This window comes from Malus domestica, chromosome 14 (genome assembly GCF_042453785.1).
Source record: "Malus domestica chromosome 14, GDT2T_hap1".
NCBI classification, from domain to species: domain Eukaryota; kingdom Viridiplantae; phylum Streptophyta; class Magnoliopsida; order Rosales; family Rosaceae; genus Malus; species Malus domestica.
The window spans coordinates 7,301,614-7,373,409 of record NC_091674.1 but is presented as its reverse complement, the minus strand read 5'-3'; the positions used below and the strand labels follow the sequence as shown (position 1 = coordinate 7,373,409).

At 36.5% G+C, this 71,796-nt stretch overlaps 5 protein-coding genes and 2 long non-coding RNA genes across 7 annotated transcripts; 4 read left to right on the top strand and 3 right to left on the bottom strand.

Annotated features, from left to right (window-relative positions):
• Positions 1-13,443: 13,443 nt before the first annotated feature.
• Positions 13,444-14,502, bottom strand: LOC114820877 (uncharacterized). The gene is made up of 2 exons (XM_070811686.1): positions 14,053-14,502; positions 13,444-13,971 (listed from the first exon to the last, which is right to left on the bottom strand). Exons 1-2 carry the CDS (start codon positions 14,500-14,502, stop codon positions 13,444-13,446), a joined length of 978 nt encoding a protein of 325 aa, XP_070667787.1.
• A 1,234-nt stretch (positions 14,503-15,736) lies between these two features.
• On the top strand, positions 15,737-24,660 carry LOC103454348 (vacuolar sorting protein 18). Its single transcript, XM_070811959.1, has 23 exons — positions 15,737-16,074; positions 16,477-16,689; positions 16,798-16,937; positions 17,038-17,133; positions 17,230-17,297; positions 17,491-17,592; positions 17,781-17,925; positions 18,136-18,279; positions 18,378-18,497; positions 18,655-18,711; positions 19,279-19,338; positions 19,428-19,535; positions 19,824-19,966; positions 20,227-20,305; positions 20,481-20,543; positions 20,682-20,812; positions 21,238-21,343; positions 21,788-21,976; positions 22,375-22,602; positions 23,037-23,192; positions 23,293-23,454; positions 23,687-23,803; positions 24,096-24,660. The coding sequence occupies exons 1-23, from the start codon at positions 15,912-15,914 to the stop codon at positions 24,267-24,269; spliced, it is 2,964 nt and encodes a 987-aa protein (XP_070668060.1). The 5' UTR covers positions 15,737-15,911; the 3' UTR covers positions 24,270-24,660.
• Positions 24,661-24,851: 191 nt separating this feature from the next.
• On the bottom strand, positions 24,852-25,812 carry LOC139191314 (uncharacterized). The gene is made up of 2 exons (XR_011575324.1): positions 25,663-25,812; positions 24,852-25,375 (listed from the first exon to the last, which is right to left on the bottom strand). It is a non-coding gene; the product is annotated as an uncharacterized lncRNA (long non-coding RNA).
• Positions 25,813-41,226: 15,414 nt separating this feature from the next.
• Positions 41,227-43,212, top strand: LOC114821064 (uncharacterized). Its single transcript, XR_003768485.2, has 2 exons — positions 41,227-41,485; positions 42,993-43,212. It is a non-coding gene; the product is annotated as an uncharacterized lncRNA (long non-coding RNA).
• On the bottom strand, positions 43,133-46,148 carry LOC103454292 (chaperone protein dnaJ 6). Its single transcript, XM_008393900.4, has 8 exons — positions 45,693-46,148; positions 45,435-45,533; positions 45,250-45,351; positions 44,931-44,990; positions 44,732-44,838; positions 44,563-44,645; positions 43,625-43,715; positions 43,133-43,527 (listed from the first exon to the last, which is right to left on the bottom strand). Exons 1-8 carry the CDS (start codon positions 45,831-45,833, stop codon positions 43,323-43,325), a joined length of 888 nt encoding a protein of 295 aa, XP_008392122.3. The 5' UTR covers positions 45,834-46,148; the 3' UTR covers positions 43,133-43,322.
• Positions 46,149-49,373: 3,225 nt separating this feature from the next.
• Positions 49,374-51,341, top strand: LOC103454294 (zinc finger A20 and AN1 domain-containing stress-associated protein 8-like). Its single transcript, XM_070812330.1, has 3 exons — positions 49,374-49,594; positions 49,724-49,770; positions 50,535-51,341. The coding sequence occupies exon 3, from the start codon at positions 50,548-50,550 to the stop codon at positions 51,070-51,072; it is 525 nt and encodes a 174-aa protein (XP_070668431.1). The 5' UTR covers positions 49,374-49,594; positions 49,724-49,770; positions 50,535-50,547; the 3' UTR covers positions 51,073-51,341.
• A 13,450-nt stretch (positions 51,342-64,791) lies between these two features.
• On the top strand, positions 64,792-68,478 carry LOC108169259 (probably inactive leucine-rich repeat receptor-like protein kinase At5g06940). Its single transcript, XM_017322563.3, has 3 exons — positions 64,792-65,542; positions 65,841-67,589; positions 67,882-68,478. The coding sequence occupies exons 1-3, from the start codon at positions 64,999-65,001 to the stop codon at positions 68,238-68,240; spliced, it is 2,652 nt and encodes an 883-aa protein (XP_017178052.3). The 5' UTR covers positions 64,792-64,998; the 3' UTR covers positions 68,241-68,478.
• The last annotated feature ends 3,318 nt before the right edge of the window (positions 68,479-71,796 follow it).

Genomic DNA, 71,796 nt, shown 5'->3' with positions numbered 1-71,796 from the left:
TAGGTTATAAACCAAAGTGAAAATAAACCATTTTAACAAATGGAACTTCATATTGGATGAAGTACTAATCATATGAATGAATTGTTAGTATTGTACTACAATGGTCTCAAGGTTGGAGCAAAGTTTGTATAAAGTATACAAACGAAATATATGACGATATATTGTTGTTTTAGAAACTGCTTCAAAAGGTGTTTTTGAATGAAGGGGTTCTTAAAGAACCAATGATTGAATCCAAACCATAAGGTCGTTAGTAGGATACTACGACGTAAAGGGGCGATAGCTCAAGCCATGGAATCAAGGTCTCATCAAAGTATTCGAACACAATAAAGAGACATCATCAAATGTTTTGGAAACATTTGATAAGTAAATCCCTTTTAAATAAAAGGGGATTAATACATAACCAAGTTAACCTACGAGCATAAGCTCTCTCAACTAGCATGTATAAGATACACTAGTGATTGACTTTAGTGCAAGTGGGAGATTGTTGGAAATATGCCCTGAAAGTCAATCTTTGGAAGAAACCTTTCAGGACAAATGAATGGATGTATAGATGACTCTTATACATCAAATGGAAAAGATACTAATTAGGACTATCTCAATGAACGATATATGTCCTAAATAGTGAATCCATGGACAATGGATCGATTGAAGAAGTAATCTAATGATGTTAGACTACAGAGACCTTCTTCACATAATCATCATGTCCAAAAGGTTCCTGGTCATAGGATTGTCGAAGGGAAACTGACAATGCATAGACCGGTACATAATATGTCCGCTTCAATTGGAAGGATGGAAAGTCTCATCCCATTCGTGTAGTGACACTAAGACAAGTATGTAGGTGCTCATTAAGGGAATGAGTTCACTGAATACAATCGAACAAGAGTACTTGCATGGAGGTCTACTCACATGTCAAGCAAGTAACTCTCATGGTTGGAATAATGTAAGTAGTCATTTGACCTGAGGCATCGTCGTTGTCTTATGGTTAAGTACTTGATCTTTGATTATGTCAAAGTCACCCCATTCGCGGGTGTCCACGGCATAGTTGGGGTTAAGCCACTTAGTCATGAAGGCAAGTGAATGCGCAACAAAGAATCTCTAATCTTCGTTAAGAGAGGAAGAATACTCTAAGATATGATTCTGGAATCTTCGGCCGAAGTATCGAGCGTAATAAAGGAAAGTGTTCCTATACGACTCAATTGAATCATACAAGAAGGAATAATCACATTAGGGGTTTGACATAATATATCCATACCCTAATGATGTGATTGAGAGGATTGTTTTAGAGAATGATCAAATTACAGTGTAATTCCAACTGAATAGGTTCTCCGAACAAATTCTACATTAGCTTGGGTAGCCATGATATATGGTTAGATGTCACTCATGGCTTATGAGTTCTTCTAGATGATTAAATGTAGTAGTCAAAGAAGAAGGTGAATTAAAAGGAAGTTTTAATTCACTAAGTGATTGGATTAAATATAATCAATTGGATTGGTGCCAATCACCTCACTGCCTTGCTAATTAGAACCTAAAATGATTGTACACCGATACACTCTTGTAGTGATACCACTAATGGATGATGGAAATAATTAATTGGATTAATTAAGTGTTGTGATTAATTAGAAAGTCTAATGAAATCATAAAAGCGATATAAGATCGTTTTGGGCTTAAAGAAACGTTCAGGTTTAATCGGGCCCATTGGGCCTAGACCCATTGGGCTTTTATTCAAGCATAGGATGACTTGAAATAATAAAAGCCCAAAGCCCAAACCAAACACTAAAGGCCGGCCACTTAAAGGGAAAGGGAGAGAGTGAAAGTCAAGTTGTTGACTAGGTTTCTTTTTGTCTATATAAGGAACTTTATAGAGATAATTTTCTTTAAGGGTTTTTGTGTGTTCAAAACAACTAAAGAGAAAAAGAAAATTACTCTCTCTTCAACACCAAAGGCCGGCCACCTTAAGGGTGATTTTAGCTTATCATCTTTTCACCCTTTTGGTCATTCCTCCATCCATCTCACTACACTAGTGGGTGTGGATCTTTAGAGGTTTTTCTACTTTGGAGACTAAATGAGAATCAAAGGAGCACTCATACTAACAAAGTGGAGGAGGCAAGGAGGGAGGCTAGGCTCAAGGAGTTCAAGGAACAAAGGGCTTTGAGGTGGTCCATCCTTGGTCTAAAATCTAGATCAAGAGGTATAGATCTATTCCTACACTTTGTTCTTTACTTAAATGTTTTGATGTATCATATATAAACCTATGAACCTTGAAGGGGATTTGCATGACTATAGCTTTGATATTATTTGATAACATGCTTCCGTTGCTTTCGTATATAAATTTTGAATTGTATATGCATGCTAGTCATTAGAAATCCCACATGAATCTCATAGATTTCCTTTCAGAAAGCACGTGAAGTTCACTATTAAATCATCCAACGGTTGCTGACAAGAGTGAAAGAATAGTACCGATTATTAATTCCTATAAATGTCACCATTCACCCTCCATTGCAAGGCAGACATACATAACCCTTCTTCTTCTCCGAGAATGCCTTTCCAACAAACCCTCTCGAGTCACTCAGTGTTCCTTATTCCTTGGGGTACCTGATAGGAGCATATTTATGCGACTTAGTTAGCTTGTTCTTGTGCATTTGTGTTGTTATTTCTTAGTTAATTATGTATTTTAAGCTATTTTCGTGTGTTTGTAGGTCATAATAACAAAGTTGGCAAGAAAGTGCATTTTGGAGCATTTTAAAGCATTTTGAGCCAAGATTGGATAGTGCAAGCATGGAGACATGAGGATTGACGTTTTTGAAGATTTGAAGGCTAGAAATCAGCATGTGTGTGTGCAAGTGTGTTGACCTACAACTCCAAACATCCATCCACTACACCCATTACATCCACTCATTACCAAACACTCATCCACTACACCCATTACATCCACTCATTACCAAACACTACTCATTACCAAACACTCATCCACTACACCCATTACATCCACTCATTACCAAACATCCACCCACTACACCCATTACATCCACTCATTACCACAACACTCACCCACTGCACCCATTACATCCACTCATTACCACAACACTCACCCACTACACCTATTACATTCACTCATTACAACTCCATACACTCCTCTCCCTAACCTATAAATACATCCACCCTTCACCATAATTTGGGGGCCATTATCCAAAGACACTACATTTCACATCTCACAACTTCATTCACAAACACAATTTCCTTGCCGTGACCTCCATCCATTCATCTAGCCATACTACATATCACCAATCCATACACTTTCATCTCTTAGCCGTGCAAATCCATTCCATCCATATGTCCATACACATCCTAGACACTTGTGCTACAATAAGGTGGTGAAAACAAAGGTCCTTGATGTTTCAAGCTTGGAACTTTGGAGCGTTTTAGGTGTACTCCGTTCTTGCTATCAATGTTTACTTTGTTATTTTCTAATTTTGTTGCAATTTTGAGTGGCTAAACCCCTATTTAGTTAGGGGGAAGTTTGAAGCCATGAACATGCTTGAGATTTGAATTGATTTCTTCCAATTGTGATTTGATAAGTTGTGATTGCAATTCAATTATCTATTTTATTCATAACTGATTCTTGTATGTTTATTAAGGATACATACTTAGTTTTCATGCATGAATTAGATGCTAGAATATAAATGAGTTTCAACTAATCGTTACAAGTTTATATTCATGAGTAGTGAAGGTTGTCTATCACAATCGCGTTAATTGAATTCTTGGCAATTGTATCATGCATTCATAGTTATAATTGCCTCGTCAACACTTATGATTTTCATTGAACGTAATGATCTCTGATTGTATCTCTATTATGCATTCATATAGGGGACTTTTAGAGAATGATTTGGGTTGTCGCATGCATTCATCCAATTCAATGAGTAAAGGAAAATCTGAGGGTTAATTTGTGCATCACGGTTAATCTGGGGTGTTGAGTATCATAGTTTGAAAAGCAATTGGAAATCGATTCATGTACAAGTGTTTCATGTGTGAAGAACGGACCTCTAACTAATCCATCCATCATTTTATTTCTCAAATTCATTTTATAATCTGCCTAGTTTTATAACTTGCTTGTTTATTTCGAATTCGTCAAAACCAAAATCCCCCTTTTACTTTGTTGTTTCAAAGTGTTAAATTTCTATTTCGTTAGTGTTTTTGAGTGTTTTGATTCAAACCAAAATACTAAATTCATCCAAAGTTGTGTTAGAGTCAAATTTGCCCAGTAAGTGTTTTTAGGCAATTTTGAGTGTATTTAAGTTGTTTTGCGTCTTTAGAATCTGTTTTGAGTCCCTTGAGTCTATTCAAACGTTTTTAACTTTGTTTTTATGTTTTTGAGTAAGTTTAAAGGTTTTAGCAAGCCTTCATAATCCCTGATTTAGAATGATCCCTACTTGCATTTATACTACAATTTGACAACAAGAGGGTTTAATTTGAGTGATTAACTTTCATCGCATCAGTACCTCTGCAAACAACTCATCCAAAGCAAAAGTATTTCATATCATGAAGGTTGAAAGCAAGAGTATCTCATATCATGCTTTCTCCCTGTCCTTCTCCTTGTCGTTGTTTTGGGACAAGGAGAAAGAGAGCAATCAGCCAGCACTTGGTATCAATCTTCCGATCTGGAACTGACTGCTTGGAACCCCTTCCTGATTGCTTACCTAGCCTTGCTCTCGAGTACTCATCTTCATCATCTTATGCTTCCTATTCGTCTACCACATCTGCCTAGGGAACAGATAAGGGAAGTGAAAATGATACCTCAAAGCATGTGGAGACAATGTGCCAATTCATCCTCAACTAGGGACAAGGAGAAAGAAAGCAAGAGGTGGGCACTTGGAAAGATTGAAGAAAGAAACAGACCAATACCTCTACCTCGTGCCTGCCTGCCTGCCATGCGGAAGAAACAAGCAGAGAAGAATGCAGACTGCACAATCAAATCAACCCAGCAGAAAGAGTCTGATTTGAAACCAAGGAAATCCCATAGTCCTCGCTCAGAATTCCAAACCAGTTCGAGATCAAAGCTGTGGAAAGTCAACAAGATCATCTATCTCCAAAACCAGATTTGCGTTCTTAAACTCTACTCTGTCTGGTTTTTCCTTTGCCATACTTGTCATGTTTATTCGTTGTTTGTTTGCTTGTTTTTGTGTGAGTTTATGCTTGAAACATGGAGGACAATGTTTGATTTAAGTGTGGGGGGTAACCAAGTTGTTTTGCATGAAATTCGTAGGAATTTATCACCCATTACTTCTAGTGTTGTTCCTTACTGTTTTAAGTGTTTTTTTAAGCTATTTTGGAGTGTTTTAGTGTGTTTTGATATAAAAATCAGAAAATCTCATAAAAATTTGAAAAAATTGTTTTGAAAAACCCAAAAAGAGTTATTTTTGTATGTTTCTTTGTGTCTTAGGGTACCTTCCAACACAATGATGAGGATTTGGTTTTTAATTACATGACTGTTAAAGAGAGTTATAAACTTGGATAAAAATTTGATTTACTCTTTGGTGTATGCTTGGTTGTGGTTATAATTTATGAATTCATATGCAATCATAAAGAAAAAAAAAATCAGTTTTTGTAACATGCTTGAAAGAAGGAACTCAAATGAATGCTACAACCTTGTGAGACTTGAGCCTAAACGTTTATTTGGAGAGTTAATAATTTGTGCATCATTGTTTTCTAAAGTCGTTGCATGATCTCATTATTGTTTGCTTGGTTGCTATTTAGAATGCGTTTAATCATTTAGTTCCAAATACTAGAACTCATGCCTATTTCATTCAAAGCATGTTATTGATTTGCATAACACATATTCAAGATAAAGTTGTTTAGTGAGCCAAGAGCCAAAAAGCCTATCTCGTTCATTATGTGTTTAAGTTTAACCCCGTTGAGCCTTGTGTAGCCTATGTTCTTTGTTACCCATACTATCCTCACCTAGCCTAGAATAAGACCATCCATACCCTTGTTCTTGAAGCATGGTAAAGCATAATTTAGAAGGATTTCCTTTTGTTAAACTCTTGCAGAAAAACAAGTGTGGGGGAAGTGATTATTATGTGTGTGTAGCCTATGTTCTTGAAGCATGGTAAAACATAATTTAGAAGGATTTCCTTAATAAGGCACGGGTAGAGAAAAGAAAAAAGAGTATGAGAAAGAGCTCTAAAGTATTGTTTGTTAAAAAAGGGTCCAAAACATTGAATTCGGCCCTAAGTGTTGCATGAATCTTCCTTTTGTATGTAAAAGTTGATTCTGCATTCTAAAGAGAATTCCAAGTGTCTATTTCATTGCTTTGTTTTTGTTATTCCTATCGCTTTAAGAACGTTTGTTATTCCTATCCTTTCTTTGTTAGCCATTACCCCCAAGCCCTGTTACAACCCTTGACTTCAATCTTGAGTGTTGTGTGTTTCAATTTGCGGAGTTCGAAATTGGTATGAGCATATGGTGTCATTGGTTCTCGCATCTAAGTAGTAGCATACCATTCATGAGATCATATCTAAACATGCTTATTAACTCCAGAAATTGTTTTCTTTGTTATAACATATGTGAGTACTAGTCATCCATGTTTACATCAATCTTCTCACATATAACTAGTGTAAGGTGTGTAGTCAGAAAATGTGTGTGAAAATAGAGAGTATCTAGTAAGGAATTGAGGGAATTCTCTAAGGCATATTACTACATTCAAAATGTTGTTTTAATTGATTAAATGTGAGCTAGTGGACGGTGACTATGATTAAGTATGCTCGAGGGTAAGGATTGCTTAAATCTATGTAAGTGGTGATCTTTGGTATGTCATGTTTCATTGAAAATCCCTGAGGCAAATGTTGGAAGGTCTAGGTTATGTTTTGTTTGTTTCGTTTGTTTTGTTTTGCTCGAGGACTAGCAAAAGCTAAGCGTGGGGGAATTTGATAGGAGCATATTTATGCAACTTAGTTAGCTTGTTCTTGTGCATTTATGTTGTTATTTCTTAGTCAATTATGCATTTTAAGCTATTTTCGTGTGTTTGTAGGTTCAAATAACAAAGTTAGCAACAAAGTGCTATTTGGAGCATTTTAGAGCATTTTAGAGCATTTTTGGGCCAAGATTGGATAGTGCAAGCATGGAGACATGAGGATGGATGTTTTTGAAGATTTGAAGGCTAGAAATCAGCATGTGTGTGTGCAAGTGTGTTGACCTACAACTCCAAACATCCATCCACTACACCCATTACATCCACTCATTACCAAACATTCATCCACTACACCCACTACATCCACTCATTAGCAAACATCCATCCACTACACCTATTACATCCACTCATTACCAAACACTCATCCATTACATCCACTCATTACCAAACATCCATCCACTACACCCATTACATCCACTCATTACCAAACATTCACCCACTACACCCATTACATCCACTCATTACCACAACATACACCACTACCACCTTAATTAGATGGTGGTCCTCTCCCTAGCCTATAAATACATCCACCCTTCACCATAACAAGGGAGGAGAAAAGATCAATCCAAAGACACTACATTCACATCTCACAACTCCATACACTTACACTTTCATTCCATGGGTGAGAACACAATCCACCCATCCACCCTTCACCATAACTCACCTATATCCATCCACCACCATAATTTACCACTCATCCATCAAACCACACCTTGTGCCGCAACAAAGAGAAAAAGGACGACCCTTGGACGTGCTTGCCATTCAAGTTGGATTGTTTGAGCGTTTTTAGGTGTTTTCATTCTTTTGTTTTCAATGTCTAAATTTGTTTATCTTTGCTTTGTGAGTATGAGGAACTAAACCCCCTTAGCTAGGGGGGAATTTGAAACCATGTTCATGCTTGCAATATGATGTGATTACCTTCAGTTGTGATTTCATAAGTTGTGAATTCAATTTGTTTAACTACTTGATTGATAACTTATTCGTGTATGTTTATTAAGAGTGCACACTTAGTTTGCATAAATGAATATGATGCTAGAGTATAAGGGAGTTTCACCTAATAGTTACAAACTTATATTCACAAGTAATGGAGGTCGCTTATAAACGATCGCGTTAAATAAATTCTTGGCAGGAGTTTCATGCTCATCATAGTAACGAGTGTCTCGTCAATACTTATAGTTTTCATAATGCTTAATGATCTTTGATTGTATCTTTATTGTGTTGTTTACGTAAAGAACTTTTGAAGAATGCTTGAATTGTTGTATGCGTTTTCCCATCCAATTCAATAACTTAAGGAGAATTTGAAGGTTAATTTAAGCGGACTTAATTAACCTGGGGTTTTGAGTTTCATGATTGATCGAAAGAACAACTGAAAATTGGTTTATGTGCAAGTATGTCATGTGTGGAGAAGAACCTCCTAGCTAACCTTCCATCCATTCAATTTACTCAAATTCGTGCAGATTTCATTAGTTCTTTAATTTACTTGTTTTGTTTTCAAATTCGTCAAAACCAAAACCCCATTTACTTTAAAGTGTTTTATTAGTCAAAATTTGTTTTGATTTATGTTTTTAGGTGTCCCAAAAGTGTGTTAGAGACCAAATCTACCCAGTTTGTGTTTTTAGGCAGATTTGAGCGTTTTTAGCTTGTTTTGAGTCCTTTGAGTTTGTTTTAAGTTCTTTGAGTCTAGTTTAGTGTTTTTAACTTTGTTTATATGTTTTCAAAGTTTAGAGGTTTTAGCAAGCCCTCATAATCCCCAGTTTAGAACGATCCCTACTTGCATTTATACTACAATTTGACAACAAGAGGGTTTAATTTGTGTGTTAAGAAAATTTTCGCATCAATGCATTTATATACATTTTGAACTCAACGATCCGAACTTTTTATTTTTCAAGATGCACTTCATAGATTATCTTTACAAAATATTAGGCACATGTTTGAGGTGTTAATTGAGTTCAAAGAAATTGAGGGACAATATATATGTATATATTGTTGGAATTTAAGATTTTTATTTGAGTTGTTGTTTTGGGTATTTTCTTTGTTAGGGTATTTTCGTTATTTTGTTTATTAGGGTTTGCTTGAGGTTTTACTATTTAAACAGTGCTTTGTATTAGGATTTACTATTTGAAATTCGATCTTTTGTAATTGAATTGAAATTCAGAACTTTCGTCTCAAATTTATGATTCTTTTGTTGAATAAGTTTTGAATTCCTGTCAAATTTCGGATTTTCATCCGAGCTTAATGCTTAGTGATAGTGTTTGTTGTAATTAGCTAGATAGGATATGATTATTAGTAGTGTTATAAAAATGTAAAAGTTATAGAGAGATAACCTTTATTAGGGAAGCAGTTGCAGAGTATTATACCAACACAAGCTGTTGCAGAGGAAGTAATGTATATTATTGCTATTAGATATTTTTCTCTTCCTTTTTCTCTCTGCTTTGTTGAACATTCGTAAAGCTCTATTTATAGAGCATCACCATGGAAACAAACAAAAACATTGTTAAACATATGACATGTTTACTGTATGCATGTGGGCATACATATTATACTATTTACAACACTCCCCCTTGGATGCCCACATATCAACATCAGTTGCCTCATTAAAACCTTGCTTGGAAAAACCCTGTGGGAAAAAAAACATAGCGAAGGAAAAAGAGTACAACTTTATCCGGATGGTGTTGAGCATGCTTATGTTGCCTCGTTAAAACCTTGATAGGAAAAACCCAGTGGGAAAAATCCTAAGCGAAGGAAAAAGAGTACAACATGCATGTATCATGGATGCTCCCCCTGAATTGGATCTCCCCCTGATTCTGCATTCTTCAAATTTGTAAGCCAACGTAATCCGATTCCCTGCACCAGCTTCTGAAATATGCACTTTGGTAGAGATTTGGTGAACAAGTCTGCTAAATTTTCATTGGAACGGATTTGTCTGACTTCAATAACTTTAGCCTTCTGAAGCTCATGTGCACTGAAAAATCTTGGAGATATGTGTTTAGTCTTATCACCTTTGATAAATTTTTCCTTCATCTGGGCGACACAGGCTGCATTATCTTCATGGATGACAGTTGGAGTGTCTGTCTTTGAAGGTAGACCACATGAATTTCGGATGTGATAGATCATTGATCTTAACCAAGAACATTCACGACTTGCTTCATGTAGAGCAATTATTTTCGAATGATTGGAAGATGTTGCAACTAGCGTTTGCTTCGTTGATCGCCATGAAATTGCAGTATCTCAATTAGTGAACACATATCCATTTTGTGAGCGGGCTTTATGCGGATCGGAGAGAAAACCAGCATCTGCGTATCCAACAAGGATTTGTTCATTTGTGGGCTTGTCTGAGTAGAAGAGACCCATATCTGTTGTCCCACGAAGGTATCGTAGAACATCTTTGACTCTCTTCCAATGACGAATTGTTGGAGCAGAGCTGTACCTGGCTAACAAGTTAACTGAAAAAGCTATATCTGGTCTAGTACATTGTGCTAAATACAATAAAGCACCTATTACGCTCAAATATGGTACTTCTGGACCAAGGACCAGTTCATCATCTTCCTTTGGACGGAATGGATCTTTCTTAATGTCTAAAGAACGAACGACCATTGGGGTGCTAAGTGGATAAGCCTTGTCCATGCCAAATCGCTTCAGTATTTTTTCAATGTAAGCTGATTGATGGACCAAAATTCCACTAACACAATGCTCGATCTGCAGGCCTAGACAATATTTGGTTTTCCCAAGGTCTTTCATTTCAAATTCGCTTTTCAGATATTCAGCAGTTTTATGGAGCTCTTCAGGAGTCCCAACTAAGTTCATATCATCAACATATACTGCCACTATAGCAAATCCAGAGTTGGATTTCTTAATGAACACACAAGGGCAGATGACATTGTTGATATATCCTTCTTTAATCAAATACTCACTGAGACGATTATACCACATTCGCCCAGATTGTTTCAGCCCATATAGTGATCGCCTTAATTTGATTGAGAACATACCCCATGGTTTGTTTGTTGCTTCAGGCAACTTAAGTCCTTCTGGGACTTTCATATATATGTCAGTATCTAATTCTCCATATAGATACGCGGTGATGACATCCATAAGTCGTATGTCAAGTTTTTCTGAAATCACCAAACTTATTAAGTAACGGAACGTAATTGTGTCCATTACAGGAGAGTATGTCCCCTCATAATCAATTCCAGGTCTTTGTGAAAAGCCTTGTGCAACGAGTCGTGCTTTGTATCTAGCAATCTCGTTTTTCTCATTGCGTTTCCTTGTAAATACCCATTTGTAACCTACAGGGTTTACATCAGTTGGGGTTTGGACTACTGGTCCAAAAACACTTCGCCTTTCCAAGGAATTTAATTCTGCCTGGATTGCATCTTTCCACTTAGGCCAATCTTGTCTCAGTTTGCATTCATCAACAGAGCGGGGCTCAATATCATCACTTAATATGATTTCAGTGGCTACTGCGAATGCAAACATATCGTCAATTATTATTTCATTCCGATCCCACAATTCATTAGTACATGCATAATTTATGGAGATTTCTTTGCTTTCATGTACTTCTGTCTCTTCAGGGCCATTTTCTTCTTCTGGAAGTCCAGAGTCATGAATTGTGGATTTGTCATTTACTCTCTCTTCCTGAATGATTTCATTTGGATTCAGTTGTGCCCTCGTCTTTCTCTTTCGAGGGGCTGAATCTTTTGAACCTGGTGGTCTACCACGCTTCAGGCGTGCACCAGATGAATCATTCGCTACCACTTTATTTTGTCCAACAGAGACATCAATTATGGCAGGTGCATTTGCAGCTGGTATATGCGATTTTGTCACTTTTATAGCGTCATTAAATGCATCTGGCATTTGATTGGCAATGCTTTGAAGATGAACGATCCTTTTCACTTCATTTTCACATTGAATCGTTTGAGGATCAAAATGAGACAAGGTGGGAATAACCCATGTCAGCTCTTTCCGTTCTTCTGGAACGGTCTTTTCTCCCCCTAACGATGGGAAGACCGTCTCATCAAAATGACAATCAGCAAAACGAGCTGTAAACATATCACCTGTCAAGGGTTCCAAATATCTAATAATAGATGGTGAATCAAAACCCACATAAATTCCTAGTCTACGCTGAGGTCCCATTTTAGTGCGTTGTGGGGGTGCAATAGGCACATAAACAGCACAACCAAAAACTCGTAAATGTGAAATGTTTGGCTGATGTCCAAACACGAGTTGTATTGAGGAGTATTGGTGGTTGGCTATAGGTCTCAATTGAACCAATGATGCAGCATGTAGAATGGCATGTCCCCATGCAGAAACTGGCAATTTGGTTTTCATAATCAGAGTGCGGGCTATTAACTGAAGCCGCTTGATCAATGCTTCTGCTAAACCATTTTGAGTATGGACATGAGGAACAGGGTGTTCAACATCAATGCCCAATGTCATGCAGTAATCATCAAAGGTTTGAGACGTAAATTCACCAGCGTTATCAAGTCGGATTGATTTAATGGGATAATCTGGGAATTGTGCTCGTAACTTAGTTATTTGAGCAAGAAGTCTCGCAAAAGCTACATTCTGAGTAGACAAGAGACAAACATGTGACCATCTGGTGGATGCATCAACCAAAACCATAAAATATCGAAATGGTCCACAAGATGGTTGAATAGGTCCACAGATATCCCCTTGAATTCTTTGTAGAAATGATGGGGATTCAGCACTAACCTTTAGTTGTGATGGTCTAATTACCAACTTCCCTTGAGAACAAGCCTTGTAAGGGTTATCATTTGAGATAGCAATGTCTCTGCTTAATAATGGATGTCCATTAGAGTTGGTAATGATCATACGCATCATGGTGGATCCTGGATGACCCAGACGGTCATGCCAAAGCATGTAAACCTTTGAATCAATGAACTTCTGGTTCATGATAGTATGTGATTCAACTGTCCTTATGTATGTATAATATAATCCACTCGAAAAACCACGCAACTTCTCCAATATACGCTTCTGGGTATCATTTGAGGTAATGCATAGATACTCCACATTTTTTGCACTTTTTGTTTCAATGTGGTATCCATTTAGACGTATGTCTTTGAAACTCAACAAATTTCGAGTAGATCGAGTAGCATACAATGCATTTTGTATGGACAATATTGTTCCATTTGGTAACATAATCTGGGCTTTCCCTGAGCCTTCAATCACATCTGAAGGTCCTGATATTGTTGTTACCCCTACTTTTGTAAGCATTAAGCTTAAGAAATACTTTCGATCACGAAGTATTGTATGTGTGGTTGCACTGTCTGCAAGACAAATATCTCTGCCATTTCTCATGTTCTGAGAATAACCACAGTTTTTATCCATGCTTTCTGAGTAAATAGAATCACAGTTAACAAACAATTTATAACAGGAAATTTACATGCCATTTTTATTGAATCTGAAAAACTAGTTTTAGACAACAAGTTCAGCATAATAAAAGTACATCAAACATAAACGATTTAGTCGGACCGATATACTTCATTCCCCCTTTCCATAATGAAGTCTGAAACATCTAGGTGAGTTGCGTCAAATTGCCCTGATAAATCAAACACTGGATCAGGTATATCCATTGGTTTAGCCTGGTCAAGAAAATTGGTCTCGACACCCTTCTCCTTGAGGGAGGCTTGATACAACTCCACCAGATATTTTGGGGTACGACAAGTTCGCACCCAATGCCCATTGCCACCACACCTATGGCAGGCTCCTTCAGAGTTCCTGGGAGCATTGGTCATGTTAGCTTTGCCTTTGTGACGATTCACATGTTTGAAGCTCGGGCCAGAATTATGCCTCTGAACCTGGTTATGAAACTGACCACCATGGTTCTTGCCTTTCCTATTCCATCGATCTCGTTTGTGGCCATGTCCTTGTTTATGATAATTACCACCAGAGGATGTGGCGTTCACTTCGAGGGAAGCAGCATTTACTTCTGGGAATGGTGCAGATCCAGTAGGTCGGGAATTATGGTTTTTCATCAGGAGCTCATTGTTCTGTTCAGCTACCAGGAGCACAGATATCAGCTAGTTGTATTCAGTGTAGCCTCGCGCTCTATACTGCTGCTGCAGGAGCACGTTATTGGCATGAAATGTGTTGTAAGTCTTTTCTAGCAACATTTCATCAGTAATGGTATCCCCACATAGCTTCATCTGAGAGGTAATCCTGAACAACGCAGAATTGTACTCCGCCACTGATTTGAAATCATGAATTCTCAGGTGAGACCACTCATAGCGAGCTTTTGGAAGAATCACCGTTGTCTGGTGATTGTATCTGCTTCGCAAGGCCTCCCAGATAGCTAACAGATCTTCAACCGTTAAGTACTCACTCTTTAGTGCCTCATCAAGATGACGGCGAATAAAGATCATAGCCTTCGCCCGATTTTGAGAAGATGAGCTGCTTTCTTCCCTGATGGTATCTCCAAGATTCCCTGCTTCCAGATGGATCTTGGTATCAAGTACCCAAGTAAGGTAATTCTTCCCGGTAATGTCCAAGGCAGCATACTCAAGCTTAGCCAAGTTCGTCATTTTCTTTTCTGAAAGAAAATGAGATGTGTAAGAACTTGCAGTAATATGTATTCCTAGAGGAATGTGATGTTAGAACTTCTGGTTCTTACAAATTTTTCATTTTGATCTTCAGGCCAAAATGATAAGCACTCGAAACTTCTGGCTCGAGATTTTCAGGGTGAATGAGAAGGGCGATTGTACCGCACCATTCTCATTGAAAGAATGTAATATGGAATGGGCGATTAGTCCGCACCACTCAAGTAGCAAGAAAATTGAAATACGCAGAGCAGGGTGGGCGATTATACCGCACCACCTAAAATTGCAATGAAATTAAACAACAGGTAAATTTAAATTTGGAGAGCAAGGAGGGCGATTATACCGCACCACCTAAAATTGCAATGAAATTAAACAGGTAAATTTAAATTTGGAGAGCAAGGAGGGCGATTATACCGCATCACCTAAAATTTGCAGTAAAAGTAGATCTGCAGTCCAAGATAGGCGGTTCAAGATGGGCGATTGTACCGCACCATCTTGGATTGCAGTAAAATCAATATAAATACTATGTTAGTAATCAATATCCAAACCAAACAAGTAATCAAAGATGTATGTAACCGCTAGTTGGAGAACTACGAGCAGGCATGGAGCAAATAGTTCGTCGCGAGGATATACCGCGCAGTTGAGGCAGATGAAGAAGATGAACAGGAAAAACCTTAGAGGAAACATTTTTTTTTTTTTTCGTTCGGCGGAGAGAAATGAGAGAATGATTTCCTTTATTGTTTAGTGAATGTAAATGAGACATGGTTATACTTAGAGACTCGTGCTGATAACGTGTTATAAAAATGTAAAAGTTATAGAGAGATAACCTTTATTAGGGACAGGAACGAAGCAGTTGCAGAGTATTATACCAACACAAACTGTTGCAGAGGAAGTAATGTATATTATTACTATTAGATATTTTTCTCTTCCTTTTTCTCTCTGCTTTGTTGAACATTCGTAAAGCTCTATTTATAGAGCATCACCATGGAAACAAACAAAAACACTGTTAAACATATGACATGTTTACTGTATGCATGTGGTCATACATATTATACTATTTACAACAAGTAGCAATTTATATATATATTTTTTTTTTTCCAAAGCTTGATGAAATTTTTTTGTTTAATAAAAATAAAAAAAGTTCGGACGTGGCATAGTGTGTAGCGTTGATTTAGCGGAGGGTCCAGATTAAAAGCATTGTACAATCCGGTACTAGGCTAGTAAGGTAGAGGATCCAGGCAGACACTACACCGTTCCGATCAGCAGCACTAGTCCCTCTGCAACCCCAAAACTCCAGCCAACTTCCAGCTTCTTCTTCCAGTGGGCCGTTAGGGGGCTGTTTGGATGCCTGAATAAGGATTTCGGACTAAGTTATCCCGGAATTGGATTCGAAGATGGATTCAGGGAGGCAGGTGTTCACGGTGGATCTTCTGGAACGATATGCTGCCAAGGGGCGCGGAAATATTACCTATATGGCTACTGGAAACGACGTCATTTTGCTCGGAACCAGTAAAGGTTGGATCATTCGACACGATTTCGGCGTCGGCGATTCGTTTGGTACGTTACTCTTATCCAACCCTTTCGTTTGGCACTTTCAATTCTCTGCCAATTCATAAATTTTTCATTTGATGATAATTTAGAATTCAATCTTTTGTAATTCACGTGAAATTCTAGACCTTCATCTCAAATTAGTGACTTTTATTTTTATTTGCAGAGAAAGTTTTGAATTCCTGTCAAATTTTGGATTTTGATCCGAGCTTATATGCTTAGTGATAGTGTTTAGCCTAATTAGCTAGATAGGATATGATTAGTGGCAATTTACTTGATTGATTGAGCTGATTAGAACAGTGTTTTGCTTTAGTTGCTAAGGAGCCCGTTGTTGAATTCGGTTGACTAGATTGGTTTTGCTTTCTATTTTGTGTATGGTATGATGATGGTTGTTGTTTATTTGAGCTATAGATATTGATCTTTCGGTGGGTCGTCCTGGGGAGCAATCCATCCATAGAGTTTTTGTTGATCCTGGAGGGAGCCACTGCATTGCCACCGTTGTTGGGAGTGGGGGTGCTGATACGTTCTATACTCATGCAAAATGGACCAAGCCCCGTCTTTTAACCAAGCTAAAAGGTCTTGTCGTGAATGCCGTTGCCTGGAACAGACAACAGATTACAGAAGGTAATTTGTCAGTCCACTGACTATTTTCCCCGTTGCATTTGGATGGAGGGTTTGTGCATATTGACTCATTTGAGCTATTGTGTGTGATTTTGTTCGTAAAAATCTCAGCTTCAACAAAGGAAGTCATTCTCGGTACCGACAACGGCCAACTTTATGAAATGGCAGTCGACGAGAAGGATAAGAAGGAGAAATACGTAAAGTTTTTGTTCGAATTATTGGAACTTCCAGAGGCTTTCATGAGTTTGCAGGTAATCTTTGATCACCTTCTCTAATAGAGAATTGATTCTGACAGTTATACCAACTTGCAACTCTACATATTATGCTCTTGATCTCATTCTTTGTGAGCAGATGGAAATGGCAACCATTCTCAGTGGGACTAGATACTATGTAATGGCTGTAACTCCTACAAGACTCTATTCTTTTACTGGTATTGGATCACTAGAAGTAAGTTTTCTTCCATGCCTAGTGAAATTGTCATTTCCAGTGACAATATATTTGTTGCCGTTACAATTCCATAACCTGAATATTCTGCGTTTCTAGACTGTTTTTGCTGGTTACTCGGAACAAACAGTGCATTTCATGGAACTTCCTGGTGAAATTCCTAACAGGCAAGTGCTTATGTTGACACTACTAAAATTATTTTCAAAATGGGATAAAAATATTTCCTTTTTTTTCCCTTTTTTTTTTGAAATCATTGTTCCTTTTATTAAATAAACGGTTACCTTTGATTTGCAAAATTGTTGATGTACTGTTTCCTGTCTTTCTCTTTGAGCTTTCTGGTTTCACTTTGTCATCTTTCAGTGAATTGCATTTCTATATCAAGCAAAGAAGAGCAATACATTTTGCATGGCTTTCTGGTGCTGGTATATATCATGGTGGTTTAAATTTTGGAGCACAACATAGGTACAAGATAACTTTCTTCTGTTCTTCCTTCTTTTCTGATGGCATTGTCTGTCTAAAGTCTGATCATTCTGTCTTCTACTGAGTAGTTTTATGGTTGACATTGTGAAACTTGTTAATAGCATTCCTTGATATATTTAATTTTAATGAATGTTAACATGTAACCTTCTCCAAATTTATCTCTTTTGCAGTTCTCCTGATGGAGATGAAAATTTTGTGGAGAACAAGGCTCTTTTGAACTATTCAACTTTGAGTGAGGGTTCTGAAGCGGTGAAACCCAGTTCTATGGCTGTTTCAGAATTTCATTTCTTGCTTCTTATCGGGAATAGGGTTAAGGTATTCACATATTAATTATCTGAATAATTTTTTTCTTCTCAGTGCTGTTATCTCTATGTCCCTGTTGAGTATCATGTTATGAACTGCTGCTGGTGCTAAGCATTAGGTTAAATGCATTAGATATGTGATTCTTTTATTATTCACAGAATACTGCTGAATACTGCACCTGCCCCCTTTTTAGCTTCCATTATGAGTGTAATTGTTTTGTAGGTTGTAAATAGAATAAGTGAGCAAACTATTGAGGAACTTCAGTTTGAGCAAACACCTGAAGCAGTTTCAAGGGGTGTCACTGGATTGTGTAGTGATGCCACTGCTGGGTTGTTCTATGCATATGATCAAAACTCTGTATTTCAGGTTTGTGTCTTCGATTGCCTAAATATTTTCTGAATTTAGTTCATTTTGCATCAGACGGTAAAGTTTTCCATACTGCTGAATTTGAGAACATAATGTAGGTGTCTGTTAATGATGAAGGCCGAGACATGTGGAAAGTTTACCTGGACATGAAGGAGTACGCTGCTGCTTTGGCAAATTGCCGCGACCCACTTCAGAGGGACCAAGTATATTTGGTGCAGGTCGTATCTAATTGATGGTTATACTCATTGTAATTTATTCTCACTATGGCACTTAATTAAAAAATTTGTGAAGATTATTGTGTTGCTGTGTTGTGTATTTGTCTTCTCAATCTTGTATTTACCTGGGTAGTCAGTAACAAAGTAATTTGATTTGCAGGCTGAAGCTGCATTTGCCGCCAAGGATTATCTTAGAGCAGCATCATTCTATGCAAAAGTGAATTCTCTATTTCCTTGATCTGTTTTCCCATATATTTATTGCAATAATGCCTACAGGTGCAACAGGCCATTTGTTGTTTATTAATGATAATATGATTCTTTTCTAGTCTTATTGCTTTGATTTTTCAGTTTTGGTTATATTTATACTAGATTTGAATGTGTACTTCTAATTGTGCGGTCACATTGATGACATTTAGGAATATGCTTCACTTATTGAGATATTGTGTGGTAGCTATTAAACTATAAAGTACACATTGTTTTTGTCATGATGTTTCTCATATTGTAAGGCAATATCTAAGAAATTACCAATTAATATCTTTTCAGTGAACAGCTATATTACTAATATCGTTAAATTGAAATTGGTTGCCCTTTCCATTCAATCACAGTCTGATCATCCAGGTCCCATATTTGATGGATGCTAAGAGTAACTGAATTAGTGATTTAATTTGGTAGAAGCATAATAAAACAATGATTTTCCTGCCACATCTCCATGATTATTTTGATTTATTTATAGTTATTATAACTTGTTACAGCTCATTTATTAAATTATGGGATTGTCTTGCAGATTAATTACATATTGTCGTTCGAGGAGATCAGTTTGAAGTTTATCACTGTAAATGAACAGGTACTTGCAAAATGTTCCTTGCACTGTCTGTGTTTTTGATTTGATATTAAACTCTTATGGTTTTTTTATTTTACTTGGCATGCTTGCAGGATGCCTTAAGAACCTTTCTATTGCGGAAACTTGATAGCCTTGCGGTGGATGACAAATGCCAAGTAACAATGATTTCGACGTGGGCAACTGAACTGTACTTGGATAAGGTCTTACTTAGCTCTTGGATAAAGAACTAGCTTCTTTTTTTTTTTCATACCTCTAATGCTTTATACTAGATAGCTTGTAAATGTTGCATTCTTTTTTCTTAATGCATATCAAAGGGCAAGAAGGATAATTAATGACGATGCATTCTGCTTAAGATAAAATCTGAGAACATCTTCCTTTTGACTCCGTCATCAGTTTATGCACACTTAAAATAGAATAATGTAGACGTTGAAAGTTTCCTTTTACCTGAAATTATGAAGCCGTCACTAATATGTTGTTTTTCATTGTAGATAAATCGTCTACTATTGGAAGATGATACTGCAGTGGATAATCGTAATTCAGAGTACCACTTGATCATTAAAGAGTTTCGTGCATTTCTTAGTGACTCCAAGGTTGTTTTGGATGAGGCAACTACCATGAGACTTTTAGAAAGGTAATTTTCATTGGATTTGCTTTGAAATGTTCATCTCGCACCATTTTTTTTAAATTCTTATACAGCTGTGGAATCCCATATGCTAATATCATGTTGTTTAAATGTATCAGTAGAGAAAATGTCATTTTTAAATATTATCATCTACAATTAGATTATTGTGAAAGATCTGTGCCATTAGGTACTTGGTGGGTCTTTCTCTTTAGATTACATTACAGTTGAAAGAATAATAAAACAAAGGATCCTCTGGCTACATGCTGCAGTTATGGCCGAGTCGAAGAGTTGGTTTTTTTTGCTAGTCTGAAGGAACAGTATGAAATTGTAGTCCACCATTATATTCAGGTGCTTTGTGCTTCCAATTTATTTCTTATTTGGTTTCAGATTCTTGTCATTATCACCTGTTTTGCTACTTCCATGGTTTCTTTTAGTTTTTTTATTTTTATTTTTTTTCTATGTTTTAAAAAAAAAAAAAGTCCCTCTAGTCATGCTTGATTTACATTGACTGAATGGACATTAGCAAGGAGAGGCAAAGAAAGCATTGGAGGTGCTCCAAAAACCTACTGTTCCTATAGATCTTCAGGTATGGGTTATGTTCTCTGGTTTGGTGTTTGAAAATTTTCCCGAACAGGTTCCAGATGTTCTCAAGTGTTTATGTGTTGTAATATTATTAGTATATATGTGTTTTATTTTATCAAATTATGCAATCCTTCACTTGCAGTACAAGTTTGCACCAGACCTAATCATGCTTGATGCATATGAAGCTGTAGAGTCATGGATGACTACAAACAACCTCAATCCAAGGAAACTCATTCCTGCAATGATGCGTTATTCAAGTGAACCACATGCAAGGTATTATCTCATGTATATACTGGACTAGAATTTGCAGTTATGAATTGAAGATCTGGATAAGGCTCTTTAGATACTAATCAATTTCCCTTAACACAAAAAGATCAATATCCACTATATTTTATTTGTTGCTTTTAGACATAAAACTTGAAATTTCTAATTCATTGTGAGAAGTAGCATATTGCAATGCCTTCTTTGTATACATGTACCCCTCCTCTCGCATGACATATTAGGTTCACATAGTGTATTTTATACTTTGGTCACTGAAGTATCGTTCAGGCACAAAGTTTTCATTGATAGTAGTTTTAATTTACAGTTGCCTAGAACTCAGGATTTCTATTTCCTGCGTGTTAGTTAATGATGCATTTAAAATTTAAAGCTTTACTCTCCTTTCTTACTGCTACTAATTTATTTTATATCACTTGCAGAAATGAAACACACGAAGTCATCAAATATTTGGAATACTGTGTTCATCGTTTGCATAATGAGGATCCTGGTGTTCACAACTTGCTATTATCACTATATGCCAAACAGGTTGATTTCTTGGAGAATTTGATATGATTTTAGTATGATCTTGGGCGTCTGCACATACATACATACTTACATACATACTTACATTATTAATTATTATATACATCTTTTAAAAACTGTGATGTCCCCGTTTCTTAACTCACTTATGCCTACAAGGCTCCCCGCTTTGCGAGGGTTGGGGGGTTCAGAACGTCTATCGTATGCAACTTACCCTTGCTTTGCAAGGAGACTGTTTCCACAACTCAAAAGTAGGAAAAATATTTTGTAGCTAGAAATTTGCAGAAAAAAACACATCCTGAGTTTAAAAGTGAGTTATAGGCTTATAGCCATATCTCTTACTTTCCCCTCGGTTTGTTTTAGATGAAATTATATGTATGCGAGAACTTCTTTGCCTTATAGCCATATCTATATATGAATGTGTTTCATTGCTTTCACAATAATTTACAGGAAGACGACAGTGCACTTTTGCGTTTCCTTCAATTCAAATTCGGAAAAGGACGGGAAATTGGCCCAGAGTTCTTCTATGATCCCAAGTATGCTTTACGCCTTTGCCTCAAGGAAAAGCGAATGCGTGCCTGTGTTCATATATATAGTATGATGTCCATGCATGAAGAAGCAGTTGCTCTTGCCCTGCAGGTATAGTTTGAGGCTATGTTTTTGTGATTCAACTATTATTGCCCCAATCCATATATTGTTTTACTTGTAGCAAAAGGATTTCAATTTACATGATATTCTCGTTTTTGGATACCAAGGGTCATCTCTTGTTTATTTATTTGTTAGAACTACCTTTACAACATATGCTGCCATTGGGATAGTTACGATTGAGGTTATCTGAATGTTGTAGTAGTTATAAATTCCGTGTATCTTGTTTCTCCAAGTCAATGGGAATAGGAACAATCACCTCCACCTAATATTCTCTTCTTCAGTGGAACCCAGGACTCTAATTGTTACATAATTCTTTTTACGGTTATGTAATTGTAAGTTGAAATGGTTTTATCCTATTGTTTCATAACTTGTTCTTTTGGTGCCTTAAGGTTGATCCTGAGCTTGCTATGGCTGAGGCTGACAAGGTTGAAGATGATGAGGACCTGAGAAAGAAGCTTTGGCTCATGGTTGCGAAGCATGTTATAGAACAGGAAAAGGGAGCTAAAAGGGAGAACATTCGGAAGGCAATAGCATTTCTTAAAGAAACTGATGGCCTTTTAAAGATAGAGGATATATTACCATTCTTTCCAGACTTTGCCCTCATTGATGACTTCAAGGTAGAATTATCATACCCTTCTGCTTTGTCATGGTTTGTAATGTTTATAATGATTCAAGTCTTTTGCGAAGTTTCAAGCTTTCTTCTTTTCAGCCAGAAGTGATTTTCTCCGATTTTGTTTTTGTTGGCCACTTTACATATGATTTGTGATTTCTTTACTACAATATGATGTGTTTTATGTCTTAATTTACAGTTGACTTGTGAATTTATTTGCATGCATGGAAACATGTTTTATTGTGTTCTGGTTACAGTGAATATGATTATATAGCTTCATTTGTTGCCCCTTTAGGTTGCCTCTTTATCAATTGCTATAGTGGTTGTTTATGTATTAGGTTTCCATTATGAAGTGGTTTTCAGAATTTTTACTTGTGTGGTGCTGTTGGAACTATTAGTTTTCAGCACGTTGGATTTTGAACTGAATCTGTATGTATGTAGGAGGCAATTTGCTCATCATTAGAGGATTACAACAATCAAATTGAAGAACTGAAGCAAGAGATGAATGATGCGACACATGGTGCCGATAACATTAGAAATGACATTAGTGCACTTGCTCAAAGATATGCTGTGATTGATCGTGATGAAGAATGCGGGGTATTGCTCATGTTGATGTTATAGTTTCAAGTTAAATTGGATTGGCTCGTACTTTCATTTCTTTTTCCAATACTTGCTTTTCTTTTTCTTCTTCCATCAGGTTTGTCGGCGTAAGATTTTAACTGTGGGTAGGGAGTATCAGTTGGCTAGAGGCTATGCATCCGTAGGCCAAATGGCTCCATTCTATGTGTTTCCATGCGGACATGCCTTCCATGCCGAATGCCTGATTGCCCACGTCACACGTAGTACAAATGAAGCTCAAGTAAGTTGAAGTATTGTCTTCTGTATTCTTCTCTTTTATCATTATCAGCTTGTAATAACATAGTATTCTGCAAAGGCTTTACAATGTGCGCCCAAGTAGTTGAAGTGTAAGAAATACTTTTGGGCTAGATGATGCTTGTGCCAGTTGAATTAATGTTTTTGTTTGGTATGAAATGTATTTCAGTAACAGGAATTTTCTATAACTTGCCCCATTTTTTTAATGTGTATTGTAGGCAGAGTATATACTGGATCTGCAGAAGCAGCTTACTCTACTTGACGGGGAAGCTAGGAAGGATTCAAATGGTAGCCTTACTGAGGAAACCATAACAAGCATGGCCCCCGTAGATAAGGTCTGCATTTTGATCTTAGTTTGCTCTCTCTTCTTTTGCTTTACATTTATTTTATTTGATTTGTTTTCTATTTCATGGCTGTCAAATGAGTCTATTAGATTGTTAGCCATTTTTGATAAGATTTTCTTTTGATTATCAACTCTTTTCAAATATATGATTTCAACTTAACTTTGCAGTTTCTGGTGATGGTTTTACAATGTATATTCCTTACATTGTATTTTACTTGATCTCTAGTTGATTCATGAAATTAAGATGTACATAGTAAGCTAAACAAAGTATTTCATGTTGGCAGCTGCGGTCGCAGTTGGATGATGCAGTGGCAAGCGAATGCCCATTTTGTGGGGACCTAATGATCCGTGAGATCTCTCTACCTTTCATCCTTCCAGAGGAGCAACAGCAGAATACATCATGGGAGATAAAGTCACATAATCTTGGACACCAGAGGAGCCTGGGTTTATCTTTATGATCATCTTTCTCTGCGTACGGGTGCCATGTGAGTTGTGTACTCCTACAGAGGTGTCTCGTTGCCGGTTGCGGAAATCTGTTATCTTTCTCCTTTTATTAACAATTTGTTTGGCATCAGTAACGTTGTTAACAGTGCCCTTGTTGCTTGTATAATTTTTTTGTTCCCTTGGGACGGGCTCTTTCCCTTCCTCGTCTTTATCAGGTGATTTTGGGGCCGTATACGGTCTGTAGTTACAAAATGGCTCCGAGTTGTTGTCAAAGAAACATTGTTTGCAGTGATTACTTTTCAATGGCTTTGCTTGATGTCTATATATAACAGAAACACCCCGAGTCTGTAGTGTAAGTGAACCATGCTGACTATATTTGGAAAGAGCTTTGAATTTTCGAGTGAACTTTGATCATTTAATCAGTGTAGTAGATTTGCAAATTTGGGTTGGATCAGTTGGTCAGTACCAGTGTGCCCGCCCCCTTACGCCCCCACCCAAGTTCGACTTGCGCTCTCTAGAGTAGTTTGAAAAACTCTTTTACAAAATAAAATACTAGTTCGAAAATAAATAAATAAATTACTCTTTACAAAATAAAATACTAGTTTGAAAATATATAGGGAATTGTTATTATTCATCATACAATCAATCACTTTAATATCATGTTTAGTTACAAGCACACGCTACTAAATTTGACGGCATAATATACTTTTAGTGTAAACAACAATGTTTTATCTCATTCAGTGGAGTCGGGTACATGAATCGTAGAAAATCACAATTTACTAGCAATTTCTTTTCATTTGTTTCTTTGTTTATCAAAAGTGAAAAACTTATTATTATTTTTTTTTTATTTTAAAAAAAAAGTGTAATCTGAAAAGCACACTGATGCTTGCTTGGGCTCCTTTTATTCATGCATTTATTTGCTCTTGTTGAGATTATTTTGTTGTTCCGGCAATACAAAGCCATTGACCGACAAAGATGGTGTTGCAGTTGATGTTAGGGTTGATTGCAAAGAAGTGAGCAGTCAGCTTGAACTTGGCCATGATTCCATTGCAAGTATCCCCAGCTTCTACCCCATAAACTTTTTGGCATCTTGCAGTTGCTTTCACACCCCCAAACCCAACTACACCATCAAATATTCATACAACAAAAATCAAACACAAAACGAAACATATAAATATACTATATGATTAATCTCACAAAGGTACTGCTACTAACACTCCTAAAACGCCAGCCTGCATTTCACCCTCATTTTATATTTTACATTAGAGACGGGAGTTTGCATGACTACTTGTTAGAGTGCCAATAAAAACGAGAAGATTTCATTTTATTTTTTATTTTACAAAAAATGATGCTACATAATTCTCATTCATAATTGGACAATTAAAACTCTAATACCATAAAACTTACTGTCGCCGATTTGTTTGCCCTCAGCAAAGGAGATGATGAGAAAAAGGCAGAGCATGAGAACCAAATTAAGGGATTTGTTAGAGATAATCACAGCCATTGTTTCTTTTTTATGTGATTCTAATAGTCTAAGAAAAATAAGTTTGCTTAGTGTGTTGGGTGATGATTTGATGAGAGTGTAAAGCCATATTTATAGGTCGAGATGGTACGCCTAGTTAGAAGCCGGCTTGTCCAAAGTCCATTTTCTAGTGTATTTGCTTTGGTTTCCCTAAGTAATTATATTTTTGTTTAAGCAATTTTTGTAATCGTGAACAACGTGTTGTGTTTTTTTTTATAGGAATATTGCGCATTGGGCAGGCTTAGCTGCATCTGCACTATTTGCTGCGTCCTGCTCGCCAATTTGTCTCATTTTCTTGTTGTTTGTTAAAAACTTTGTATTCTCCTAATATCTTTCTTTCTGAAATGACCTACAACAAGAAGGATTTAGGCTTATTTCTAGTTATGCCTTCTGGAATTTGATTTTATCCCACTTATAACTTAAAAGTCGTCACTTTCTTCCCTGAAACTCAAAAATTCGCTTCATTTTGCCTTCCGGAACTCGGTTTTAAAATTCGTTCCACATTGCTTATGATCTGTTAATTTCTTACGTGGGTTTGATTTGAGTGCGCCAGACTAATCAATTTCATTTTTATTTTTTTTATCTCTTCAATTTCTTTTAAACTTATATTCTTTGATTGTTGAATGTTAACATATAATGGAGATTTATAATTAAACTTATTGCACATATAGTATAGTCTTAATAGGCGTTGGGACCCACATATGTTTTAGGAGGCGACTTATAAGTTTTAGGAAGAAAAGAGAGTCCAAAAATCAAAGTGGACCGAATTTAAGCCTCATAGATTAAAGTAGTGACTTTTGAGTTGTAGGAGTTTTAGAGGGCATAGCTAAAATAAGTCAAGGAGTTTTAGGGCATTGGTGTATATTGCCACTGTGGTGTTTTGTGACAACGATAGATATAAATTTTTTTTTTCTACATAACATTGCAAGATTGACACATAATGTCACGGTGGCACCTTGTGCTACGTAACTTGGTCTCCTACAACTATACTACCCATCATTCTCATTTTTTTCATGAAAAAGTGGTATCCTAATTTAAAGAACATTGATCATACAGGATGATTGCATGAATTTTTTAAATGATGATTGTAATAGCATTCACATGATACTGATTATCATTGTTTACATGTGACAACACCTAATTTTTTTCGTATGTTTAGTACTTTTTCATCCTATTGCACAGCTTGACAGAATAAAGGATGCGAGATCAAATTCATTCTATTACATTTTTAGAAACTTGTGAGATATTGGAAGAAATTAAAAATAATGTTTTATATGTGAATGTTACGAGGGAAGGTAGAGCAGATGTCATTGAGCAGGTTATAAGTGGTGTGTGCCGTCTCGAATGCCCGAACTCTTAGCCAATGAATCAGCAATATTTACAATTACTTTGACGATGATGGTGAGTCTATAGCCAACATAAATGATTGCAAAAACCGCTAAAACCTTTCTGATCACAGAAAACAAGGTTACTCTGCCTAAATGTCAGTTTAACGGTGTATTGTATTCAGATTTATTTAGACTTTTGCAACAAAAAATAATTATGTGATAGACTTTAATTTGTAGATCTCTTAGAGTTTAATTGACTATTATAACTTCATGAAATTTACTACTTTTTAATGATATACTTCTATAGATCTTTTAGGGTGTAACCATAGAATTTTGTAGAGTTCAAAAGAAAGTCATAAAAAAGTTTTTATTTAATACAGAGTGAGTTTTTTTACTCTATAAAAGTCTACTGAATTTACTTGAATTTGAGAGTGAAATAAAGTTCATCAAATTCCCTATACAATACACCCCTTTACTTTTAAAATAATATTTGTCACATATTTGAAAAAAGTTCTATTGATTTTGTCAATGGTTTCATTCTGGTAATCTAATTGTAGATAGTTATCATACACTCACAAACCTAGATCAAGTCAATTATGTTACTCGATTTTGATTACCCAGTTTGTAACTAAATTAGATTGTGTAAAGCTTCATGAGGTAATGGTTGTTAAATTATACAAGAATTCCACATCGAAGAATTGACACATTTAAATATGACTTGTGTATTGAATGGTCTTCTTCTTCGTTTCCTTGTGATAGCAGTTAAGGGTTTTTTTTTTTTCCCTTAGTTTTTTTTCCCCATAGAGATTCATACATGGAGGCTCTCATAAACCAAACACAATCATTTCTCTCTTCAGCTTAACCAAACAATAACTCGTAAACACAATCATTTCTATCTTCAACTTAACCATAACTCGTGCACAAAGCAGTTCATGTAACCACAAACAATAACCTATTGATGACTGCCTCAAAATCTAAGACCTACTAAGAACACTTTTGATAACAGTATATCAAGAGCTTAATAGCTCGAGATCCTATGATTGTAATTGGACAAGTGTAAGCATCTTATAGTCCTTGTAATAGCTTAAGGAGTAAGCAACATAGTTAGGTCTAAATACCTACATAGCTGTCAATGTAAGCAGTTCAGAAAAACAGTTAGTAAAAGAATTCTCTCTCTCTCTCTCTCTCTCTCATTCTTCTTCTTCTTCGATACTCTTTCTTCCTCTGCAAGTAATACATTTCTTCACCATTATTGTTATCTTCACATGGTATCATTCGCCGAAAAAGCTTTGTGCTTGATGATTTGATCTTGGTTCGTTTGCTTCTGCTCTACTGCTCGATTTCGAGTTCTTCTTACCCTCTTCTTTCTTGCTTCTTGGTGCTTGTAATCTTGCACCTCTAGCGTTCAATCTATCACCTCAAAGAATTTTCTTCAGATTCTTGCTGATATTCAAGCATGGTGACTGCTACACAATTACATATACTTCAATCTCCTATTACCTCTTTGATTTCATTAGTTTCATCTTTTGTTTCCGTGAAACTTGATGAATCCAACTACCTCACATGGCATTTTCAGATGGAGCTTCTTTTCGAAGGCCATGGAATTATGGGTTTTGTTGATGGTACAAACCCTTGTCCTCCAAGATTTGATGCTCAGCCTTCGAGTGACTCTACTGTGTCCTACATTGATTCTGCTCCGCAAGTGGATAGTGATACATTCTGGATCTAGAAGATGCATGATCGGGCTCTCATGTAACTCATCACTGCCATATTATCTCTGACTGTGATTTCTTGTGCTATTGGAAGCACTAGTGCTCGAGATTTGTGGGTTCACCTTAAGGAATAATTTTTCATTGTCACTCAAGCTACAATCTTTCAGATGCAGTATGAACTGCAGAACATCAAGAAAGGTACAGACTCCATTTCTTTATATCTTCAACGCATTAAAAAAAGCTCGCAATTACTTGGTTGTTGCTAGAATTCTATTTAATGATGATGACATTGTGATCTTGACATTTAATGGTCTCTCTTCTGAATATAATACACTGCGAACAATTATTAAGGGTAGGGAGAATGTTATCTCCATGAAGGATCTACGATCACTGTTAGTTGCTAAAGAAGCAATGCTAGCCAATGTTCCTGTCACTCCCTTTATGTCTACAATGGTTGCTAGTAATTGCTCTGGCTCGTCTCAATCTTCTCACTTTGAAGATAATCAACATTATGATATTCCATTTAAAAATGGAAATTCCTCGAATGGAAGGTCATCTTCAAGAGCTGTCTATCAATCTCATGGTTCTGGCTATAAACCTAATTACAACAAGAACAAGGGTAAAGGCAAGCATTACTATCAGTCTCGATTTGGTAATGCCAAATCTAGTCCCTTTAACAATAATGCTCTTGGCATTCTTGGCTCCTCTCCACCAAGATCCCAAGGTTTCTTTCAGCATCCATGTCAGATATGTGGTAAGCTTGGACATCTAGCAGTTACTTGCCGATTCCAAAATACTGAAAAATCCAATCTCAGAAGGTTGTCAAATTTGTGGGAAGAGGAACCATAGAGCTTCATTATGGTCACTTCAGAAATGCAAACATCCAATCTCAGCAAGTGCAAGCCATGCATGTTGATGCTCCATTGTCAATTCCTAGCGCTCTTTCTCAGCAAATGTGGCTTACAGATTCTGGTGCAACATCACATATGACTAGGGGTGGGTTCGGTACGGTTACCGTACCAAAACCCTCGTACCAATTACCGTACCAAACTTTCGGTTTGGTAAAATCTATTACCAATACCATACCAAACTTTCGGTATACCGAAGTTCGGTATTGCCAAATGTTCGGTTGGCATGGTATGGCAATGGTAATTGCCACTTTGTTTTGGGACAAAATTTGTTTTGGCTTTTTTAACCCAATTCAAGTGCAAAACTTTTTTATTGTACCTTTATCTAATACTTTGTAGCCTAAATTCATTTATTATTCATCATTCACAATTCACACACACAATAATTCAAATGATGCATCAAGATTCATGATGAAAATTAAGTTTACAATCCAAATAGAAGTTACGAACCAAAACAAATAGAAGTTTCCCCCATGCTAAAGATTGTCTCTATCCTCCATTGGTTCAAACACACTTCTAGAACTTTCCCAATGTCTTCTCCCTTATGACCTGTGATCTTTATGAAGTTTATAATCCGTTTGTGCAACTTTCATTCACTATCCATGAAGTGAGCGTTAACTACCATGTAGTTAATGTTTTGTACCGATGTTCAAGTATCGGTTGTGATACTTACCCCTTGATTATGCATTGCTTCAAATAACTTAGACTTCTCCAACACATATAAATCACACACACTAGCCGCAATCTTCTTCCTATTTGGAATCTTGAACCGAGGTTGAGCCTCTTTCATCATATCAAATTATTAGAATATTATAAATATGTGTTATATAATTTATAAATTATATATTATATTATATGTTCGGTACGGTAAGGTAATACCGTGGTAATGATATCCATTACCAATACCGTACCATAAAATTTCGGTACGGTACAATACCGTACCATTACCGATTGGCACAAAAAATTTGGCACAAAATCGGTATGGCATGGTTGGTAATTCGGTTGGCACGGCAATTTGGCAAAAAAATCCACCCCTACATATGACTGCAGACCTTAATAACTTGTCACTGGCCTCTCGATTTCCCTCCAATGAGACAATTCAAACAGCTGGTGGTGGTGCAGGTTTATCAATTTCTCACATTGGTTCTTCAATGATCCATACACCTATTAAATCATTGAGACTTAATTCAGTTCTATATGCTCCTAGATTAACTCAGCATCTCTTATTTGTGCATAAACTGTGCTTGGATAACAATTGCTGATTAATATATGATGCTTTTTGTTTTTGGATCCAAGACAAAGCCACATGGAGGATTCTATTCAAGGGACTATGCAGTAATGGATTATATCATCTTCCTTTTCCAGTTTCACATCATTCTTCACCACTCAAAGTACGAGCTGCTTTTCTTGGAAAACAAGTATCTTCTAGTCTATGGCACAGTAGATTAGGTCACCCATCCAATACTATAGTTTCTGCCATTTTAAGAAAGTGCAATGTGTCTGTTACACTTGATACAAAGTCTATGTTGTGTCACATATGTTTAAAGGGAAAATTTTGTAAATTGCCCTTTATTCCTTCTGTTTCTAAGTCATTGCACCCATTTGATATTGTTCACAGTGATGTCTGGGGTCCTTTTCCATGTAATTATGTTGAAGGGTTTAAATATTATGTGACATTCATTGATGAGTGCACTAGATATTGTTAGATCTTTCCTATACTTAATAAAAGTGATGTTTGTTCAACTTTCATTGCCTTTTACAACTTTGTGTTGAATCATTTTGCTATTTTTGTCAAAACTTTACAAAGTGATGGGGGAGGGGAATATCTTAGCAAGTCCAACTCTCTTGTCCATATACCCTTGAACAAAATGGTTTGGGTGAAAGGAAGTACCGCCATATTGTTGAGACAACCATAACTCTTTTGCAAACTGCCTATTTACCTTCCAAATTCTGGTCTTTTGCATGTCAGGTTGTTGTATATCTCACCAATCGAATGCCATCTCCAATATAGAGAGTACCCCCCCCCCAGCCGCTTAAGTCAACCTAGTTTCATTCTTTCAGAATCTATTTTTCTTGTTTTTATTTCAAACGTGTCGTAAGCCTAATATAGATGCACTGAGACCCCCCCCTCAAAAGACGCTTAAGTTGATCTAGTTTCTTTTTTTTCAGAACCTGTTTTTCTTGTTTTCATTTCAAGTGTGTCGTAAGCCTAATATGGATGTACTGAGATTGGGCGACAAAAGGTACTTGCCCTCCACATGTCGGGATCATAATCTCATGATTCGGACTGGCTCAATGAGGCTGCAAATACAAATATGGATCGAAAATATAAATATCATGAAGAAAAATAGACACTGTTTATACAAAATAAAAATTGATGTTTTCCTAAGGAAGCCATCAAGGGCAAAGAGATTAAAAATTGGTATGAAAACTCCCACAGTCAACTTCTTACTGTCCAACCTGGCATTGGCACATGGACATCGAAAAATGCAATCACTTGAGATGTTGAACTAACCAGCCCTTATTATATTTGTTTGTAGGGCATCTAGCACATAGACTGGTAAGGGAAACTTAATTCCAATAAATTCATATTATATAGATATTGAGACCTTTGCATGCAGCCTTTAGAAATAACAAGTAGGGAGAGAATGCTTAGTGTTTTCTTATCTTCTTCTTGCTTGCCGTTAATATATGTTAAGACTGTTAGAGCAATGGTCAAAACGACATACATTTATTTCCATCGATTCTCTCAGCCTAAGGCTTCAACAAGTAGCTTTGCTTCCTCCCCATCTCTAAATAAGGTGGAAGGGATCTCTTCTTCCTACCCGGGCCTATTTCTCACAACTCTCAATGCAAGGCAATGAAATTGTTCCATCACATACTCCTTTAGGTAATCTTAAACATTCACATATGCAATCAACTCAAGAGCAACAACTTTCAATAAAACCTATTTGCATGTCGTAGCCTGAGCAATAATCAAGCAATCTAAAGTGACTTAGCAATATGTGAAGTAGTCTAATTATTGCAAGGCCCATTCTTTCTCTGATGCAGGATTAATATTTGGAACACGCCCCCTCACATGTGGCTGATTTTCAAGTCTAGCACGTGGACAACACAATTCGAGTAGCGTGGAGCACATGTGGTCGTTGGGCTTCACATGTGAAATCCTGTTCCTAGATTTCACTGTTATAATCTACATATTTGTATTATTGAGATTTTATATTATTTTTTGGGAATTTATATTAATTTATTTGAATTTAGATTTTAATTAAACTAGTTACAAAGTTTGAAGTTTGGAAATAAGTTATTTAAAATTCGTAGACTGTTCGAGGTCACAATTTATATTTTCGAACTGAGTTTGATCTCACGAACACATATGTGTAAACCGTTCGTAAAACGAAGTTATAACAAATAAGATATGAATGAGCAAAGTTAAGGGCGAAATGGTCATTTGATCATAATCTGGAATGCTCCATAAAATCTAGAAAAGCCACATGGATGGCTGTGATGGAGAAAGGAAAGAGATGGATGGCTGGGATTGAAAGAAAAGAAGAGAAATGAGGGATTAGGGGTGGCCAATGAGGAAATAGAGAAAAAGAAAAGACCAATGGGAAAGGAGAAAATGAGGGGAAATGAGGGAGGAGGGAACCTGTAATACCCTGAAAATTTAAATATATGAATTAAATATTCATAATTATGAATATGTTGTAAAAATAAAAAATAAATCAATTTATGGTTATGGAAATAGAATTGGGAAATTTTAAAGTTTTGTTTCCGGACATTATTATAATTTACGTGGTAAAATCTATCGATAAGTGGAAATGACAAAAGTGCCCCTATTTGGTTAATGTAATTATACGAGGACTTATTTTATCCTCATAAATTTTATTTTATTTCTTGATATATTTAAATAGAGGACGGCCCTACGAGTGTGTAGGCAAAAACCGTTAGTGAAACAGAATTATAACGAGTAAGATATGAACAAGCAAAGTTAGAGGGCTAAGTGGTAATTTTGGGAGGGAGTATTCTAGAAGCCAAAGGCTTCCCTTCTTTTTCTTTCCACAGTTGGCACAGATGCAGCAAGGGGGGCTGCTGTGTTCTTCTTCCCCTTAATTCTTATTCACTCCAAAAATGATAACTTTCTCATAGGGCAACGAAATCACGCACGGTCAAAGGCTATGTATTCATAGTGAAGCCTTCTTCAATTGATACCAAAACCATATGCTAGAACTAAGCGTGCTCATATATTGAAGCCTATAAGTTTCGACGGTTTTCGTGGGTTTTTAGCCGATTTTGGCCAATATCGCCGAAGATGGGTCTCGACCCAAGAGAGAAAAATACTCATTTCATCATGCACTTGCAGGATATGTAAGTGGATCTTTCGAATTCCAAGTTTCATTTTCAAACAAGTTTGAGATTGAAGTATTTAACTCGCAATTTTAAGGTTCTTGTTGAGGATTCCTGGTCGTACCCAGTGCACAAGGCGCCCGCTTTACGCAGGGTCTGGGAGAGGTGAATGTCGGCTAGCCTTACCCCCATTTATGGAGAGGCTGCTCCCAATTGTTGAGGATTCGTGGTGATGAAGTTATTTTAAGAGTGTAGTAACGAAGTAGTAGATTGATGAACAACTTTGGAGGAGTTTGGAAGTGAGAACCCAAGAAACCCTATCATATTTTCTTTTTGGTTCTAATAGATGGATTAATTTATGTTAAGTTCTTGGTGTAAGTTGGATCAATTTGTGTGGATTTTAAACTTGTAACTAAAGTAGCAAAGAATTGGTTTAAGTTGATGAGTAGGCTTGCCGTGAGCCTCACCTTGGATTTTGGGTGATCTTTAGTTAATTTTATTCATGTTGGACTTGATGGAGGAATTATAAGAAAGTGGTGGAATCTGGTTATGTGTATATAATTCTTTGTTGAGTATTATGTAAATGTGTGACCTAAGTAGGGTTTGTTCAATTTCTCTTACGGTTGGTGTGATTGGCTTGATCCCTCTAAAGGATACGTAGGCAATCTAACGAGAAATTAGATGCATCCATAAAATAAACGAGGTTAAATAATTGAGAATTAATCTTTAAAATGGAAATTGATCTAAGATAAGAAAATGGTGTTAAATTAAGAATAGTGTGTAAAAGTAGTAAATTAAAAAAGAGTTTAATTGGGCTTATCATCGGAACTATTTCCTGAAAATAAATATTTCGAGGGCGGGGAGTTACAGAACTGGAGCCCCTCCCTTAACTTGTGACCCAACCCAGTTTCTAGGTGAAATTCCAACGACAAATCGTCAATTTTTCCGGCGAATTGCACCGGGACACTACCTATAAATTCCTCCATGGCCTCTCCTTTTCCATTTACACCAAAAACCCAGTCAAATTGACCCCGATTTAATGAAGAATAGAACTCACTGGTTTCGTGGGTGTCCTGATGGAGAATCGTCGATTCTGCAAGTTCCGATCACCACCAAACCACTCATCTTGAGACCAGGAACAAAGCCCAACCAAGTTTGGGGGCGTCGGAGCATCAATGGAGCCAAATCAACAATAACCCAAATCGAGGGTTTCTAACGGTTCGAAGGATTTTCCAACCACTTCCCTGCCGAATTAGGCTTCGGCCTAGGATTGTACATTTTTGTAAAATTTGGTGAATTTTAGTGTTGGTCTGAATTTAGGATTTCCGTTCGTCGGAAACCGCCACCTGCGGCAGTGCTTGGCCAGTAGGATGACGTTGCCTTTTTAAGTTAAATTCGATGTTCTGATTTCAAATTTGATAACCGTTCAATCTAGTTCGATAGTTTGAACCTAGTATTGAATATTACACCACTTGACCATTTTATGATTCAACGATCCGACCGTTGGATCGTCATCAAACCTTACTACGTTATAGTATGTAATATTTAAGGACCATAGGAACTGACAAATTGGGAATCCGATGTATGGATCTTCCTAAATTGAATTTCTAAGTTTGTAAAACCAAACGATGATAGCAACCAAATTCTAGCAATTGACGGAGATGCAACCGTTGGATCGTAATGAAGTTTCAGTATGTTATTTTAGAAGTAAATGTGGACTTTGGGAAGTTATGGATCAGAAATCTAATAAGCGGATCTTCCAGTTTAGATTTCTAGGGTTATGGACCCTACTCTCGACCTTAATCAACGGTTGGCTTTTAAGTCAACTAGCCCGAGTTCTTCTAGCGTGTTGTTGATCTTAGAGTGTTGTTGAGATTCCATGGAGCTTATTGGGATCAACATGATGAAGTGTCTTCCTCGATTGACGTGCATCTCGGTTTACGTATTGATGGCATCACATTGTGTTATGCTTGTTTATTTTATGTGATTTGACTTGTGTATTGAACTTGTTGTGAAATGTGGTTGATTTGTATGTTTGGCCTGATGTGATGAAATGTGAGGGCTAGTAGTGGACCATAAATCCATTGTCATGGGGTTTGTTGCTTCAAGACTTGTTTCACATATCGTATCATTATTTCATTTATCATTTTTGTTGAGCCGTTCTAATTGTGTACCTTATGCTTTGTTCTATTTCTTGCTTCATTGAGCTTTTGTATTTTGAGTACTTGTTTCATGTCTTCTTCTTCAAGCGTTGCTATATTTCTTGGACTTATGCTCGGTTTCGTTAAGTGATCCGAAATTGGGTTTCTGTTGGGGTTCCGTTGAGTGGTCCGGTTCCCTACTCCGTCTGGATTCCATTGAGTGGTCTGGAATCATATCTAGCTTGGATTTCATTGAGTGGTTCGATATGCATTGTACTCTGCGATTCGGTTGACAGGTTTGGAATCCCTTCTACTCCGTGATTCCGTTAAGTGGTCCGGAATCCTGATAGGCTCGTATTTGTATATATTTTGCATCAAATTCACTTGTCTTTTCTTAGTTAGTTCCTTATATTTTTTAGCTATTTACTTTGTTTTTGTGTTTTGTAGGATTTGTCAAGCAAAGAAAAAAAAAATTGCACAAGTGGGATTTTAAGAAACAAATTTGTCAAAACTGCATGTGCAGATCAGCTGACTTTGGAAGCAAGTTGCAAATAGCACAGAATGAATTAGAGAATAAGCTTAAATGTTTGGAAAGCTACAAATGTCTATTTTCTGGAGCATTTCGAAGATTGTTAATATGATTTGTCTAGAAGAAGTTATGACCATTTTAACACTAAAAGGTTACCAAGAGGTTGAGCAGTTTGTAACTGCACTGAAAGCAATAAACCCAATAAATCTAGCAGCCAAAATTGATGCAGCCAAGAACAAGTTAGCTGACACCTATTCAAATATCAGAGGAAATGGAATTAAAGATGAGGATTAAGAGGGAGTGATTGGCATAAAGGCTACCCAATGAGTTATAATTGTTTTACCATTTCCTCTCACTTATTGTCATCACTAAATGGCTATTAGTGGGTGAGTTAAGGAGAAGAAAATGATGCAGCAAGACTTGGTTTAAAAGCAGCGTTGGGGAAGGAAGGAAAGAGGAGGAGGCCTCAGTCGATTTCTTTCAGTTCTATCTTCTCAAACTCATGTGTATCTTTTGTTTTAATTAAAGGATTATGTGTAACTAAATTTTTAGTAGTTAGGGGCTGTTTAGAAGCCCCGAATATTGCAAGTTTGTTATGATATTTCATTTGAATTACTTTTATGAAAGGATGAAAATAGATTCACTACTTGTCTCAATGATGAATTCTTTATTTGTTTTCTATGGATGCATACTTAGTAAGCATATCTAGGATTATAATGCTATGAATATGTGTGTGTCTGCCCTTGTCGAATGAGAACCTACATATGTTTTAGAGTAGTACTTGTTAATTGCGATTAACATGTGAACCAATTTCTAGGATAAGTAAGACAACGCTAGTACTTACGATGTCTTGTGATGACTCAAACTATTTTCGTTCTTAATGATTTCTACTTGTTAAATCTATGAACACATTATTCTAGATTGCATGCTAGGTGATAGGGATTTTTACCACCTGCAAAAGTAGTGATAAAAACACTTCAAAATACTTGCAAGAGAACAAGGTAGTTATAGTATAAATGGCTTAAACAAGGTCGTTTTCTGCATGGATTGTTTGAATAATTTATGTAAATACCAAATCTTAATTAATTATTTAAAAACAAAGTTTAGAAAAAGGTGATTTAATGACCTAAAATATAAAAGCAAATTTAATTAAAAATAATTAAATAAATTGACAAAGTAAAGAAAACAAAAGAAAATAGTTTTGAAAACCAATTTGTAAAAACCTAGGGTTCCGCTGTCCCCTTAACAACCCTATGTAAATTTATCAATTACTTATGAATTACACATGCAACTTTGAAGGTTAGGTTTTCCTAATGCATATTCTACTCGTGGTATTCAAGCTATAACGCATATCAAACATGCAATCCGTCTGTGGTATTCAGATCAAATATAAACATGCATGACTCATTATGCTTTGTGAAAACCCTTTGAAAAACCATGAACCCCTAAGACATGGTATTCCTCCTAAGTGAAATTACAAATATCAATCACAAAAAGAAATACTTAATTACCCGGTGGTATTCTGACCGAATTGCATCCGATTACTTATCTAAACATCCTAATGGTAGCTAAGCATTAAGATATAAAGATAGTTTAAAGCACAGTGATTAATAACTCAAAGTAAACATGCATAATATCATAAGTAATTAAATAAGGACTACATATTCATGCTAAGGCTCAAGGCATCACTCTAGCAAACGGAAAATTAGTTACAAACAACCATAAAACGAAATATTATTAAAAACAAAAATAGAAAACACCTTGAAAATAAACTTGAATCCAAAAGCTCTCTAAAGTGTGCGTGCGTTTTTCTCCTCCCCTTTATTTATACTACTAGAAAATAAAACTCTACCTTGAAAATGTCTTAGAATAAAACTAGGAAACATAATTAAATGGTAAAACAGAAAATAAAAGGTTTCCTATTTGAACTAGAATTCGGAGTCCTCAGAAAATCCATCTTTTGATCCACCAAATCAACTTTGATTTGGTCCCAAAAGGTCTCTTTTGAAATCTTAAGATGTCCCCTACAAATCCTCAGAAGGAATCTTCCTCAAAATATATCATCTTGACCTCCAAAATACCCAAAACGTCCAGAAACATCAATCTGGGAAAACTGTGCGCTGGGCCTTAATTTCATCGAAACCGTCAAAGGGCTTCATAGAAAAATCTGGAATTTTGATACAATCATCTTGAAAGGCACAAGAACATCCTCCAATTAGAATCACTCCAAAATTCATCCGTTTGATCACTTTTTGCTCAAGAGAAAGTCGAATATCCTACATTGAAAATATATAACAAATTATCAAAATTCTACCTAAATAACCAATAAATTAATAATAAGAATAGGGTAAAATATATGATACAATATGGGCTCATCACTAGGGACTAAGTTAAGTTGAAAACGTTATTCTCTTAACATACTACATAAGAAAGAGTAATAGGTTGAGTTCTAACATTAAGCCAACTTGAGCATCTTCATTGGGAAATAAAAGGAATTTGAATGAACCATAATATGTTTGCATGATTATTTGGCGGTGGATAGCAATTCCCCTAAATCGTTTTTCTTAATTTGAAAACTATTTAAAATTTGTTTCTATCATATTTTTGTTTGATTTAATTTAAATAACAAATCAACTCCAAAAATCCCAAAAATTTGTGTGAGTGTAGCTCTGTGTGTCTAGTGTGTTCATATAAAATTTTGTAGACTTTAGATAAGTGTAAGTCGGTCTAATAATTATTTTTCGGTGGCTGGTCAGTAGGGACAACAACCCAGCTTTTGTGACATTTTAAGTAGTTAGATTAAACAATCTTATGTGGGAAAGATCCTTATTTTCATATGCTACAATTGACAAATCTTAGTGTTAATAAGGAAAATCAATAGGACATTCGTGAGCTACTTTGTGGTTTGCTTTCAATCCAATTAAATCCCCTTTGGTGTTTTGGTTCCGTTGAGTGGTCCGGAACCCGATGTTGATGGATTTCATTGAGTGGTCCGAAATCGCATCATTTGACTTGTTGGTTCCTTGGATTTGATTTCAACTTCAGAGATGTAGGCTTCGACTAAACTGTGTCGCTCTACCCCTGCATTTCGATGTATGATATGTGTTAATGATTGATGTGATTGTGGAATGATGTTGGTTGTATTGTTGTCATTATGATCAGACTTGTTGACGAATATGGCTAGAGATTATGTTGCGCTTCGTCGAATTTTCCTCGTGATGTTGCATGTTTGTTGTGTGGTATTATGTTGAGACATAGTGATTTATGTGATGATTGTTTGAGTGTAGTGAAGGACAAATTACGAATGGCTTGATCCTTATTTAGGGTACATAGGTAGTCTAACGAGGAGGTTATATGCAGCCATAAAGTATACGAAAAATTATTACACATTTGGATCTCGAGTTGTGCTTTGCCCATATCTCAGAGGTGGGATATGTTTGAGATACGGGTATTTGGTAACGTCACGTGTTGATCCTGAACGTATATCGAGATCGGGGCATTACATCACACATGGGACAACCTACTCTGACATCATGATAAACTTTATAGGCACATTACGGTCCACCACCAATATTGTCCTCACTTAGTGACATACTGTTAGGTGCGTGATTTTACCACAAAGACCTCTACAATACCCCATATATTAATTGTATATATACTTTTTTGAGATCCTATTCTCCAACATGTTTTCTCATGAGTGACCCTACACGGGATCACACGGGAAACCAATTCCCACATAGAGAATTGATCAAGTCCTTATACCGGTTTACACAAATTATCGAGAAGCCTAGTCAACATTCATTCACTAGAGCCAGCACAACTTTTTGAAGGCCCAGTTATTCAATATCCTTAAACTAAAGCTAGCACAACTTCGAAAATCCAACTTAGAAAGGCAAATTCAAATTGAGTAAATTAAGCCCAAAAAGTGATTAAAATTAGTCTGTTAAGTTGTGGGTTAGTTGAACAAATTCTTGATTGGAAAAGTGGCCCTAAGACAACAAGAATTCGAGAATGAGTTTTGTACTCTTTGTTTCACCTTATGACCTGTTTGTCTTGATTATATTCGTTAATTCTCCATTAATTTATTAATTCATTGACTTGATTGGTAAACTTATGGGTATGGCTTTGTTCAGTTTTCCTCCCTTGAGCATGGGCTTTTTCTAAACATTATTAGTCTGCACAAACACGGTTTGGGAAGAGTAGTTTCTACCAAAAAAAAAAAATTAAGCTTCTCACACACATCTTTATTTTAAATCACTAGATTGAATTAATCAAATGAAGCCAACGGTCAAAATTAAACAAAAATGTGCAAAAAAACTAAATAGAATGTGTGTTTATCATTTTCCTTTATCCAAATGGCATACCCATCAAGAAAATCGTAGGTCCCTTTTATGCCATGTCAGTAAATTTGAAGGGTTTTTTACGAACTTTACAGTGGATGGTAAAAATGAGATGCAAAAACTAAAAAGATTAATCTATGGAGCAAGTTAACTCAAAGTGATTTTCAAGGGCAAACTGGCAAAGTGTGCTCGGAAAAAGGTATAATTGGCCACCTTTTCCAACACCAGAAACCCAAGTGAATAACACAAGTTTTGCATCATGAGATTTTCTACATGGTCCGAAGCATAAGATACTGTAGATCTTTGTTCAAAAATACAAAAATTAAGATTCAACGGTTAACAAACTCAAAATATCTCATATTTTGAACTTGAAGCACCATAATTTTTTTGTTGGATCATAAAGGTAAGATTCCGCATCTGCTTGAGGAACAGATAGGGCAAGTGCGAAGGATACAAGGAAGCATGTGGAGACAAGCGTAACAGCACACGTGCCGATACATCCATTACTCTGTCAAAAGCAAAAGTATCACATATCAGCAGGGTGGAACGTACTCTATATTTGATGGACTTGTTTTGACCCTCAAATTCTTCAGTCGGCCTTATACTCTGGAGGAAACCAGAAAACCCTTCAGCTCAGTTCAAGAATAAGCCTGTGGAAAGTTACTTCTTCAAAAGCAAAAGTATCTCATATCATCTCTTCTCATTTTTCTTCTCTTTATCCTTCATGCTGCTGCAAGATGGGGAGAAGGTGAACAATCAGTCGGAGCTCTGATTGCTTACCTTGTCTGTCACCTCTTTCAGCAGACCCCCTAGCTCGGCGACTTGGGGGACTCCTACTACATGGTTTGTATCGCGCTTGACCAAGCCTGAAACTACAAGTAAGCTTCAAGTGAAATTGATACATTACCTTGTGCATCTCCACCAGTTAAAGATACCACCCCTGGATGGAGGAAGAGTACTTCCAGAGAAGATGCCACATCTACCTATGAGACAGATAAGGCAAGTCAAGACGACACCACACTCCGATACTTAGAAGTTTCGTGATTACGAGATCATTCTCCCATAATATTTCCTAATGTCATTTGTAATAAATCATTCACTTGTACTCACTAAAGGAGAGCTTGAACCTATGTACTTGTGTAAACCCTTCACAATTAATGAGAACTCTTCTATTCCGTGGACGTAGCCAATCTGGGTGAACCACGTACATCTTGTGTTTGCTTTCCTATCTCTATCCATTTATATACTTATCCACACTAATGACCGGAGCAATCTAGCGAAGATCACAAAAAGCGACCGTTTTCGCTACCTAGGATCTATCTTGCAAGAGAACGGAGAATTAGATGGAGATCTCAACCATAGAATACGAGCTGGATGGATGAAGTGTAAGAGTGCATCCGGCGTGTTGTGTGACCGTCGTAGGCCACTGAAGCTCAAGGGAAAATTTTATAGGACAGCAATAAGGCCAGCGATGTTGTATGGCACAAAATGTTGGGCGGTGAAGCATCAACACGTACGCAAAATGGGTGTAGCGGAGATGAGGATGCTTCGTGGGATGTGTGGGCACACAAGAAATGATAAGATTGGGAATGAGGATATCCGAGGTAAAGTAGGAGTAGCCGAAATTGTAGGAAAGATGAGAGAAAATCGGCTCCGGTGATTTGGACATGTGCAAAGAAGGCCGACTGACGCTCCGGTTCGAAGATGTGACTACGGGACAGAGGTTCAGGGCCGAAGGGGTAGAGGAAGACCTATGAAAACTTTGAAAGAGACTCTAAGAAAAGACTTAGAGTACTTGGATCTAACGGAGGACATGACACAAAACCGAGCGCAATGACGTTCTAGGATTCATATAGCCGACCCCACTTAGTGGGAAAAGGCTTTGTTGTTGTTGTTGTTGTTGTATAAAGGTAAGATAACCTAACAATGACCAGTAGTGAACACTGAAAAGTCCAAAGCTCAATAGCGCGATAAAACAGCAAAGGCTTCTTTGTACATCCCGTATCAACTAACAATGGTTGATAGTTGATAGTTGATACGGGGGAATAAGTTTTCCAAAAAGAAAAGGATCGATTAACTGATCACGAGCACATTAGGTCAGGCAAACGCACTTAAATCCATGAACAGAGCTCGAACACAATTTTGCAGGTACGTTTAAACAGTTGAACAAAAGGCGCTAGTGTTTTCAACGTGCACAACATCGGTCTGATAGAGTAAAGTTCTCGCTCTGGCAGCTTGAATTACTTGCGCTTTGATTTCGTGGAGGACCTTTTTCTTTCAAGTTTTTTCTGTGTAGCCTCAAATTCTTCTTCCGTGGGTTCTGAAGAAGAAGTGTTCCCCCCGTATCTGGAAACTAGAGAAGAAAACATCGAATCAAACTGGTTTTTCCTCTCACTGCGGCGCTGAGATATGATTGCATACAGATCTTCTGTCTGTTTCTTTGCCCTGTAAAAGATTAGATTTAAGCATAAACCTTTTCCGTTTCTCGGTTGAGCTAAAACTAAGTATAAGCAATTAAATAAACTTGTTGAGAAGTACTCACTTGGTCTTTCTCCTTAAAGGGCTGGTAGGAGGTTTTGTTTCAGATACTTTCTTTGCCCATTTCATGTAGGCTTTGGTTGATTTCAGTTCTCCTGTTAAGAGACAGAAACGGAGAGGGTCTGTGTGAGAAACATACGAGGTTACTAAAAACACCCTCAATTGCGGGACATTTCAGTACAACAAGAATCCATTAATGATTTCTGTTACTTAAATATAAAGGTTTATTCGTCAATAACATTCATTGACTTAAAATGAGAGAGAACCGACTATGATGGTTTCAACATGTTCAACAACCAATGTGAAAGAGTGATTTAAGAGTACGAGTAATTAGAAAATATAAGATGGCATGTGACTTGAATGAAATTACTCTAGATAATTAGAAAAAGGCTCTAATAATGTTGCATAGAGGATCATTTGTTGAACCCAAAAACCTTAAGCAGTGTCAAAAAGAAAGAATCAAGCAACTGATAAGGCCCCTCTAACTCTAAGAAGCGAACTAGGGCCATCTGACTAACATTCGTAGTGAATCTTATCACTTATGGTTGTATTTTAGATATCTTTAAGAACCAAGTGGCCATGGTTTGCAAGCCAGGCCTGAGCTCAGAAAAAGATAATTCCTAGTAATATTGACACTTAAATTTGTGGTAGGACTGGAATTTTTACTCTTTTTCTTAAAGACAAAGAGGCAAAGACTTCATTTGGATATAAGGATTCAAAATAATGGTTCATATTCGTTATAACGCAAAGATATAATCCATGAAATGACCAGATATAATGTAATAACTGAATCTGAAATGACTATGTCCAATGAATCATTTGAAATCCTTGTAATCCTTCAATCACATAAATATAAACATTATATTCAAACACCTAAAATAAAATATGAACCAAAATCCCAGAAATTCACTATGAAACTAGAGCTTAATAAACATAACACACCTGCAGCTATTGCCTCATCAAGGATATCCTTGAAGCGGTGTGAATCGAGTTTAGGATCAGAACATATCATCGAACAGAATAGTCTGCAAGGGAATGAACTGTAATATCAAACAAAAACAGCAAATCAAATGACAAAAAGGATAAACGCAGTGATAAATAAAGCTAATACCTGTTCATATTCCCCTTGCACTGGCTATACAGATCAATCAAATCTTTCTTCTCGGAATCAGATCCCCTGTAGTTTGCTTCAAATTCTTCGATATCAGCTTCGGTGACCTGCAATGGATGTGCATGTTGTCAGCAATATGCCGAAAGTACAAACGACACTGTTATATCAAGACAGCATAAAAAGATGAAAACATCATGACCTTTTTATATATGACCCGGAAATATTCATGCAGATTCTGAACAACATCACCAGCAAGGTCCTGCTCATGACAATGAAACAAAAATAAGCACCACTTGAACAAAGCCAACATTTGATTTCCCTAAGTATCTAAAACCCTCCAATTTGATCTTCCAAAGCAGTTGCGCAAGTATGAAGATTACAATTATTCTAGTCGAGAAACATCCACCCCAACTTTCTACTTGTCATTTCTAGTAAAGAATCCTACTTATCACACTGAACAGCAGTATGCATTAAAGTGAATGAATCAAAAAGCAAAGAAAATAACATCAGACACTCACATCATCATCAAGGCAACCCGTCTCGTCATAGAGTGCTCGTTTCTCCTCATCCCCGAGAATCGATATCACCTTTTGCAATTGCTGAAACTTTTCTTTAGCTTCCTACACGAACAATACCAGAAATTTACACTCACAGAAACACCACAATTCACAGAAAACCCCTAAATTATATCAAACTTTCTCACCTCATCACCGGGATTCTTATCCGGATGCAATCGCAATGCTAATTTATGGTACGCTTTCTTTATTTCCTGCTGAGTAGCGCTTCTCTCCACGCCAAGAACCTACGAAACAAAAACAAAACCTAATCCATCAAAAACCCCAATTTCCCAAATTAGGGCAAAAAGCACTGTACAAATCAAATTTTCCACCTTTCCGATCGAAATCAAACGCTAATCGAATCGCATCAAGAAAATTTTGAATTTTGAACGGATTTTACGCACCTCATAGAGGCTCTTCTCGTTGGTGGAAGTCGGGGGGTCGCGATCTTCGTCGCTCCGTTCGTGCTCTTCTTCGTCGTCTTCGACTTGTGGTGGTGGTTGCTGCTTCTGCTCAGAAACCCTAGCTTTCTTTCTCTTCCCCATTTTTCTTCGAGTCGGTAGTTTTGAAATTTGGGAAAATGGTCTAGGTAGTGAGGGCTTGCATTTATATGTGAATTTTTGGAGCTTCGATTTGTTCCCGCCAATTAGCTATCCAATTTACCATTTTCCCGCCGCGGTGGTTTGGAGGGATTGCTTCGGTCGGGTTTACAGTTCGCTTTGCTAACTGGACCGGACCCAGTGTCCTGGTTTGGACTTATACTCCAGTGGAGGATATGTACCACTAAACCAATTTCTTGGTTTAATCCCATGGACTAACCAATTTTCTTAATGTGCCTCATATATATTTCTCATTGTTTTTTTGTATTTTACAATTCATGCTCTTCTCATATATATGCTACAAGCATTGGATATCAGTTTGGATTATTGCTTTTATTATGGTCCCATAATTCCAAATCAACAAATACTTGTAATATTTAATACTACGTACTAGGAAAGTAGAAGTCTTCTCCTTCTAACTCTTCACGATAGAGTCGTATGTGTGCAGGGGCAGAGTCATGAAGGGACCATAATGGTCCCAGGCCTACCCTGACATTCTTTTCACAGAGAAAAAAAAAAGAGTGATCCTTCTAATTACCAAAGATTTTTCTGAGGATTAGGGCATCACTAAAGGGAGAGAAAGGAAGTAGGTGAGAGAGCTAGTTCTACCAGAGTTTAAACCTTTTTCGCATGGTGTTGCTGGTTACTAACAGGCTTGAATTATGCTTCCATCCATGTGCAATTTTCATGTTCTCGTTAGCCTTTCTATTAGGTTGTTTTCTTCGCCATTTAACACAACTCCCATCTAGTCAGAACATACTGATGAAATAGAGTGGAAGTGAAAAATCAACACCATCATCACATAGCAAACAAACATCAGAATCGGACCAAAAATCTAGAGCAGCAAAGTAATGGCTAAGACCGTGACCAAACGATGGATGGGGGATAGTTAAGAGATGGATTCGCAAGCATTAGAGGAATTTGCGAGCATGTTGCAGTGTTGTTGCAGAGATGGTGTTGTTGGCAGTGTTGCTACGTTTTCTTTACATTTGTAAGAGGTCCCTCCTAACTCAAAATCCAAGTTCCGCCACTGTCTATGTGTCAAGGTGGTTGGATGTGTTAGGCGTGAAGAACTAGCACGCTGTGAAGAGTGTACCTTAGGTGGCCTAACTTTTTACTTGTGACATTTCAATCCAATATATATCAAGGTGAATAGGTGATGGTTTCATAGGTAATGGGACTCTGTCTTTTTAACAATTGCTTATCTTTAACTGTATGTTGTGCAGCCCTTTAAGCTATCATTCAACTTATACCTACTATTTGTTCAAGTTTATGAGTCGTTGCAGCCAATTAATTGTATATTGGATTACCTCGAAAGGATTTTCCAGAATCTTACATTACAACGAGTAATTAAGTAGGTGCTTTTCTTTTTAATAAAGCGATACATTTATACTAAAGGGTTGTGAAATTGGGCTACATGACTCAATGCGCTACTCATGATAATTTGGTATCGAACTCGTCATATATAGGAGATGTGATGGTGGCAACGATGGTCTTGATGCGCAACATAAGATGACGGTAGTTAAGACGATGGTCATGATGTCACTAGGCCGCGGACAACAATGTGGTCATGACAAAGTGGTGGAAGTATGTATAGGTGATGATAGTGGTCATGACAAGGTGGTCATAAACATTTATGTTCTAAATCCTAAGGCCTTTCACAATAGTTTGAATGAGTGTGATACCTATACTTGGGGTCTGATCCCAAGCTCAAAACTAGGAAATGCAAGGCAAAATTACACCTATTAGGATTTACAAAACTTGGGGCCTGATCCCAAGCTCAAAATATGACCGCTTTAAGTTCTTATAGTGATGCACCCTAGATAGTTTCTTGCTATCAATTCCTTTATTCATAGAATAAAGAAAAAATGTCAGTGAGGCATAACACTTTGTCTAATTGCATGCTAATCTGTCAGACTTTCTACTGCAGAGTCAATCCCATGATACTAAAATGATACCTGTTGAATATACTTCATTTGTATGATTGCCGGAGTTCTAAATCCCTTGCTTTTCCTATGCATCATTGATCTTCTCGTTGTATGGATTTATACTTGATAAAATGTGGAGGACAGTTTTAGATGGAGGAACCAAAGCTATTCTGCAATATCTCAAGGACAAATTGAAATCACTGGAAGATTATACACGAGGGAAATTGCAAAAAGTTACATGTAGGTTCTTTTTGGTTATTGATTTAAATACATGATTTCTTACCTTTGAGATTAATCAGTTTTGGATCATCTTACTTCCATTTCAAAATGGCAGTTACTAAACACAACATGTTTCACTTTCACTACCATTTCATATGTAGTTGCTGTTTAACTCTTATTTCCAGACTAAGGGTGCCAAATTGTGAATGATGGAGAGAGCCACTATGGTGCTAATCTCTACTACCGACCTTGAGATTAAGTTCTCCCACTGCCCACACACACATGGTGTAAAGCTCAAACTACATGCTCATTGCTCTGCTTCAATCGACAAAATCCTTGAGCATTCATTGCAAATGCTAAAAAATATCGGGCAGGTCTTTTAGGTTAAGTTGTATCAAAGACTCCATTAAGACCTAACCCAGATCTTCTAATTCAGAAACTCTAATTCAATAAGCAAGCGAAGCTGTTGAAATCTCAGAAATTGCACCTGAATTGGAACATTTGATTCGTTTCTTTCCCCTAATTTTTTTTGTTCGAATTTAATCGAAATTTCAGTTCGCAAATAAATTTTATTATGTTTTTGAGAATTGGGTATTGCTTTAAGACTTGATGAAATCAGGTGTGACCAATTGTTGTGGTTAATTGTGTGAAAGATGTGTTATAGGTATGCGCCCCTGGATTGCTTTTCAGGTAAAGGAGCTTCTTGGATTCGAAGATAAGTTCTTATCAACTTTATCTATGGTCTTTTGGAAGGAAGGATAATTAGCTTTATATGTTTATTGCTTTGTTCAAATTGATATTTGTTATATTTTCTCTAACAATTTTTGTATCTCATGAAAACTAATTTTATCACTCCCTAAATATGAGAAATTATGGACATATAAAACCAATGCATGTATAACACGTATGAAATGTTTTTTTTTTTTTTTTTTTAACTAAAGATGTCTTTATGCATGCACAAAATATGGAAGGGGAAAAATTATGTATGCCGCACTTAGCGTGCCGTGATGTAAGAAAGACACTTCACACACACAAGGTGCATGCAAAAAGGCTAGTTAATATTATACTCACTTTTCCAACCTACTCTACAATGCTTAAACAACGTTCTCGTAATAAACACTGGTTCAACCAAGTTGACCTCCTTGTAATTTAGATGAATTATTATACAACGTTTGGTTTGCACAAAATAATTGTTTGATTATATGTCGAGTCCTAACCTAACGCAATTATGGGTCCAACCACCACAGCCCAGCCCAATATTCAACTCCCCGAGTCGGACTCGTACAACGTTGCAATGGCAACGCCGCAAGAACGTCGGCGTCCAGAGGCGGTTACGTCATTACCACCGACTTAGTGGAAAGCGGTCGTTGGCAAAGGGGAAAGGTTTATAATAAAGAGACTCCACAAGAGAAGCCTCAAACCTAAAACCCAGCAAGCACTACCAATTATCTCTTCCTCTTTTTTATTTTTTATTTTTTATTTATATTATATTTTTCGCCCCCCATTTATTTATTTTCATTTTTCAATAATTATTTCAAAGAAATAATCTCCTCGATTAGGGTATGAAACTCGTGGTCCCTTCCCCTCTATCTGTCTGTGTTTTTATTTTTTATTTATTTTTTATTTCCATGTTTTTCTTTGATTTGGTTATTAATGTGTTGCTTTTTGAAAATTTTGAATGAGGAGCAGGAATCGCCTGGTTGGATTTTGGGACTTGGATCGGCCGAAACAAACAGGTTAGAGTTTGATTTTGGTCTTTGAAATTTATGAATTCTCGGATTGGATTGTATGGGTCAATTTGTTGTGCTTGGCGGGTTCCGTATAATTTTTCGGTTTTTTTGGTGAATTATGTGTGTAGGGGTTCAATCGTCTGTAATTGAAAACATTTATGGTTGAAAGTTTGGATTTTTTTGTTGCCTAACTGCGATTGTTCGGGTTTTATCGGAGTATGGAAGATTTTGGCATGTGTAGAGGAACTTGTAGGAGTTTTATGGGTTTTGGTATAGGTTAGAACTGAGCTTGTTTAAATTCTATCGGATTTTGTTGAAGTTCCCGGCGTTATGGGGAAAATTTTGAACTTTTGTGGGTTTTCGGCATTTGTTAAAGTTAAGTGGTTTGAATTGTAAACGTTGGCCTGGATTGTTCAACTCAGGGCATTCAATTTGTATAATTGATGTTTTACCGGAGTTGAAAATCTGAGATGTTTGGCGGAAGGAGATAAATAGCCCCCAATCATAACCAACTTGCATGATTCAATGTGTTTAAGTGCTTATGAGTTCTATTTTCCTCTTTGGTTGTTTGGCACTTGTGGTGTGGCATTTCTAAATTGCTTATATGTATTCATTATGTTGGGCATTTCGTTATTTGGTATCTCCAAATTGATTATCTATCGTTATAGAATTTTGTCTCTTTTTATGCATGTATGTTGCTGGTTTGGTATTTCTGCAGTTGATGATATTTAAACGGCAAGGTTTTCTTGCTTTTTTTTTTCTTGGTTCAGATAAATAGAAAAGATGGAATCTCATGATGAAACTGGATGCCAAGCACCAGACCGTCCGATACTTTGTGTTAACAACTGTGGATTCTTTGGAAGGGTTGCGACAATGAACATGTGTTCCAAGTGTTACAAGGACACGCTCTTAAAGCAGGACCAAGCTAAATTGGCTGCATCATCCATTGACAGTATTGTGAATGGCGTCAGCAGCAGCAGCAACATCGTCATTGACCCGGTTGTTGCAAGTGTTGTCGATGTGCAAGTTGTACAAGTGGGGACCAGTATTGTTTCAACAGAACCATCCAGTGACTCATCCTCAAGCATGAAAATTGAGGTGAAAGAAAAAAAGGGACCAAGCAAATGCACTACTTGCCGAAAGCGCGTTGGTTTAACTGGGTTCAATTGCAAATGTGGAAACACCTTATGTGCGAGCCATCGTTATTCCGACAAACATGACTGTCCTTTTGATTATAAGACTGCTGGTCAGGATGCTATTGCGAAAGCCAATCCTATTGTGAAGGCAGACAAACTTGATAAAATCTAGGAGTCACAAGACGAAGTGAAGGCATATGGTTCTCTTTCTTGGCATCTTTTCTTGCTAGGTCTCGTAATGGTAAAATTCTCTAAGTCATGATAATGAGGACATCATTTAAGGGAGTCTATTCCTTGTTTGTGAAATATTTCTTTGATGGCTCCGTGTGTGTAAGTCTTTACTATTGTGGTTTGATGGACGTGTTTGGAGTTATTTTAGTGTGATGTATGCTTGGTATGCATTTCTTTATGGCAGTAAATGATAGTATGAAAATTTCAGCATACAGTACAATTAGGCTATGCAATGCAATTAAAATTTCCTCAAATTGTTTGTTCTGCATTTAGATACTGTATCTGTATGCTTAGCTTAGTTTGAGATTAGAAAGGATAGTGTTAAAAACACACTTATTAAGCTTAAATAGTAGGGGATTATTGAGTGGGTAAACGGTAATGAATTCTCGATTAGGACTTTTTTGGTTTCTTTTACCTTCCCAATTTTCTTTATGGTAGTGTTTATGTACATGTTGGGTTGGAACTTGGAACCCCTCCCTTCATGCGTTGTTGCTTAGCCAACTCATTCATGCGGTGTTGCGTAACCACCTCATGGTTGAGTAAATAATAATGAGTAGATGACTCGGTAGTTTATGTTTTTCTTGAACATGATTGATAGGGATTTTATCGCCTGCACAAGTAGGGATAAAAATACTAATATACTTGCAAGAGTACAAAGTAATTATAGTATGGATGGTTCTAGCATGGTTGTTCTCTTCATGGATTGAATGCATAATTTATGTGAAATCAAATTTTAATTAATTATTTAAAACAAAGTTTGAGAAAAAAAGGTGATTTTGTGATTTAAATAATAAAAATGAATTTAATAATTAAATAATTAAATAAAGTAACAAAATAAAATAAACTAAAAGAAAAACGGTTTTTGAAAATTAAATTGTAAAAGTCTAGGGTTCCGTCGTCATCTTAACAATCCTATATAGTTCTTTTAATTACTTATGAATTACACATGCATATTTTGAAGGTTAGGTTTTCTTAAAATATGTCTACTTAGACCCCAACATAGAGTGTATATTAAACATGCAACCCGTCTGTGGTTTTTAGATCAAATCTAAACATGCATGACTCATTAAGCTTTGTGAAAACTTTTGAAAAACCATACAACTCTTAAGACGTGGTATTCATCCTAAGCGAACTTGCACATATTAATCACAAGAAGCCTTCGTCAATTTCAGGGACCGACCTCCGACCAAAATTGTATCAATTTACTTTTCTAAAGATACTAATGGTAGCTAAGTATTAAGACAATTAGACAGTATGAACCGGTAATTAATAATTCAAAACCTGCATGCATAATATCATAAGCAAATTGAAAAGAAATTACATATTCTTGCCAAGGCTCGTGGCATCGCCCTAGCAAACGGAAATTAGTTATTAACAATTATAAACAAAATATTATTAAAAACAAAGATAGAAAACACCTTAAAAATAAACTTGAATCCAAAAGCTCTATAAAGTGTGTGTGCATTCTCTTCTTTCCCCATATCTTCTCTATTTCTCTCCCAAAAAACCCTAATGGCTAAAAATCCTTATTTATACTAGAAAATAAAACCCTACCTAGAAAATGTCTTAGAATAAAACTAGGAAACCAAATAAATTAAAATAAATTAGGAAACATAATCCTAAATTGACTAGTAAAATTCGCCAAAAATTTGCATAGTCTCAAAACAGCCACGTTTCTAGATCTTCAGTACTACAAAACAGGCCCAAAATGGCTAGAATTAAAGCTTGAGATGTTCCGAAAATAATTGTAGAAGACCTCGAACCCAAAAGACATCATCTTGGACCTCAAAAAGCCCAAAGAAGCACAAATTATGTGATTGCTAGGTGCAAGATTCACTTCGTTTGTTAGTTTTATTTTTCATTCTATTTTACCATATAATATGTTACGGTATTTTCCCTCACAAAAGAAATGGTGAATATTTGAGGCTTTGAACTTAGAAGTGATGAATGACAGAACCGTGAGACAGACGTATATCCCTTGGTCGATATATATTAGTATTGGTTTACAGAAAGAAAAATGTGGTGGTCATAGATATTGTCGGTCGGATGGTATGTTTATATGTGTTAGATATTTGAATTTAGTAAACCGCTACTCAGCTGGAGGTGGAGTTGTTCTATTTCATGTGTGACTTCCTATTTTATAAGAAACTGTCGAGTCAGCAGTAAGCTGGTTGGTTATATATTGATCAAAGGTTGAGCACCTTTGAAAATGGAATTCATTTAGTTATTTTTAGTTCGGAACTCGTATTTTCTATTTTGTTCCAGGTTCCTCTAGGCTATGTTTGGGTACGATATTTCCAAGTCTGTTGGAATGTGTTAGTTGCAAACTCCTCTCACATGCCTTTGTATTGCTCATAGAGGACATTCCTAATCTCCAATAACATTTTGTTCTAGGCCTGGGCAAGGTTTGGTACTGGAGTGGTAACAAATCCGAACACGTAGCAAAATTTTGGTACAATATGAATGGTTGTACAGACTTAGTACCGAACCTAATAGATTCGGTTCGGTCTAAGTATAGGTTCGGTTTGGTTTTGAGCATTTAAGGAACAAGGCCTATTTTTCAATTTTTGTAAAAAAAAAAAACGCCTAAATCAGTTTTTGGCCCAAAATTAACAAAGTTCACACAAATCAATTTTTGGCCCAGATTTCAGTGCACACATATCTTCCTGTTTCTGCTACATGAATAGTTGGGAATATGATATATCTATTGAGGCATTAGTACAAATTCAATCCCAACAACATTAAACATCAACAAATTCAATCCAATAACATCAAAAAAAAAAAACAAATTCAATCCAACAACAAAGTTCAAGTAAATGCCTTATGGCATTAGTACAAACCAAAATGAAAAATCAAAGTTCAAGTCAAAGCATTATGGCATTAATACAATCCAAATGTAATAGCAAATGTTAAACTAAATGCATTAATAACTAATAAGTTCAATTCATATAAAATAAAAGCAATTAACCTTTAGGGGCCTTACACTTGACACCCTTGGTGGTTAGAGGTTTGTGAGGCTTTGAAGGGGCCCTTGATTCAGCACCTTTTGAAGCTCGAGGAGGTCAGGTAGGAGCTTGTGACAAGGTTGTGAAGACGACGCTTGTTGTTCTGGATTATTAATAGAGAGAGAAGAGATGCTTGATGTCAACAACTCTACATAATACAAAAATATACACAACTTGCAAATACAACAAAATAAAATCTAAAAAATTATAACAAACAAGAACTAAGAAGAGAAATAAGAAATTACCCGCTTCAATACTTTCATAGAACTCTAAGTGCTCAACGAAGGTGCATCATCTTCTAAGGTGATAATACCATCACCCATCATCCAATTATGTATGCAAATTAAGGCCTCCACCAATTTAGGAGTTAAAGAACTCCTAAAATCCAAAATTACTCTCCCCCCGGTACTAAAAGCACTCTCCGAAACCAGGATAGATGCTTGAATGGCAAATATGTCTTTTACAATAGATGCTAATATAGGATACTTGCAACCATTAATCTTCCACCATGAGAGAATTTTAAAAGCACCATCGGTTTCTTTGTCCACCTTCTCCAAAGGATCCAACCAATATGAATCCACCTCATCTCCTACTACTTGCTTCTCACTCTCTTCTACAAAATCAATCCAATCATCTACACAATCATCTTTAAAGGATTCAACAATAAGTGAAGTAGAAGAAGACTCTCGAGGTGTGTGGACATTCATGTGCTTCCCCCCATCAACCTTTGGGGCATATTTCTTGTAAAGGGCGTCCAACACATCTCTTATCTCCTTAGTTTTTAAATGAGTATCAACTTCCAATAATTGCTTTCTGAGAAGATGAGTGACATGCCTTAACTTGAACCTTGGATCTAAAATAAGAGCAACCACTAGCAAATTGTTCAATTGAAGGTAAGAACCAAAATATTTGTCATACTTTGCTCTCATGTCGTTTGCCATTTGATTCAAAAGTACCTCCGTTGGTGAACTGGTTTGCACATTGGGTGGGGGAACCAAATTCTTGATAGCCGTCTTTATTTTGATGACATCAAGGTGAGCAGTATGAACAGTAGGGATTAAAGAATAACTCACCCACAATGTCACCTCATAGAAAACCCTTAAAAACCAAACATACACATCCGCCTTTTCCCAATCTTTTCCTGTTAGTGGTCCAACCCTTCTTTGACCTTTAATAGCAACTATTCCATCTTCATCATTTTCTTCTTCAAATTCTTTGAAGTACATGCTAAAAGGAGTATCACTTTCCTCTCCCATCCTAGCAAAGGCCTTCTTAAACTTTATGGCTACTTCCAACATACGAAATGTGGAATTCCACCTTGTGGGGCAATCTAAGCAAACACTTGCTTTGCATGTTAACTTCTCCATAAACACAACTTGCTTGAAAGACTCTAACCTTTGTGGAGAGCTCCTCACAAGTCTCACACAATTTCTTATGGTTAAGAAGCCATTGGTTAGACTATTCATCCCCTGACCCATAATTAAATTGGTTATGTGAGTGGTACACCTCACATGTAAATACTCATCATGCAAAATAGCTTGTAAATTTTCCCACCTATTAATAGTTGACCTAAGTTGATCCAATGCAACTTTATTTGCGGTAGCATTGTCTACCGTGATGGTAAGTACTTTATCTATGCCACATTCCAATAAACAATTTTCAATCAACTTAGCTATTGTGGCTCCCGAGTGGTTAACAATAAGACAAAAATTAATGATCCTCTTATGCATATTCCATTCATCTTCAATAAAGTGTGCGGTGAGGACCATATAATTGATATTTTAAGTGCTTTGTCCAAGTGTCGATGGTAAGAGAAATTCGGTGTGCATGCAATTCCTTTTTCAAACTATCCCTAGATTGGGCATGCATTCTAAGCAAGTTCTAACAAAAATCCTCCTAGAAGGCACACGAAACAATGGACATGCAACGCTACAAAATCTATTGAACCCGATCTTCTCAACGGTACTAAAGGGTACCTCATCAAGAACAATCATCTCGACACATGCTTCCAAACAATTGGATTGGTTGAACTCCCTAGTAACCAAAGTTTTAACCCTTTTTCTTATCCTCATAAAGAAGTTTTTGATTTTTCCTCCAGTTGGCCGGATAAAATTTACATTGTCGATTAAGATGTTTTCTCATTCCGGATGTACCAATGCTTGAATCGGCATCATAGTCACCATCATTTGTATGTCCGAGCAATAGACACATTTAGCCCTAAGTCTTACATGGAACCAATACCAGTTTATCATTTCCATCTTTTACAACATTCCCCTTTCGATCCTTGAGGGTTACTAGGGTCCTAACTTGATAAGGCCTAAAGTGCTCCCAAACCTTACTAAGTTTACCTTGTAGGAGTTGGGAGCCACTTACCTCATCGTGATCTCCTTCACTTTCGGTCTCACTTTTGCTTCCCTCTGATTCATATTCCAAATCTATTGCATCCTCTACAGAATTTACACGGTTCGAAGCCTATATCTAATCAGTACAAAAATATCAATTACGATTACAATTACAAGTCAATCTAGCATACACAATAACATTCATAGAAGCACTGAATATGTTCCACAGATTATCCTATATTCACACAACTTGATTAAAGCATACATAGACTACTTCTCCTATATTCACACAATCTGATTAAAACATTCAAACAGATTATCCATTTTGGTGTGACCAAGTCCTTGTGAACTCGGATAAGCACCAATAAAAACAAACCATGTGGACGATGATTTTAATTGAAAAACTGATTCGGTATGGTTTGGTATCGAACATAGAACCGAAACCGAACAACTAAGCACCAAACTGAACCGATCTTGTACCCATACTAGATAAACTAAAGAAAAAAAAAACCAAACCGACCATATTCGGTTCGATTCTCGGTATTTTTTGCCCAGGTCTATTTTGTACTACATTTTTCAGTAACGCGGTTTGAATTCCTTACCCCGAACATACCCTAAAGGTCCTCAATATTGGCGTCTATTTTTTGGATATGGATCCTCTAACATTAGCTGCTATCTAGAGTTTATGGATTTATTGGAGTGCTTGTGCTTCCAGTATTATTATTCCTTGGAAAAATAGGTACCAAATAATCATGGATGGTGTGGTTACCAGTTATACCATATTGACTACAAAGGGCTTCGTAAAAAAAAAGGACAAAATAAATACGGGCTTATAAGGAAGAAAATGAGCGTTTGGAAATTATTTCTCAAATGTTAACCAGACATTAGGTTGGTCTGCTGGCATAAATTTTCGACAGGATTTTTTCAGTCCATTAGACGAAGATAAAAGCAATTGTGCTCATGATAGCATTCGTCACCAGTCCTCTAGGAGAGGTTATCTCATGCAATCGAGTTTTAGTGTTATTGGCATTAGTATCAAACAACCGCTCGTCATGTGTTTAATAAGTGCATGTTCAAATGAACAATTGCTATGTGATGAGATAGTGATTGAGAGTGTCAATGTTCCTGTTGTTGGCTTGCGCCCATCTCGTTCTTCATGTTTTTATGAATAGAAATGTTATTGACAAAAAAAAAAAAAAAAAAAAAAGGTTGTATAGACCCAAAATTAATCACATTGTTGAACACATTTGATTCAAGGGTCGAAAATTAAGAGGGTGTGTGACAGGTAACCAATTGTCGTTTCAGTATTAAATAAAAAGAAAAAATTATAGTATTTTGTTGATTGTAGGCCTATAATTTGAAGACTTATATGACATGAGTATACAATTACGATACCTTCTTATGTTAATAAAATAAAAATACATACACAACGTAACAATATACATAATGTCATATAAGTTGTTCTCTATGAGCAAACAATATTTTGGTGAAAATTGTACTTACTTTCCACCGTCTGCTGAAAAGCAATAGTATAGGCTATGGAGTAGTGTGCATTATTGCTTGGTTTTTACCCGTGGCTCCTAATAGCTTTAGCTTTCACTCTCCCCACCACCCCCATGCTTGTTCCGTTGTTTTCTTCATCAAAGACAAAAAGGCCACCCTCCAAGGTTCAAATCCTTTTTTGGGACTTGGGGTTTCTGTTTAGGGAAAACTACATGCAAGTAGCCCCTTTTTCTGCCATGGAATTTTACTCTGCAATCGATTGTAGGAGAATAGAGTTCGACAAAAAAAAAATTATTTACAGAATAAATTTTACCTTATTGTTGAATGGTTCCACGCAAAATTATATCAAGAATTTTTGTAATAAAATTTGAGAATTTCTATTAGCACTCCAAAAATTTCAATTAGCACTCCAAATTTTCTATAATTAGAAAGAAACATACACTTGTGAGGAGTGTAGAATGAGATTTTTAGAGTGCTACTAACAATTCCCTAAAATTTAACACTTGACGGAAGTGTGGAGGTGGTAAGTTAGAATAATACTTGTGTGTTTAGTAGTGGATCAGTGACCCACTTTGAAATCGTGATAGTATATATTCGTATATAATCTCATTCCTGTAACTCTATCGTCACTTGAGTGCAAAATTCTATCATTTTTTTTTAAGATATTCGACCGTGTAACGGTAATATATCCACTTCTTTCTATCTCTGCAGTCAAGGGTAATATTTTGCCCCAACTCTCACATTTATGTACCAAATGAAAATAATTACATAGCATCTGTGTTATTGTCGATCTTTGGATGCTCAAAAAGCTAAGACGCTTTTGAGGAGGAGAACATGCATTATTGTTTAATCCGCATCTCAATATACTATTTATTAGTCAATTCATAAGATTAGGTTGCGATCTTTTTTCATGGAAGAAGAGTGAATACTCAGACAGACATTTTTTTATTGATTGACGTTCTCAGCTCCGAGTCACAAGCCAATGCAAAATGGTAAATTTCTTGATTAAAATATGTTATGAAATAAGATTTTAGGCCCTCAATATAGAGGAATTCATGAGTTCGAACACCATGATCTATGTATATACGTAGATAACACAGATTGATGGTTTGAATTTGTAGGTTCACCGTCACTGCAATATCTCACTCTAATAATGACATATTATATGTATTTTTTTACACGATGCAATATTATCAAACTAAAATGTCACGTAATGATATGACTGTTTCGTGCAAGTCATTATCCATGGTTTGGAGTGGAACGAGAGGTTGAGGATAAATAAAATGGTAATATACCAAACAGTAGAATTTACAGCTGTTTGCTTGCTTTTAAGTTTGTAGTAGTTCTGGATCTCAGTTTCTAGGTATGATTGTGTGTGGGGGAAGGTTAGGATTGGATGATTAGGAATGGCAATATGTGCCACCACTTTTTTGGATCTCCTCGTGGTTTGTATCATGGCACATTGACCATTTTAATGCAGAATTATTAGCAGCATCCACCTAGTTCTACTATTTTGGCATAATGTTTTCTAGCCATTTTTGCATGCTTTTCCTACCCTTCTTTTGATTATATTTTTACATTACTTGAAATGTTAGTGGTTTGTAATCTTACCATTGCACTCAAAATAGTATGGTCTAGTAATATTTTTTTTCTAATGTTAAATGAGATTTTGAGTTCAAATCTTGTTTTACGGGTAAAAAGATAGTCATTTAGATTAGTAATCTTATTTAAACAAACTGGGAGAAGCTAGGTCTATTTACCCTGTGGCCAAGTTTCTTATTTTCTTTGTAGCAATAGAAATACAATCACATGGTTTTTCTTTTATATTGGGGGATGGAGGATTCATACCTAAAACCTTAGATCAAGGAATGCTGTTACCGACTTAAGTTACAAACCTCTTAAATAGGAAATAACATACAACTGAGCTTTAACGACTTGCTCCATCAACTAACAAGTATGCTGCTCTCAAGGGGAGGGTGGCATCATTCTATTGGGGAATTAGCTCTTTCTAATCACTCTGATCGGAAAGGAAGTAGCCTACTTTGTATATGATAAGTAATCCCAGGGTCTTGGCTTTCTAACAGTCTTGTGCAGATTAAGAGAATCAGGCTACCATTATAGTCCAACGACAAAACCTTATATGTAGTTCGACTCACCTAATTCATTATCACCTTTTCATTAAAAAAAAAAAAGGTATGATGAAACTATATAAAGCATAACAAAATCATGAATATAATGTTTACGTAGAAAATCCTGAAAATATATCTACATAATTCAAAAGTATGAGTGATGGCCTTTCTTTTTCTTTTCCTAGTCAGTGTCAAAAGGCAAAATAATGAGAATGCTGAATTTAGTGCACATCGGGAGGCATCTCTTATGATGAAACATTAGTGAGGTAATGTCCTCCCCTCAACTCAATGTTTCCATCAAACTTATCTTACAAGCTGCAGGTTGTATTTGCTTCAAATGCATTAATAATTATGTTTTTTTTTTTTTGTCTTACAGCTGGATGTTCCAAGTAAGTAATCGATTGGACATTGTTAGTAGTTGTTAACGGAACCAATCAAATTTACTTTTTATTATTGTTGATTGAGAAGGCAATACCAAATACATAGAAACTAGAAAGAGCACCACCAGAAGGGAGGAAAGAGGCCATTTTTCAACCAAAATAAGTCAATTTCATTAGATCAAATTTTAACATTAAAAAAATTTCGAAATCCAGTTTTCCTTCCAATTTTCAAATAATTTCGGAATATTCAGAGTTCTTAGAATTTTCGAAGTTGATGTTATCTAGGAATTTTCAGAGTTGGACTTTACAATTTGGTAAAAATTTGTGAACTTTTGAATAGATGTCATCCGATGTTTTTTTCCCCTTAACAGTATATGTAGGTATGTTTATATTGGTGCGACTAGTAGTAGGGTGCTTGAAATCTTGACATGGTACAAGAGTGCGCTAATTCATTTTGCTTGAATTTAGGTCTTTACTTTACCTAGCCCGAATTATTGTGTTTATTTTATTGTCTTTCCTTTCAAATTTAAATGGTTGATGTGGAATTAATTGCATGTGTGGACACTATTGACTTGAAAAAAAAATGTGATATTCAAAATTGTTTTTTTTTATTTAAAAAAAACTGCAAAAAGAAGAAATTACAAAGAAAAAACCCATTTCTATTAATTGGTCTACTGTTGGGATCACTGTTTTAAAATCCCCACCTAGCACCTCTTAGGCCCCGTCTAGGCGCTAGGCGATTGACCACCGTCTTAATTAATGCTTAGGCGTTTGAAAATTAAGAAAGGGCGTCTAGACCTGATGAGAACCCTGCCTAAACCATCTAGACTGCCTAGGCACCCTCCTAGCTCGCCTAGACCTGCCTAGATGACAACTTACTTAGATAGAAAATAGATAACTTTCCTTTTGTATTTTATTGCTTCCAATAAATTGTAAGAGACTTATTGAACACTTAAATAAACACACATTATATGTTTGCTTTCCGTGTTTTCATTATGTTCCAATACTTCATAATATATATGTCATTCTATTTTCTAGTTTATGATGAAATTATATATATTTTAAGTATAAACAGACACTTATTTACACGAAATACAATAGATTTACTTAAATCCGCCTAGGCTCCGTCTAGCCGCCTAGGTGCTAGGCTCCAACCCGCCGCCGGACTAGCGCCTAGCGTCTTTTAGAACCTTAGTTGAGATTACTATAGAAGATACTGTTGAATGTGATCACTAACTGCTACCCATGTGTGTTGTCAAGTTAATGATTTTGCTCATTGTATATCTCGCTTCTCTTTTTTTTCTTTTCTAAGAACTGTTGTACCGAGTTTGAGAAACCTTCGAACCTCACATCAAATTTACTTGTTGGCAAATGTTTTAGTTAATGGGTTTGGTCCCCGTGCTTCTGTGGTTATATCTGATTTTGTAGTTATCAATGAAAGCTATGAGGTATTTTTCAAATCATGAGGGAGGGTGTGTAACCAAACTTGGACTCTATCTAAATTATGTCTCAATAAAGCAAAAGCGTCTGCTACAAAGTTGGTTTAACGAGAAAACATTGATAACAAATACGATCAAAATAACAAGCCACACGCTGAATTAAGAAGCACACGTTACACAATGCCATTTTTATTTCTTATATTTTCTGGTCTCAGTCCAAACTTTCCATCCGTCCAAAAACGTAGCCAGGAATAGAAACTGGCTCCGGCTAAAGCCCATGGCTTTGTACTCCGTCGTTTCCTGGTATTCTTACAGCTGACAAACGACAAGGAAATTTGCACTAGAATTTTGCCAGAGCAGTGCAATTATGGTACTCGTCCTTCCTTCAACCTTTTACTTCCTTTCGCCTTCAATCTGAAAAGTCAACTTGCGATGAAATGGAGCTTCACATTGACGTTTTCACCTGCTGGGGACTGTTTTTTCACCGACCACCTCAGTGATTTCTCACCTTTTTACAGACCATTGAAATTTTACCAGGGAGGACGACCTTTTGCTGCAGACTCTAGTCTTGCAATACGTATTATGGTTTTGTAGGCTTCTTAGTATGTAATACGAAGACTTTTCTTGAATTAAAAGGGCGGGTTTGAAAATAATGTAGAAGGCAACAAGTGATCATCGAGTTTGGTTAAATTACCGAATATAAGGAACCAAACAGTGTTTTTTTAAAGCGTTTTTAATATTAATCGAGTTTGGTTAAATTATCACCTACTAGGCTTAAACTATAGTGGTCATCGAGTGGTACATGGTACATGTAAAGCTAGAGATATGTAAAAATATATACCGCATTCCACTACTAATTATGATATTAAACTCTAAACATTAATCTTAAACCCACTCCTTTAACCCTAAACACTTAGTAATTAAATCCTAAACTCTCAAAGAGGAGATGAACTTGTATGATACTACACTCTCTCAACGACGTCTCATGTTAATAGACAATGACATGTAACGTCATCATATTAGTGTACTGATCCACTTTATAATATACAATGTACACAATACATTAATACAACGTAGAATTCTATTAAAAAGAGAATAGAAATGTGTCGTGTGTCGTGTGCCGTGCGGCATCTATGATCTAATCCAAGCTCCCGGTTGTCACGTGCGAAGTGGACTTTTGTTTCTTGCTCTCTGTCCCAATTTGTCGTCACTTTGAGATTCCAAGTTCCGCACTCCAAGTTCACGAGGGCCAAACCAAACCAAACAACAAAAGGCCCGCTGACCGCTGCTCTTCTTTCTTGTTTACTTCCCTCTGACTTTTAACACCCTTTTTACAGTTCACAGTTTTATTTACCTCATATACCCTTCGAAGTATACAGCAAGAAAAAGCTCCAGTATTTGGATTGGATAGTTCACAACTTCACATCACACTTCACATTCCTGTTTTTAGGTTACTATTTACTGGAGATACTATTTACAGAGAAACAACTTACCTACACCTGTTCAAATCGCCTCTAAACTAAAACACAGACTCGAGCTACTATTTATAAGTACGAGATTTTACGATATCATTTTGGATGCATATATCAGTGTATGTAAGATTTTTTCTAGTTACACGAGAAAAAGGTAAAATGCATGCGATAATGAATGAAGATTTCCGTTCCAACAAGGGTTTCTGTGTGGTTGGTGGAAGGTCAAATCTTGTCCTCATTGTGTATTATATATATAATATATGTTTCTTAGGATTCTTTTCATCCACTGATATTTTTTTTTTGAAACAATCTACTGATAATTTTGTAAAGGAAAAAAACACAGAAAATATAGGTGGAGGTGGTGCTGAGATTGGAGACAGCATTTTCTTGCTAAATTTCAACTTTACAAGTTATTAAAACGTTCTAGCTTTTTGGGCTTTTCTGTGTTAGAAATTTTGAATATTACAATAACTATTACCCGTGACTGCAATGCAGTTAAAAAAAATAAGAAAAGAAAAGCAAAAAGACTACAATGCAGGAATTAATTAAAATATTAGTCAGTTCATGATTAAGTTTGATGTGGTCATGATTAATCTTTTTTAGCCTAATTTGGTAGCTGATTTCTATTGAAATGCTAATTTCACCGGTTGTAGTTGAACTCTATGAGAGCTTTGATTATATGAGATGTGGTCAGATATGCAGGGCAAATTAATTAAAAGTTGCTACAACACAACATAGAAGATGATGTGTGAGCAAGTGTAGGATTAGAGAAGGGGATGCTGCCCCATTGAAGTTTTTTCGTGGTCACGAGATATGAGTCGCACAAACCTAAATAATTGTAAACCATGAAATTGATCTTGAAAGACTTTTCTGTATTAGTATAGAAAATACATGATGTTAAAAAGAATCACAAGTTATTGAGTTATCAGAACATATGTATTTATTTGTAGTCCAAAGAAGTGGATACATATGTTTGTGTGAAAAATAATAACTCCTGTATATTTGACTAAAAAGAAAAAAAAATTAAAAAGTATTTGTTATGTGCAGTGCTGAATATGCAGGGGCAATTTTCTACAAGATATGCTTGCTGATCATAATAATGTTAACAATGGCCCATAAAAATGGTAAACTTCTATAATAAACTAATTAATTGAATGTTTGATTCTATAAACGTTATTAAAGATGTAATTTCACACGTCTTTTTTAACATTTTAAACATTTTTGTTTAATCAACATTATTCTTATTTTTTTGAATAATACATACATATATATATATATATATATATTATATTCTGGAATTAAGTAAATTTCCATTTTTTTATTCTTGTGCATGTCAGTTGGACTGCTCATTCAGTTTCGGATCAAAGGGTACAAAAATATATATTAGTTTAATGGAATTTTAAATGAATGCACTGTTTGTACCTCAACCTTTTGCAATCGTCAAAAGTTCTGATGTTATATCTTTTTGCTGATATGCCCTTGATCTCATCAAACAAACCCAGCAAATCCCCAACTCCTCTCACTTCTGACTCTCACTCTGTCTCTCCCCACTTCACTGATAGCTCTCTCTCTCAGATTTCTTCCTTCTCCTCCTCCAATGGCTACTTCCTGCAAACATCCTTTACTTCTCTCTCTAATCTCCACATTTTTCCTTCTCACTTCAGCATTATTATCAGAACCAGACATTCTTCTCACCTTCAAGGCCTCCATTAAAGACCCCCAAAACTCACTCTCAACCTGGTCCAACACCTCGGGCACCCACCACTGCCAATGGGCTGGAATCAACTGCACTGCCACCACCACCACCACACTCTCCGTCACCTCCCTCAACCTCCAAAGCTTCAATCTTTCAGGTGACATCTCACCCGCAATCTGTGGGCTCCCTTATCTGTCAGAGCTCAACCTTGCAGGCAACTTCTTCAACCAGCCCATCCCTCTCCACCTCTCTCAGTGCACTTCTCTGGAGACTTTGAATCTCAGCAACAATTTAATCTGGGGTACAATCTTGAACCAGATTTCTCAGTTTGGTAACTTGAAAGTTCTCGACTTGAGCAAAAACCGTGTTGAAGGAAACATCCCGCAAGCCATTGGTGCACTCCACAGCCTCCAATTTCTCAACTTGGGAAGCAACTTGCTTACGGGTAGGGTATTTCGTTTGCGGTCACAAAGTATTTTCGATATTAGGATTAAGTCAATCAACATTATATGCTTTCGATATTTGATCTTGGTTGGAAAGCAACTTGCTTTCAAGTAGAGTATTTCGTTTGAGGTTAAAAAAAATTGCTATTAGAATTAAATCAATCAATATATTTTTTGCTTTGGATATTGACCTTAATTGAAGAGGAAATTTTTTTCTATTGACTATGTTAATTAGAAAATAAAGTGTCATGACGGAATATGAAATTATTTATTGATCAAAAGCGAATTTTTTATTTTCAGGTAGTGTGCCCTCTATTTTTGCGAATTTGACTGAGCTAGTTGTTCTTGATCTGTCCCAAAATACGTACTTGGTGAGTGAGATTCCTACAGACATTGGGAAGCTTGTGAAGCTTGAGAAGTTGTTCTTGCAAAGCTCTGGTTTTCATGGTGTAATTCCTAATTCTTTGGTGGGTCTACAAAGTTTGAGTGTTTTGGACTTTTCCCAAAATAACTTAACAGGTAGGGTTCCTCAGATACTAGGGTTTTCTCTCAAAAACTTGGTGTCCTTTGATGTTTCAGAGAATAGGCTTTCTGGGTTTTTCCCAAATGGCATCTGTAACGGAAAATACCTTATAAACCTCAGCCTTCACACAAATGTGTTCAATGGTACAATACCGAACTCCATTAGTGAATGCTCAAGGCTTGAGGTGTTTGAAGTTCAAAACAATTTGTTTTCTGGGGATTTCCCAGTTGGGCTATGGTCATTGCCCAAAATTAAGCTCTTAAGAGCTGAGAATAACCGGTTTTCGGGAGAAATACCTGATTCAGTATCAATGGCTGGTCAGTTGGAGCAGGTTCAAATAGATAACAACAGCTTCACTGGCAAAATTCCTCATGGTCTTGGGTTAGTCAAGAGTTTATATAGATTCTCGGCTTCTCTTAATGGTTTATATGGTGAACTCCCAACAAACTTCTGTGACTCCCCTGTTATGAGTATAGTGAATCTCTCCCACAATGCGCTCTTGGGTCAAATTCCGGAGGTTAAGAATTGCAGGAAGCTAGTGTCATTGTCTTTGGCAGACAACAATCTTAGTGGGAGTATCCCAGAATCTCTTGGTGAATTACCAGTGCTAACTTACCTTGATCTTTCTGACAATAAGCTAACCGGTCCCCTTCCACAGGCGCTTCAGAACTTGAAGCTTGCACTCTTCAATGTTTCCTTTAATCAGCTATCTGGTAGAGTCCCCTACTCTCTTATCGCAGGCCTCCCAGCTTCATTTCTTCAAGGAAATCCTGACCTTTGCGGTCCAGGATTACTCGACTCTTGTTCTGATGACCAGCCAAGACACCATTCTTCTGATCTTACGACATTGACAAGTGCCTTGATATCTTTAGCTTTTGCTGTTGGAACTCTGATTATTGCTGGTGGGTTTATTTTTTATCATCGATATTATAAGCAGCGAGCTCAAGTCGGCCTTTGGCGTTCGGTGTTCTTTTATCCTCTCAGAGTCACTGAGCATGACTTGATGATGGGAATGGATGAGAAATCTGCTGCAGGGTGTGGTGGGGTGTTTGGTAGAGTTTACATTGTAAGTTTACCAAGTGGTGAACTTGTTGCTGTGAAGAAGCTTGTGAATTTCGGGATCCAGTCTTCGAAAACTTTGAAGGCTGAGATCAAGACCTTGGCCAAGATAAGGCATAAGAACATTGTAAAAGTTCTGGGATTCTGCTATTCCGATGATTCAATATTTCTGATATATGAGTTCCAACAGAAAGGGAGCTTGGGGGACTTGATCTGCAGACCTGATTTTAATTTGCAGTGGAGTGTTAGATTGAGAATTGCCATTGGCATTGCGCAAGGACTGGCATACCTCCACAAGGATTATGTTCCTCATTTGCTTCATAGAAATCTCAAGTCAAACAATATCCTTCTGGATGCAGAGTTTGAACCAAAGCTCACAGATTTTGCTCTCGACAGAATTGTGGGAGAAGCTGCCTTTCAATCAACCTTGGCTTCAGAATCTACTTTATCCTGTTACAATGCGCCAGGTAAGAGAATTGCGAACTGAAACGAATTTTTGCATGCAGTTTGTTGCTGCATATTTATCCTCGTACTAATGTTTTCGCTGGAACCATTGCTAGCTACTCTTCTGCATCTTATGTTGCATAGAAATGTGTCTTAGATTAACATCATATATGTGGTCTTTGAATATTTTCTTGATCATTGAATTATTCTGATAGTAATCAAAATTTGCTAAAGACTCGTGACATGCTGACATGTTGCCAAATATATACCGAAAGATTTGTTCACTCTCTTATGACATATATTTGTTGATTGCAGAATGCAAGTACACTAAGAAAGTAACTGAACAAATGGATGTTTACAGCTACGGTGTTGTACTATTGGAGCTCGTGACAGGCCGGCCAGCTGAGCAAGCGGAGCCATCCGAGTCTCTTGACATTGTAAAGTGGGTGCGACGGAAGGTCAACATTACAAATGGCGCTGTCCAAGTTCTCGATCCCAAAATAAAAAATTCTTCCCAGCAAGAGATACTAGGAGCTTTAGAAATCGCTCTCTGTTGCACTTCTGTGATGCCGGAGAAAAGACCTTCCATGTCTGAAGTCGTGAGATCACTTCAGTCCCTGGACTCGAGGACCCACGGGGCAGTTATCGACTTCTCTTCCTTTGAGGAACATTGAGCTTCGCTGCTTCAGTCTGAACATTGATTTACAAATGCTGCAATTTTTAGTTGCTTTGTATGAAAATTAAATTAAACTTCACGGATTCACGTGTGATGGGGGAAAAAAGATAGGGTTGGGCATGGTTTTTTGTGTCTGTTGATCAACAGAAGATGATTTGGGATTTGGGATTTGGTTAACAGTAAAGGGATTTTTACAGTATAATATGAATGCCATAAATATGTGTTCTGGTTTGAGAGAGGCTTGAGTTTTGTTGTAGATGGTAACCAAATCCAACCCCTGGACAAATTAAAGATGGGTTCCTAATTCTATGGACAATCATGGATTGTCAATTACACTCCATTAAACCAAACCTTCAATAATCAAGTAAAGTGTTATCCGAGGCCCATTTTCTCCTCGTGCACATCCATGTTCATTTTTATTTTTGACATTTGAACACCACTTGCTGTCTAAGTTCACCATAATTTCTATGTACACATAGCTGAATATATAATTTTCAACTTTTTTTTTCTAAGAATACCACATTTATTTTCGAACTGCCCTAAACACAACACACCGCACCCACCAACTCGCACGACCAACACCACCCCCACCACACCTCAAACAATGCCGGCCACTATCACTAACAACGGATCGCTGACTGCTATGATACATTCCTAATTAGCTAATAGCATCCACGTATAGCGGCTAGAGATTCATTATTTCGTAAAAGATAATGCTAGAGAGATCAAATTTTTTAATCAAATTTGCAAACCAAATGATGTATCACCAATAAGAAATAAACACGTTAATCGACACTTGGTTAATAATCAAATTATCAACAATCACATCATTTAATTTACACAATTTGATTTAAAATTTTGATTTTCTTAGCATTACTTGTTCGTAAAAGAACGAAAATCTAAATAAGCAAATTGCAATTTGCATTCTCTCCCTCGCCTCACCTATCTCTCTCTCTCTCTCTCTCTCTCTCTCTCTCTCTCTCTTTTCTACCTTTTTCATAATCTTTTCCTTTTTATTTTTATTTTTTTTGTGAATGGGACTCTCTCATCTTTAGCTTAATCGCTGAATCCGAATAAGAAGCTACCACCATCATGTCATCATTTTTAGACAGTGACATTATTATTTTTTTAAATAATTTACAAAATTGTTCTTTAAAAAAAAACAATTAAATGTTTTCATGAATAAAATTTTATGAAAAATCATTTAAGATATATATATGTGTGTGTGTGTAAGGAGAGAGGAAGTCGACGGGAGGAAAGAAGAGAGAAAGAAAAAGAGGGGTGAGGCTATATGGAAAAGGAGAGGGAAGATAGAGGTGGACGGAAATAGAGAGGAGCGAGAGAAAGAGGGGGTGAGGCCGGGTGGAAGAGGATAGAGGGGAGAGAGAAAAAAAAAAAGATGGATGGGAGGAGATGAGGAGAGGAGGAGAGGAGGAGAGAGAGAAAGAGAGAGGGGATGGGGTCGGGTGGAAAATGAGAGAGGTAGAGAGAAGAAAATGACAGTCTTAGAGCATATCCAAAGGCATCATCTGTGTTTTTCAACCGAAATATCAATTTTTATGTGGAATGATATGAAATGGTGAAAGTTGTTGTCAAATTTGACAGCAGCTTCAAATCTATTTTTAGTAGTTAATAAATGTCTTTCATAATTTTTATTTTTATTTTTTGTTTTAAAAATACTAATTAAAATTATAAAAGTAAATAAGGTAATAAATAATAGTTTAAATTTAACATATCGGTTTGAGAACATTTTTTTTTTATAAAAAAAAATCAATGTGCCACATAAGACTTCAAATTTAAATCTTATGTTTAAAAATTGACATCTTCTTTAGAGATGTTCTTATTGGGTCAGTTTTATTGGGCTATTTAATGTTTGGTTTTGTCCTAACAATTAAATCTTGAGTAAATTGTACAAATGGTCCCTCAACTTTAATCAAATTGGAGCAATGGTCCCTCAACTAAAAATCCATTACCATTGATCCCTCAACTTATCAAAATGTGTAGCTATAGTCCTTTTCATCAATTTTGTCAAAATTTTGTCAAAATAAGCTATGTTGGAATGACTATTAATATAATTAGGGTCCCTTAACTCATCAAAGTGTATAATTATGGTTTTTTTCGTCAACTATGTCAAAAAATTTGTTAAAACGAGTTATATTGGAAGGACCATTACTACAATTGGGTTAAAGTTAAAGGACCATTTCTCCACTTGAATTAAAGTTCAGGGACCAATGGTAATGGATTTTTAGTTGAGGGACCATAGCTGCACGTTTTGATAAGTTGAGGGACCAAAGGTAATGGATTTTTAGTTGAGGGACCATTTGTACAATTTACTCTTAAATAAAATTATTAGGATGTGTTTTGTTATGATTCAAAATGTTGAAACTGTTTCAGTCCTATTAGATTAGAAATGTGATTGTGTAAATCATAGTATATATTGGAATATCTCTTATATTCCTATTAGTAGTTAATATCCTATTAGAGTTGTAATCCTAAAAGGGTAAGTAATTAACCTTTACTACTACTATAAATAAAGGCACAATGAGGTGGAATAGAATACACACCCACAATTACACATCTCTCTCTTCTCTCTCTATGCTGCACCTTCCCTCTCTCTCTGGCCTCCATAATTGTTCAATAAATTATGCCCACAACACGTTATCAACACGCTCTTGACGCTGCATTAACAAGAGTTTATTCTTCAATCAGGGGAGTATTACGTTTTAATCATTCTTTTTATGATTAATTTAATTATTTTATTGAATTGATCTACATGATATTGATTCAATTTAAGTGTTGAACGTGATACAACGCATTGGAGATGCAATTCTGGCTTTATGAGAAGGATCTTTTACAAATTCAAAGGCTTTGTTGTTTTCTGCCAATCAGGTACGCTTAAAATAAAGTAAGATATTTGAAACGACCTTGAAGCATGAAAACATTCCCCATGATGCATGAACCCCCTACATTTATATTTACCTTCCGATATATATATTGTATATGTTTCATATATTTTGTCAATATATATATATATATATATATATATATATATATATATATATTTGTTTCATGCATTACGCAATTTTTGCTATGTGGAATTGTGAGTCAATGTATATAAAATAAATTAGAACCAAATCTAGGGTTTGTAAAACCCTACATATGTCAACAAAAAAAAAAAAGCCACGGCTTGAAGCTGCGCTCGTGCTTGCGCCGAAACTGTGAGCCGCTGCCAATGTTATAAAAATCGACCTAGGCGATGGAGTGCCGCTGGGATTTGGGCCAAATCGTCCAGCTAAATCGGGTAGGAGTTAGGCGCCCGCCTAGACGCTCTCTAAGCGGTCTAGGTGGCCTAGACGGCGACCTAGGCGGTGGCCAAGGCAGTAGTTTTTTTTTTTTTTTTTTCTAGTGAATTGACTCTCTGGTCTTCGATGGTTGTCGGCGTCGTATCTTTCGTTTCCAATCGATGTTGTATCTTTAGCAGAAAATGAAAGATCTAAAGAGAAGAGGGAGGATGGGAGAGAGAGAACAGTTAAGGTGAAAACTTGCACCACATC

Bases quoted from the DNA above. Each gene is read 5' to 3' on its own strand.
- LOC114820877 (XM_070811686.1), bottom strand. From the start codon at position 14,502: ATGACGAACTTGGCTAAGCTTGAGTATGCTGCCTTGGACATTACCGGG. The intron at 13,972-14,052 runs GTGCTCCTGCAG...GTAGCTGAACAG, and splicing joins ACACATTTCATGCCAATAAC to AACAATGAGCTCCTGATGAA.
- LOC103454348 (XM_070811959.1), top strand. From the start codon at position 15,912: ATGGATTCAGGGAGGCAGGTGTTCACGGTGGATCTTCTGGAACGATAT. The intron at 18,712-19,278 runs GTGAATTCTCTA...ATTGTCTTGCAG, and splicing joins CAGCATCATTCTATGCAAAA to ATTAATTACATATTGTCGTT. The intron at 23,804-24,095 runs GTCTGCATTTTG...TCATGTTGGCAG, and splicing joins GCATGGCCCCCGTAGATAAG to CTGCGGTCGCAGTTGGATGA.
- LOC103454292 (XM_008393900.4), bottom strand. From the start codon at position 45,833: ATGGGGAAGAGAAAGAAAGCTAGGGTTTCTGAGCAGAAGCAGCAACCA. The intron at 44,991-45,249 runs GTGAGTGTCTGA...TGTCATGAGCAG, and splicing joins CGGGTTGCCTTGATGATGAT to GACCTTGCTGGTGATGTTGT. The intron at 43,528-43,624 runs GTGAGTACTTCT...AATCTTTTACAG, and splicing joins CCTTTAAGGAGAAAGACCAA to GGCAAAGAAACAGACAGAAG.
- LOC103454294 (XM_070812330.1), top strand. From the start codon at position 50,548: ATGGAATCTCATGATGAAACTGGATGCCAAGCACCAGACCGTCCGATA.
- LOC108169259 (XM_017322563.3), top strand. From the start codon at position 64,999: ATGGCTACTTCCTGCAAACATCCTTTACTTCTCTCTCTAATCTCCACA. The intron at 65,543-65,840 runs GTAGGGTATTTC...TTTTATTTTCAG, and splicing joins GGGAAGCAACTTGCTTACGG to GTAGTGTGCCCTCTATTTTT. The intron at 67,590-67,881 runs GTAAGAGAATTG...TGTTGATTGCAG, and splicing joins ATCCTGTTACAATGCGCCAG to AATGCAAGTACACTAAGAAA.